The 72,089-nt window shown below is 31.8% G+C and overlaps 3 protein-coding genes and 1 long non-coding RNA gene across 14 annotated transcripts; 1 reads left to right on the top strand and 3 right to left on the bottom strand.

The window, feature by feature from the left end:
• Positions 1-394: 394 nt before the first annotated feature.
• On the bottom strand, positions 395-5,149 carry LOC123198872 (calmodulin-binding transcription activator 3-like). 2 transcript variants are annotated; one of them, XM_044613671.1, is made up of 15 exons: positions 4,809-5,149; positions 4,604-4,726; positions 4,409-4,524; positions 4,238-4,326; positions 3,711-3,750; positions 3,434-3,632; positions 3,271-3,348; positions 2,984-3,097; positions 2,771-2,916; positions 2,349-2,459; positions 1,905-2,064; positions 1,606-1,736; positions 1,284-1,415; positions 936-1,132; positions 395-854 (listed from the first exon to the last, which is right to left on the bottom strand). In XM_044613671.1, exons 1-15 carry the CDS (start codon positions 4,843-4,845, stop codon positions 599-601), a joined length of 1,929 nt encoding a protein of 642 aa, XP_044469606.1. In that variant the 5' UTR covers positions 4,846-5,149; the 3' UTR covers positions 395-598. The 2 variants fall into 2 exon arrangements, with proteins under 2 accessions (XP_044469606.1, XP_044469605.1); XM_044613670.1 differs by having other exon boundaries at positions 3,241-3,348; positions 4,809-5,146.
• Positions 5,150-45,075: 39,926 nt separating this feature from the next.
• On the top strand, positions 45,076-47,649 carry LOC123198633 (calmodulin-binding transcription activator 2-like). Of its 2 annotated transcripts, none has more exons than XM_044613361.1 (7): positions 45,076-45,314; positions 45,405-45,520; positions 45,606-45,694; positions 45,799-45,841; positions 46,376-46,486; positions 46,779-47,211; positions 47,293-47,649. In XM_044613361.1, the coding sequence occupies exons 1-7, from the start codon at positions 45,128-45,130 to the stop codon at positions 47,316-47,318; spliced, it is 1,005 nt and encodes a 334-aa protein (XP_044469296.1). In that variant the 5' UTR covers positions 45,076-45,127; the 3' UTR covers positions 47,319-47,649. The 2 variants fall into 2 exon arrangements, with proteins under 2 accessions (XP_044469296.1, XP_044469295.1); XM_044613360.1 differs by having other exon boundaries at positions 45,078-45,314; positions 46,779-47,215.
• Positions 47,650-55,053: 7,404 nt separating this feature from the next.
• LOC123198477 lies at positions 55,054-56,456 on the bottom strand. The gene is made up of 3 exons (XR_006498036.1): positions 56,010-56,456; positions 55,809-55,932; positions 55,054-55,478 (listed from the first exon to the last, which is right to left on the bottom strand). It is a non-coding gene; the product is annotated as an uncharacterized LOC123198477 (long non-coding RNA).
• Positions 56,457-61,374: 4,918 nt separating this feature from the next.
• LOC123198798 (geranylgeranyl transferase type-2 subunit beta 1-like) lies at positions 61,375-71,743 on the bottom strand. 9 transcript variants are annotated; one of them, XM_044613577.1, is made up of 13 exons: positions 71,285-71,445; positions 71,098-71,173; positions 70,591-70,628; positions 68,953-68,995; positions 65,238-65,291; positions 64,973-65,123; positions 64,613-64,729; positions 64,219-64,285; positions 63,992-64,140; positions 62,792-62,925; positions 62,616-62,714; positions 62,402-62,477; positions 61,375-61,695 (listed from the first exon to the last, which is right to left on the bottom strand). In XM_044613577.1, exons 4-13 carry the CDS (start codon positions 68,965-68,967, stop codon positions 61,601-61,603), a joined length of 957 nt encoding a protein of 318 aa, XP_044469512.1. In that variant the 5' UTR covers positions 68,968-68,995; positions 70,591-70,628; positions 71,098-71,173; positions 71,285-71,445; the 3' UTR covers positions 61,375-61,600. The 9 variants fall into 9 exon arrangements, with proteins under 9 accessions (XP_044469512.1, XP_044469508.1, XP_044469511.1 ...); XM_044613573.1 differs by lacking the exons at positions 71,098-71,173; positions 71,285-71,445 and adding an exon at positions 71,487-71,734 and having other exon boundaries at positions 70,591-70,675; XM_044613576.1 differs by lacking the exons at positions 71,098-71,173; positions 71,285-71,445 and adding an exon at positions 71,487-71,727.
• Positions 71,744-72,089: the final 346 nt, after the last annotated feature.

Here is a 72,089-nt window from a genome sequence, read left to right as displayed (position 1 = left end):
AACACAAAATTCATCACAAGTTTAACAACCCAAAATACAAATTTAACCAATATTTTCTTATTATCCCTAAGCAATATAAGATATTTATACCTAATATCTCTATGTGCTTGGTCATAGCAAGATTTAAGTAATATACAGGTATTAGGAGGTGTTATTATTTAATTTTACTTCATAAGTTGATTTTAACTCAAAAATGTATCCTCTTTCTCAACAAAATTTCCCTTTTAAATATCAAAATATTTTTGGGAAGATTTTAATCCAATGATTTCCAAATGTGTTTACTAACTGTTTAATTATTTCATAATATAGAAATGAATTTGAATGTGTATTGTAAATTAAAGATCAAGTGAGTTTAAAACTTTGAGTCTTATGGTCAATCCAACTGTAGAAAAAAAAAAAAAAAAGCAAGAAATTCTACTGATATTCTTTGATGGTAATGTTCAGAATTGTTTTTGTGCTGAATTCAACTTGTCAATAATTATTATTTTGCAACCGCCTTAAATAAATAACACTCTCAATAAAACCCTTAAAATTTTAGTTGACCCCTTAAATTTTATTAGTTATTCATTAACCTTACATAAGCCAAACCTTGACTTCATTACAGGAACTCATCATCATCATCATCATCATCATCAAATGTCAGGGCGGCCTGCACGGCCTTTGCTTTTTTTTCAAGATACCTGCCAACTGCGTCGTGTCCAGCGTTATAAGCCAAGCTAGCTGGCGTGTCAATGCCAAAATCCAAGTCAACTAGTGTGCCAGTGACAGAATCCAATCCAGGTGTGCTGCCTTTGGGAAAAGATGGTAATACGGGATTTGCACCTTGACAGATGAGAAACTCAACTGTACGCATCCTGTAATAAAAACAAATTCACATTACATGCACCTTAATAAGTAGTAAATGGAAAGCCTACCACTAATTTTAAAAACTTTACCTCCCATATTTTGCTGCCCAATGAAGAGCTGTATATCCATCTTTATCACTTAAATTTATATCAATTTTTATTGCACCAAATATTTGTTGTAAGGTTAGAGTATAACCAAGTGCAGCTATAAGATGTATTACTTTTACATCTAACACTGTTAACTCACTTCCACCTTCACCAAGTTTCTTGAGCCATAAATGAAACTTCTACAAAATTATGAAATAAAATTTCGAATAAGAAATTTTACAGTAACAGTGAATTGTTTGAATCCATAAAAAAAAACAAACAAAAAAAACTCTGGAATCAATACAAGAACTTATGTGAGAAAACCTTATGTAAAAACAACTTTTATATTACCTTTTCCAATGAAATTTCGATTATATTACTATTATGACAATTCAATGATAACAGGTCTTCAAATCTTTTATGAAGACTTTTAGTTGTAATATCACCGAAATTATCAATAGAATCCACAATAAGGTTGGAACCCTGCAAAATTAAATAGATATAAATATACTCATTACAAATTATGCACAGGATGAAGATGTTTAAAAATATTAATTCTACAATCTTAAACTTGGAGTTAATAATCAAATACATTTTTAGAAAGTGTCCTCTTTGTAACTTAATCACTTAGGATTTCTACACAAGTACAACTAAAATATTTATCATGCCTCACCTCTGGAAATTGTTCCAGAGACTCCAACTCCAGCAGTTCACAAGGGGTACCAGTTATGCCGGGGTTTGGGGGGAAATCACTCTCAATTACTCGGTGAAAAATCAGATTTTCATACTCTGGCATGCCATCTCCTTAAACAAAAAGTAAGCAACAGATGTTTTAACAAGCACATAATTTAATCAATCAAAGCAAACTAATCAACTTATTACTTTTTAAATAATATAAATTAAGTTACAAGACCAGAGAACATAATTAAAAACTAAAACCTGTGAGAAGATAAAGGAGATACAAGAATGCACCTGACCCAGAATATCCTTGAATGTTGCTCAGGTTGCTTGTATATATAGTTTGTGAAGACAAAGCCAATTGGTAACTCTCATGATGGACAATGCCTGACAGAGAACCTGTTATGTCCAAAATGTTCAGGTTCTTGCTGCGTTTGCAATTTTTCCTGCTTTCCTGATGGTTTCAGTAACAAAAGATTAAAATAGTGAGACCCAAAACATGGGCAGTGTGCAAGAATCATGAAGCATGAACTTCAGATATAGCCCAGAAAGAAAAGAGTCGCAACATCCCCATTAACATTAATATCAATGGTATAATGCTCTGCATAGAGGCAGAGGGTTCCTGCATCTCATTACTGAAACTGTTAATAGCTAATGTTTCTTTGTCACATTCTTTCATTTCTGCAAGGAGACCAATGCGATGACAATGATATAGTAGCTTTATCATCAACTCTTTACCTGCCAATTTGGATTCTCCTGGAAAATCATGCAATCTTGATATCCAGTAGAGGTTTTGGCAAGAAGCTCTGCCGGAATGTCACTTACTAGCTTGAGATTGTCCTTGTTTTTCTAATAATTTCAAGAAAAAATGTTAACATCCAAAATTTGACCATACGGGGCAAAATGAAAACCAAAGTCAGCAAACAAACAAAGCTACTTCTTATAAATTTCAGAAAGTATAATCTTTTGGTTTAAACACTCAGAAATTCTACAGAAATTACAATTACTTTATGTTCTTAAACTTGTTAAAATAAAGACGTGAGAATGAGATTGATTGAAAGGGCAGTTTTCATTGGAATAGGAGGAGAAGTTTTATGTCAACAGGCTCCATTTCATCCGATGGTAAACCTTTGGAGCCAAAATTACTTATCATGCCTCACCTCTGAAACCTGATCCGCAGACTTCTCCGACTCTGGCAGTTCACAGGGGCTACTAATTGTACCAGGGTTTGGGGGAAAATCATTCTCAGTCTCTTGAGAAGAAGGCAGATTCTGACACTCACAAACATAATGTGGCGCACCATCTCCTGGAACAAAAAGCAAGAATTTTGGCAAGCAAATATTTTAATAAATTAAAGCAAACTGACCGATTACCTGTAAATGATACTAAGTTATGAGAGCCAGAAAATTCTGCATCTGTTATCTGCGTCAAATTCCGCTGTAAATCAGGGATAGAATGGAATCCAGAACTTGGTTGGTTGCTAAAATCTGCACAAAAAAATCATCATTTATCTGAAGCAATTATCAATGCAGTGTTGAATTGTATCTTCCAAATCACAGAACACTAGTGTTTCATAATTATAAACTTAAAAGTACTAAGAACATAGAAGAAGCTACAGCAATTATTGCACCGGAAAATTCAGCGTTTGCTTGAATGTTACTCTGGTTAATTGAATCTGTAGTTTTTGGAGCCAAAGGCAATTGGTAGTTGCCATGATTGACAATGCCAGAGGAACCACCTGCTATCACCAAAATTACAAAACACTAGTGATTCATGTTTACTAAAATAAAAGCTGAGAATATAAAGAAGCTACAACAATGCACCTGCAGACTCAACATTTCCCTGAATGTTTTCCAGGTTGCTTGTATCGGTAGTTTGTAGAGGTAGAGGCAATTGGTTACTGCCATTATCAACAGTGCCAGAAGAAGAACCCTGAGAACCTGTTACCACCAACGTGGGTATAGCTTTTCTAGCTTCAAGGGAAGATTGATGGGATACTTTGGTTGTCTTTTTCCTGTTTTCCTGGTTGTTTCAGAAAAAAGGTAATTAAGACTTAAAATATGGCTATGTACACAACTGAAAGATACCATATGATCTGACCTTGTCTTCTCTGTAATGAAAAATTGCTACGTCATGTTCCCTGCATCAACAGTATTCAATTAACTAGGTAAAAAATCAAAAACAGAAATCAACACAACAAAAATTTGTACTTTCCTTCAAATTGAAAGGGAAAAAGGAAATCATATTAACCTTAAGCATGTACTTCAAATCAACCAAACAAAGCTGAGAAGCCATGAACAGATCAGATTACCGCAACAGTGAGCATACATATTTTCATGAATTTTTCAGAGGATACATACACATTCACACAAACCAGAGATCTAGATAGGCAGACTCTAATGCCGGTCAACGCCTGCAAACCACATTTTAAAGGACCCACTTTCCTTTTTTTAAATTTTTTATTTTGAACACGATAGTTCCCATAGTGGGACCTAACATCTAAGCAAATTTATTGAGAGAAAGAATTAAAAAATAAATTAAAATAAAAAACATATTCCGAAAAAGCTTGCCATGACAAAATCTGGATAAGCCCCATGAATCTATGAGGAGAGACTATAGTTTCTTACTTTTCAATCAACCGATAAATACGCCTTTGAAAATTTGTATTTGTTTCCAAATAAGCATACAAGCAATTCAACTTCGCAACTCCATTCACCTGTAAGATTTCCACTCTTGTTAATCTTCGAAACTGACAGACAGCATAGGACATAAATTCTGCATCAAATTATTGCACGAACCTTGAGGTTTTCATGAGATTCCTGGATGGTCTTTCCATCTTTCTTTTTACTCCACACGTGGCCATCGTTTCTAAACTTTCTGAGCCCTCGCAGCTTAATGACAAAAAATGAACCACCTGAAATTAATGTAAATCAAGCCAGAGCAAATTGGACCTTAGAAATTTACAAAAAACAAAATCCCGAATGAAATAATACTCGTAGGCCTTTGTTGTGGTTGGAAGGCAAGTATTTGAAGCTTTTCATGGTTTTCAATTATTTTACATATTTCAGCTGCATTCAGCCACCTGTGTTGCGCCTCTTTCACTATTTGTTCAACATCTGCGTAATTTCAATCAACCGGCGTCATTCATATCAGTAATACAATTCAAATCTAATCTGGAACTCATTCATAAGCACTTACTCTGTTCAACAGGCAAGCGTCTAGCTGAAAGTTCCATAGTAAGAAAAGTGTTAAAGATGAAACGAATGGTTGCAAAAACAGAGTAGTCTGTTTATAATGAGTGGGTTTATGCGATTATGCGAGGAGAATGTGAAGATGACAAGAAATGAGGCAGTTGTTACATAAACAGAGCACTCCAAACACTTTTCATAAAAGGGAAGAAGAAAGGCGAAAAGTTTCATAAAAGAGAAGAGATAAGAGAAGTTTATATTGAGGTGGTGGAAGAGCAAATCCAAGTTGGCGGAAGGAAAAAATGTTGTGTGAAAGAAACTAAGAGAGAGAGAGAGAGAAAAAAACACCCAAACAACCGAAATTTTAGTGGGCTTTTTTGGATGCAGAAAAGACAGAGGTCGGGGGTTGCTGACTGTGGTGGAAGCTGAAGCCAATGAGAAGAAATTTACGCGTGCGGTGTTTGAACGTAAATGCCAAGCGTGTAACTATAACAATTTTCATATTTAAATATTAATAATATGTTTTAGAAATTTTAGAGAAGATTTGGGTTACGGTAGTGAGAGTTTGCAATATGGGACACGTGTACGTAAAAAAGGTCGGTCTGGATGGGTAAGTTCTATGCGAATGAAAATGAGTAAAATATATTAATTCACGTATGACAGACATAATAAGATTTGATCTGAACCTAAGAAGAGTTAAACAAATCATGCAATCACCTGGTTTAATAGCGAGAGAGATATTATCAGTATCTTAATAATACCTTAGAAATTTATATATTATTTAATTAATTTTCTATTATATTATTTCCAACTAATACAAGATTGGCTTAATTAATGATCATCTCTTGCTAACCAATTCAAAAAATAGTTCATGATTGGATTGAGTATCTTTCTATCGGTATGATAAATAGATACTGTATGAAGACGACTCAGTATTACGAATTGCCGACTCTAGCTCTAGCTTACTTTTGGGTGTTTGAAGGTTGATATAACTATAACAAATTATCATATATATATATATATTAATGTTTTGATTTGATTTTTGATTTTTCTTTTATATATACTTATATATTATTGACATTTATTTAATTTACTTTTAATATATAGCTTTTCAGTAACAAGTTGGTGATTTTGAGCAAAGGAAAGGGTGACACATATTCAGATGGTGGGTCCATACAGCAGAGCATCGTGACGAAGCGAGGAGAAATGAGAGAAGTCTATTATTGAGGTGGTCGACGACTGGACGAACAACTTCAAGTTGGTGGAAGGAAGAAAATGGTTGGTGAAAGAGACTGAGAGAGAGAGAGAGAGAAAAAAAAAAAAAAAAAAGAAACACCCAAACAACCGAAATTTAGTGAAGAGAGGTGGGTGGGTGGTTTGGGCGTAGAAAAGACTGAGCTCATGGCTTGCACGGCTACTGAGTGTAGAGGAAGCTAAAGCCAATGACTAGGAATTTACGCGTGTGGTGTTTTAACATACATGCCACATCTCTAACTATGACAATCTTCATATTTAAATATTAGTATGTTATCCAAATTTCATAGGGAGAGCAGGTAATTTGTAATAAGATTATGACTCATTAATTTGAAATAATTCCATATTAAAAAATAAAGGGTTCAGGTTGAATATTTTTTATACTAATGGCAAATAAATCAGATTTGTGTTAATCCCTTTGCAAAATAAGTTGTGTTTGGATATAAGAGTTGTGTTGTTTTGTATTAAAATAGGTTGACTAGGTAAAGATGGGTTGTGTCACACAATTCAGTCCTCCCGTCAATTTGTTCATAAAATGAGTTGTGTTTGTATTAAGCATTGTTTGAATTATAAAAATAAGAGACATGACACAATCATAAAATAGACCACTGGCTCTAAACTTTTGGTGTAGAAAAAAAATAAGCTCATGGCTTTCTCGGGTAAGGAAGCTATGGCTCGATTCAAACCAAACTATGTTTGAACATAAATTGTTTTGAGCTTCTTTTAAATCAATAATAATTAGTTTGAACTCATTTGAATTGATTAAAAATATCATCAAAATATCTTCGACAATACAAAACACAGATGAAATAAATAATATCATTAATGAAATAAATAGTATTATCATAAAAGAATTTGAGTCAAACAATCAAGTTAAAGTTTTGATTTGAATTAAACTAAATACGAAAATGAGGTGACTTAGTTCAGATTGAAGCCTAGGAAGCTAATTGAGAAGGAATTTACACATGTGGTGCTTGGAGTAGATGTAACTATAACAAATTATCATATTTAAAATTTTAATATGTTAATGTTTTGATTTAAAATTTGATTTTTCTTTTAAATATATGGATATATTATTGACATGTATCTTGTTTTTAATATATATATTTTTATAATAAGTTGGTATTTTTGAGCAAAGGAGAGGGTAATATATATTAAGATGGTCGGTCTATAGAGTTGAATTGTGAGGGGATGAATAATTTGTGACATAGTAATCCTGATTTAATTAGTTATAATTCTTAAAAGTTAAATTAATTTGAGCAACGTTATATATACTATATTTTGAGTATTTAATTAAATATTAAAATAATATATTATCATGTGATTAATTGTTATTTTATTTTTAATTTAAAATTATCAAAACATGTTATAATGTATTTTATAAATACTTAATTAAATATTTATAATTAGATTTATCTAATTTTATTATTTTTAAAATGATTAGGATTATTCACATATATGGTATATTGTTAAATTCAGCGCTTAAATATGAATTAAGACTCCATTTGTCATTGAGTTAAAAGAATGTTCTAATTTTTATAATTTCTTTACAGATAGAGTCATATCAAATTTAATTAAATTATTTTAAATAAAGATTTATTTAAATTTAATTAAAAAATAATTAGAAAAAAAATTTGGTTTGACAATTCTTCAAACTCGAATTAAATTATTAAATTTATGTTTTAATTTGTTTTCAAATCAATTATAAATTTAAACTCAAATTAATTTTATTCCTATCCAACTATACATTGCAAACTTCGCGTCGGCTAACTTATAGAGTTTGAGGTGGTTCGTGACCAAGCCGAGCCAGCTGAGTACGAGAAGTGAGCTGGGCCACGAGCCATGACACAAAATAATCAACGTGCTTTTGCCGAATTGCCTCTCACGTGACCCGCCAAAAAAAAAAAATTGCCACTCACGTGGACCGCTGTCTCGATCATTTCCTAAATTTTTGTGAAATTCAAAGTCAGTAAGTGGTGGATACGGTAAAAATGCTCATCATCTTAAATTCTGAATAACTAAATCTATATATATATATATAATATTTTCACAGTTTTTAGTGAGACAATATTTGCCATAAATTAACCACAATTGATCTTACTTCTTTTTCAAATTTGGATTGAAGCACGTATTTGCATTAATATAGAAGATGGGATTCATATCTTTAATGCTCTCCTTCCAACAATATGTATTCCACTCAAATTAATCTACTATTGTTAGTATGCTTTTCACAATGGAGCTTACAAAGCATTCGAAAAAGATGAGACGTTTTTAGTGCTTAAGTTTTCAGTTTATAATTGTTTGGAAATGATTGAGTGTGAAAATATTGATGAAACATTATGGTGAATAAGTTGTTCCCAAAAAAAGATGAAGAAAACCTTGTCTTCTTATAAGAAAACGAGAGAGATGCTCATCTTTTTAAATAAAGAGTTTTTTGTTAATAAAATTTTAAAATTAATATATTTGATTATTTATAGGTGATTAAAAAAATTTTAAAATTAAAAAATAAAAACTGAGATAACAACCATCTCTAGATGTGGATAACCATTGGATGAATGGGTTAAAAGTCAAAAAACAAAAAAAGCATATATTTTAATAATGAAAAGTCTTGTGTTTATTATCAGACAAAAACGTCTTCTTCTGTTAAGTCACATCGAACAAGAAAACAATTCTGGAAGGTCATAAGAAGCTCAAGGTTAATTCAATATGCATGAGAAAGCATTTTCGCGTAATTTACTCATATTCAATTCAAGGCTATCAATTAATCAAGTATATTAAGAAAAATAAATTGACGACTCTATTAATGTTGTTTTAAATTATTGAGATAATAAATAAATAAATAAATATATATATATATATATATATATTTTTTTTTTTAACGAAAAACCTCACCATTGCTCTACTTTTTTAACCTATCACCTTTGCTATTGAATTCTTCATTCTATTTATTTAGATCGAACACAGAAGATACAAAGGCAGCAATATTTACCACTTACAAAATGTAGGACTTGTTGTAATATGTGCATGTTTTCCAGTTTTTCTATCTCAGATATACAAAAAGGTTTTCTGACCCCATTTTCTCTAACAATTACTTGAAGAAAACAACCAAATAAACCTATCACTTCAATTAAAATCAACATAAATGTCATATTTTTTTCTCTATATATGAATCAAGATCAAAACCTCAATTCGCCTTTATAGGGCGGTCAAAGTTAGTTGGCTGGCCTAGTCGCTCAATTCATCTCGCCTTTCAGCCCATACCTTTCATCACCAGTACAAATAATCTAAACAATAATACGAAATAAATATTGAATTTATAAAAATTTGTTTGGTAAAATTACAATATAATATTCTAATTTCCACATTCTGGTGGGTAATGTTCATAATCTTAATAACTTATTCTATAAATATATATTTTTCACAAATTTTAGTGAGACAATATATATATTGCCGTAACTTAACCACAATTATCATCTTACTTGTGTTTTAAGTTGGATTTAAGCACATATTTGCATTAATATATATAGGAGTTGGGGTTCATAAGCCAGTCTAATTAATCTACTCTTGAAAGTATATGCATTTGACAATGAAGGAGTTTGCAAGACATTTGAAAAAAGATCAGACGTTTGAGAAAAGCTTAATTATAATACTTTACATATGTTTTCAATATGTAATTGTTTGGCATGAACGAGTGTGAGGATCCTAATTGAGCATTATGCTTAATAAGCTCTTCATTAATATAAATTTATAGAAGCAGAGGGATTGAGCTGAACCCTTTTTGGCTTAATCTCATAATTTTCTTTATTTATAATGAAAATTTCTCCATCATTCACCCATGATTTTCCCATATTGAGTTTTCTTGAAAACACTTGTGTTCTCATGCTAAGTTTGCTGTTGTTTTTTATTGGGTTTCGCAACAGTGTGATGAGCATTATGGTCAATAATTAAGCTGCTCATTAATATAAATTTGCATTGTAGATGCTTAATTATTATTTAACAATAAAATTATTTACACAATTTTGTGTATAAATAATAATATATTATCATATAATTGAATAGTTAAAAATTAAAAATAAATCAATACTCAATTATAAAGAGACATATCATAATTTATACACAAAATTGTATACATGATGTTATTGTTAAATAATAATTAAAACGTGATTCAAGAAGACCAATAGCGTTTAGGATTTGGATTATGTTTTATATTTATTAAAATATAATTACTTTGATTGCACATAACACGTGCTCACCACATGCAAACCCTAAATATTTCCCAGATGGAGATGCGTATAAAGTCAGCAAATTAGTTAAAGAAAAAAAAGATACCTTATTTTAATTACCAAAAGTCTATATAATTTTTATTTTTATCTTTTGCAAAGTGACCAACACCATTTTCTCTTACATGAAACTACTGTTTCATTGTTCATGTTTTCCTCTGGATGAACTAATTTATTTAAAGTTTTCTGTATATGTCCCAACAGTCTATGTGTTTTCTGTCAACTATAAAAACGGCCAATTGGGTGGTCTCTTATGTGCTTTTCTTTTTCTTCTAACATATATTTTATCTCTCCAACCTTTTAAATTTGGATATGTCTGAATATCTCATATATATGATATAAAAATAATAAAACAAAATTGGTTAAATGACTAATTATTTGTTTTACAAAATTTACAAATAAAATTAATTATATATTTAAAACTGATAATATTTTAACAATAAGTCAAGACATTAGATCGAAATATTACAATCACCACGAAATGAAACAATGAAACATTAAAGGAACATAATATGTTATCTCTTTCTTTACAAATAAGCTTTTTCTTTAGAAAATTTTTATGAAAGTAGATAATGTTGGGTTGCGTACGCTTTGAGAACATTTTTATGAAAGCAAAATTCTATGATCTAAAGGGGATGAAAAATTCCACTCAAATGGGGACCTCTGTATGCCTTAACAACTTTTCCAAATGTGTTCACGAACAGTTTAAATAATGAATTATATTGGAGGAAAAAATAACTTTTTTGAAATTTTACTGCTTTCTATAACATAATAATAATAATACTTTTTTCATCATTTGGCAAGAAGGTCTCCCGGAATTCCACTGCCTCTACTTATTGCAGTATATCGTTTTTCAGGTATGGTTCTATAGACTTCATCAACTCCGGCAATTCACAAGGGCTACCAGGTGTACCCAGGGTTAGGAGGAAATCATCCCCAGTCACGTGGGGAAGAGGCTGATTTTCCAAGTCATTATAATAATCTTGCATGCCATCTCCTGGAACAAAAAGAAGCAGTATTTCTATTAACCACCTCACATCTTAACAAATCTAAGAAAATTATTCAATTGAATACCTGTAAACCATATATTGTAATAAGAATCAAATAATCCTGCATCTTCTGTTTGCATCCCATTCTGCGCTAATTCAAAGAAAATATCCTGAATGTTTTTCTGGTTGCTTGTATCTGTACTTATTGGAGACAAAAACAATTGGTTACTTGAATGCACCCGAGTACTTACTGGAAACAAGAGTGATTCATAGTCATAAACTAAAACCTGAGAACATGAATGCACCTGCAAATTCAACATTCCCTTGAGTGTTGATAAGGTTACTTGCATTTGTAGTTTGTGAAGGTAAACGCAATCGGTTACAGTTGTGACCAGCAACGTCAGAGGAACAACTCTGAGAACCTGTTATCGCAAAAATGGATATAGCTTTTCGAGCTTCTAAGCAGGATTGAATGGTTATTTTGGTGGTATTTTTGCCACATTTACAATTTTTCCCGATTTCCTACGAATTTCAGAAACAAAGATCAAAAAATAAAATTTAAAATATGAAACTCTGGGCAAAACTATTTATGTATGTTTGCAACATAGAAAGATCAAACGAGTAATAAAGAAGTGACAGAGAGGAGCACTAAAGCATTGACGCCAGCAGTTCACAAAGAGGTAACAGTTAAAAGGGGTTTGGGGGGAAATCATTCTCAATCACTCGGGTGAAAAGGCCGATTTTCATAATCTGGGATGCTCTTCTTAATCAAAAAGAAAACAACAGAGTCACGGAGCATGAGCTTCAGCTATAGCCTAAAGACGATAGTCATAACATACCTGTTAACATCGATATCAATAGTCTGATACTCTACCTACAGGCAGAGGGTTTCTGCATCTTATTACTGAAACTGTTATTAGTTGATGTTTCTTTGTCACATTTTTTCACTTCTGAAAGAAGACCAAACTGGTATAACGGAAGAAACTGAAAAATAATGTGAGTGGAGTATATGTTTCCCGAGCATATGGTACAACAAGCAGAGACATATAAGGTTGTTTTAGGCCGTGTGTGATTTCCTAACACAATGGTGCAGCTGGAGAAGGTTATAGAAAATTAATGATGCCAATGATATAGTAGCTTAATTAATTCTTTACCTGCCAATCTGGATTCTCCTGGAAAATCATGCAATCTTGATATCTATTGGAGCTGTTGGCAGGAAGCTCTCCTGGCATGTCACTTACTCGCTTTAGATTATTTTTATTTCTCTAACAATTTCAAGGGAAAATATTAACATCCAAAATTTGACTATATGGGGCAAAATGAAAAATTGAAGTCAGCTAACAAACACATGTACTTTTAAAAACTTTCAGAAAGTGTACTCATTGTGGTTGAAACACTCTGACATTCTACAGAAATTACAATTTCAGAAAGTGATGCCGTGGTGGCTATCAAGTCTAATACAATGTTCATCATCTTAATAACTGATTCTATAAATTTAATATTTTCACAATTTTTAGTGACACAATATTTGCCCTAAATTAACAACAATTTTGATCTTACTTCTCTTTTATATTGGATTGAAGCACATATTTGCATTAATTTAGGAGATAGGGTTCATATCTTTTTATGCTCTTCCTCCAACAATAATTATTCCACACAAATTAATCTACTTTTGTAAGTATGCATCTGACAATGGAGGAGTCTACAAAGCATTTGAAAAAGATCAGACGTTCTTGTCTTCCCTATATTGACAAAAGCTTATAATTCTTCACTAACATTTTCAATTTATAATTGTTTGGTTTGTGTTGCATAATAGTAATATAAATTTTGTAAAGAGATAACTGAATTCAAGAAATCTGGATTTTAAAGGTACCTGTTCATGGAGATCTCTGATAGTAGAGAAAGGATTAAGTTGAAAGGATTATTTGATTTTGTCTTCATTTTGTAATCTTCTTCATTTATAATAAAAATTTATCTGTTATTTATCCATAATTTTCACGTATTTAATTTTTCATGTATATATTTGTATTCCTATATTGAGGGTTTGTATATTTTGTTGTTTGTTTTTCTACGGGTTTCATGACACCATGAATGATCGTGATGGAGCATTATGTTCAATAATTAATAAGCTGTCCATTAATATAGATTTGTGGTGGTTGAGTATTGGCTTGTGGTTGATTTTGGATGTCTAAGTAATAATTATATAATTGTAGATGTTAGTTTATGATGTTTGAAAAGGTGATAAATTGATTTATATACGTATATTCATCATGGGGTTGTAATATTAATTAATTAATGGATCACTTTTCTTCCTAATAATCTTATTAGTATTTAGAGGAATTTATTTATGCATGTCAAATAAGTGAAGTCCTACGTACAAGCTAAAATAAGTAGAAGATATAGTTGAGAGATGTTGTAGTTGAAAACGTACTGTTTTAATTAGGACCAACATGAAAAGTGTTTCTCCATAAAAAGAAAAAGAAAGTAAATCAGAATACTAAATAAGCATGACATGAACTTAATTAGATTGAAGATATATGCAGATCAACCTACTCAAGTTTTATTTTTATTGTTTAAAATTTAAGAGAAAATGGCCGACTTTATTATTATGTTATCTGTATGAACAACGAAGAATTAATTTCCATGCTTCATGTATCTGCGATATGCCCATCAATATGTCCAAGTGAGAATGTGTACTTCAGACTTCAATCAATTATTGCCTTCAATTGGATACATTTTTATAATTGCCACAATATTTTAAATTCAATAAAATTATATGTATTCACTTTCCATTTGATATGCATCGTTATATGATTGAATAATTTTGAATTATGAATAAAGTAATATTCAATTATATAAAAACATATATAAATGTGTATCTATTTGTATACTTAAAATAGATATGTATAATATTACTTTTAATTTATGTAAAAATTTGGGATAAATGAGTTTGAGTATCCTATAAAAATTTGCAGAATTGAAATTAAAACCGATGAATTCTTAAAAATAAAAACTAAAACTTGAAACCTATAAAGTTGGTTTCTATCCAAAATTGACCGTATAGATTTCGGATAGGTTTCAATTTTTATCCAAAACTTGTGTGTATTTCAAATTTTATTATTAAAAATATTAAGAAAATTTTAACCTCTTTTAAACTTAAATAATGTGATAGGGGCAATAAACCTAGAATATTGTTTTCTTCTGCATAAAAATATTGACTGGTGAGGCAACTGCATGACACTGTTTTCTTTTTTAGCACAGAGGAATAAAATAAAATAATAATAATAACAATTGTGGATACAGTATAAATGTGGGAAAAAGTCAGAAAGGATTATGTTTACAGAAGTCAGCAGGACCACGTATATATCGGGCTGGAAGAATTTTAGTAGTTATGGTAGATTCGTCAAATTTTGGCGTAATTGTCACTTTCCTGTGAACAAATGCGGTACCATGCTAGCTCGCATGATATGGCTTCCTCTATCCCACTGCCTCAAGAGTTGGGTGGACATGTAGGAATTAATAGGGAAGTAAGAAACCACGTGGGAGCTCCAGATGATTTTCTTCGGGGCTTGGAAGAAGAATTCTTAGAAGCTTTCACAGCATCGTTATCAGCTATTCGAGATGACGAGGATGGAATGAAACAATTGGAGATAACAGAAAACAAATTACAAAGCCATCATGCTCATCTAACTTGTGGAAAGACACTTCTCCCTTATTTATTGGGTTTCTTATAATTGAAAAGATAGAAAATATAAGATTAGTTGATGAGAGAGTTAAGTTAGGAATGAGATGATAGCTATTTATGGCGTGAAGAAAAATGGAATTGAATGCATGAATTGGCCAAGCCAGCCAAGAATTTTAAGCAGATTGAAAATAAGGGAGAGTAGATACGCTTCTTATATCTCGATTTTCATTACGCTGTGCTTTGGTGTTTGTATTTTTTGAACCATTGTGGTTTCAAATTTTTACAAGATGACAGCGGAATCGAAACTAGAATCTAAAGTGACCAGATCTACAAAATTAAAATCAAAACCTATCTATGGTATGTTGATTTTGAATAAAACGAGAGAAAAGATAATCGACGGTTAGAGAAAATGAATTGACATATAAAAGAAAAAAAACAAACTCTAAAGTGTATTTGTTAATTTTTAAACTTAAGGTTAAAGAGAATTTTAAGATTTCTAAACCTATAAAAAAATATATAATAAAATTTTAATTTAAGAAATTTTTTAGTAAACGACGGTTTTACCTCTAAATCTCGCTAAAATTTTAAATAAAATTTTGTTTATGAACAAGTATTTGAGATTTTAAAAATTGAAAGATAAGAATTTGAGATTTCATTATACCTCCAAATGAAATAAGCATTTTGACCTAAAATATAATTACTTTGATTAGATATAACACGTGGTCACCACATGCAAACTGTAAATATTTCCCAGATGGAGATGGGTTGAGAAAGTCAGCAAAAATCCACAGATTTGGCAAAGAAAAAGGACACTTATTTAATCACCAAAAGTCAAACATTTAATTATTTATCACCGTCATCTTCATTAAAGTACTCATCAACACCATTTTCTCACATGAAGCTCGTGTTTCATTGTTCATGTTTTCCTCTGGACGAGTTAATTTTTTTAAAGTTTTTATAAATATTATTATATCTATTGTTCTTGAAAGAGATGTTAAATATATATGAACATCACATAAATTGTATAGAGATAATAATATAAATTAGTTAAATAATTTGTGAACTCTTAAATTATTATAACGTGTTTTGGGTTACAAAACTGAAAAACAAAATTATAATAAAATATGTATTCAAAACTAACAAGAGCTTGGTAGTGGATTGAAACGTCACCAGAATGTGAAATGTCGTCTCTTTCTTTACAAATAAGAAGCTTTTTCTCCATAAATTTATTATGAATATAGATAATAAGGGATTGCGTATGTTTTGAGAATACTTTAATGAAAACAATATTCTGTGATCTCAAGAGGATGAAAAATTCAACTAAAATGGGGACCTCTGTATGCCTTAATTAGCTTGACTTCTACTATGTTACTATATAATTACAACTAACTTTTTACAGAACACACTGACCTTTACTATTGTACCTAACAATTGAAGAACAATCCAAGTACCTACCTTTTCCTGGGCATCCAATCTATGATCTATTATTACTCAGTGGCAATGGAGACTTAGTTAATTACTGGGAAAAAACAACGGAGGCTTAGTTCATATTTGAGTCCGAATGTGTCACGCCTGCATTAATTTATAAGAAGTTACTTTTCGCTTTTAATTAAGAATAATATAATATATATTAACTTATCTATATATATTTAACTGTATTAATATGATTAAATAATCAAATTATTTATTTTCCGTGATTCAAAATCAGCTGTGTCTCCCATTTAAAATTTGAATAATTTGAATTTTAATTCAAATTTATTTGCGCATGAAGTATTATCCTATGGAATGATATTTTAAAAAACAATCATGTTATTCCACCCAAGTTCAACTTATTATAAGCACTCTGACCACTGTATCATTTCTTCTCTTATTTAACTCTCTTCAGAAACTTTTACCCTCCTTAAGCTTAACCCAGTCAGTGTAAACAGAGTACTCTGTTTCTGTGACTACTGCCTTATTTCTTTTCATCTTCATCACCTTTATCAATATGGCGCTTTTAGGTGCAAGCTTTCTTGCTGATCAAAGTAAGTATGACTGAGTTTCACAGATAAGAAATGTTAATCAATTGCAAATTAAATTGTTTTTTATTGATAAGAATGGCGTTTGATTGATTGATTGGAATCATATAGATGTTGAAGAATTACTGAAACAAGTGCGATATCGATGGCTGAATACAGTTGAAATATGTAAAATATTTCAAAACCATCAAAGGCTTCATATACTTGCCACTCAACGACAAGAAAAGCCTCCAAGTATTGTTTCTTTCTCGATTATTTTTTCAACTTGTTTTCATATGCAATTTATTTTCATATGATCAACGTTCATTTTTTATTGCAGTTGGTTCATTTTTTGCAATTAAGAAGCATAGATTTAGAGAATTTAAAAGGGATGGTCATAATTGGTGCAAAAAGAAGAATGGAAGGACAATTCAGGAATCTCATGAATACCTCAAGGTTCATAAGAATTCATTTTCATAGCATCTGTATTCAATGCCCTCAATCTATTAGATTAACATGTGTGAATTTTCAGGTTGATGGTGTTAAGATGTTGAACTGTTTGTATGCATATGGAGAAAATAATGCAAATTTTCAAAGGCGTATCTATCGAATGATTCAAAAGTAAACATTCATAGTCTCCTCCGCAAAGATTCTCGGGCTTTATACAGATTTTGTTCAGACATGTTTTCCAAAGATATCTTGTTTCTCAATTTTTCATTATTAATTTGGGTTAGATTTCTGTTTTTTTATATCTATGAAGCTAATTGAATACTATTTACTGCAGGGAACTTGTAGACATAGTTCTTTTTCACTACCGAGAAGACAAGGTTAGGCGACATCATATCTTCTATGTTTGTGCTTAGTCACATACAATTTAACCAATATTCTATTATCATTGTGGGATTTGCCCAGAGTTGTTCTGAAGATTCATATTTTGAATCTTAGTTTTTGATCTTTTGTTTCTCATAGGGAATCAGGGAAAATTGTAAACGTAACAAAAATACCAGCAAAGTAACCATTCAATCCTCCCTAAAAGCCAGAAAAGCACCCGTTTTGGCGATAACAGGTTTTCAGGGTTCTTCCTCTAGCATTGCCAGTTACGGCTGTAACCAATTGCTTCTACCTTCACAAACTACAGATACAAGTAACATAAACAACGTTCAAGGAAATGTTGAATCTGCAGGTGCATTTATGTTCTCAGGTACTCAGGTGCATTCAAGTAACCAATTGCTTTTGCCTCTGATAAGTGCAGATACATGCACCCAGAACAACATTCAGGGTATTTTCCCTGAATTACCACAGAGTGGGATGCAAATAACGGATGCAGGATTCTTCGATACGTACTGTAGTATATCGTTTGCAGGTATTCAATTGAATAACTTTCTCTGTTTTGTTAAGAGGTGTGCTCGTTAATACAAAATGTTGCTTCTTTTTGTTCCAGGTGATGACGTGCAAGATTATAATAATGACTTTGAAAATCAGCCTTTTCCCCAGGTAACTGGGAATGATTTGCTCCCAAATCTGGGAACACCTGGTAGCCCTAGTGAATTGCCGCAGTTGGTGAAGTCTATGGAACAGTTTTCAGAGGTGAGGCATGATGAGACTAAATTATAAATGTTGATTTAAAATAGAGCGTACAGGCTCTTAATAGCCACCTTGAGAGATTTATTTAGCGTTGGTTTTCAATAGTGAACTAATATAGGCTATACACTTTTTCTGTATCCTCAGAATTGTTTTGTTACAAGTTTAATTTTATCTCTTATTCATGTATAGTTTCGTTTATGCATTCAAATAGACACTTCAAAAAATAATAATAATAATAATAAAACTAAATTACTGAGCGTGCTAGAGAAATTAATTTTTCCAGTTTGCATCTGAATTTTTGTGGGCGCACTTAAAAAATGACTCCACATTTTATTAATAATATTAAAAAATATAAAATTCATTATGTTTTCCTTTTATGGTTTTAAAAACCAACAATTTCATTCATATTTAAAGTTTTCTAATTTTCAACCCCCCCCCCCCCACCAAAACCTAGGAATTATTTTTCATATGCTCTCCGACTACCATCTCAAGCTATCGACAATAATGCTTCAACCCACCAAATCTTCATTCTCGGCATAAGAATAAGTGACAAAAACACGTTGATTCGTATAAATTGATAGAGTCTATAAAAATGCATCTTCATTGTATCATTTGGAAGCTTTGGAGAGATTAACGGTGGCCGGCGATTTGTGGGTTGCAGAGTTTTCTCTAGTAGTTAGAGAGCCTTTAAAAAATAAATCTTAGGTTTTAAGAGGAAAAATATTACTTTTAAAAGTTTAAAAACTTTAGGTAAATGTATAGCTTTTCGAGCTTCAAAGGAGGATTGAATGATTATTTTGGTGGTCTTTTTGCCACGTTTACAATTTTTCCTGATTTCCTACGAATTTCAGAAACAAAGATCAAAAAATAAAATTTAAAATTTGAAAATAAAATAAAAGTGATGCCGTGGTGGATATCAAGTCTAATATAATGTCCATCATCTTAATAACTGATTCTATAAATTTAATATTTTCACAATTTTTAGTGACACAATATTTGCCCTAAATTAACAACAATTTTGATCTTACTTCTTTTTTATATTGGATTGAAGCACATATTTGCATTAATTTAGGCGACGGGGTTCATGTCTTTTTTTGCTCCTCTTCCAACAATAATTATTCCACTCAAATTAATCTACTTTTGTCAGTATGCATTTGACAGTGGAGGAGTCTACAAAGCATTTGAAAAAGATCAAACGTTCTTGTCTTCCCTATATTGACAAAAGCTTATAATTCTTTACTAGCATTGTCAATTTATAATTGTTTGGTTTGTGTTGCATAATAGTAATCTAAATTTTGTAAAGAGATAACTGAATTCAAGAAATCTGGATTTTAAAGGTACCTGTTCATGGAGATCTGTGATAGTAGAGAAAGGATTAAGTTGAAAGGATTATTTGATTTTGTCTTCATTTTGTAATCTTCTTCATTTATAATAAAAATTTATCTGTTATTTATCCATAATTTTCACGTATTTAATTTTTCATGTATATATTTGTATTCCTATATTGAGGGTTTGTATATTTTGTTGTTTGTTTTTCTACGGGTTTCATGACACCATGAATGATCGTGATGGAGCATTATGTTCAATAATTAATAAGCTGTCCATTAATATAGATTTGTGGTGGTTGAGTATTGGCTTGTGGTTGATTTTGGATGTCTAAGTAATAATTATATAATTGTAGATGTTAGTTTATGATGTTTGAAAAGGTGATAAATTGATTTATATACGTATATTCATCATGGGGTTGTAATATTAATTAATTAATGGATCACTTTTCTTCCTAATAATCTTATTAGTATTTAGAGGAATTTATTTATGCATGTCAAATAAGTGAAGTCCTACGTACAAGTTAAAATAAGTAGAAGATATAGTTAAGAGATGTTGTAGTTGAAAACGTACTGTTTTAATTAGGACCAACATGAAAAGTGTTTCTCTAATAACCATGACATGAACTTAATTAGATTGAAGATATATGCAGATCAACCTACTCAAGTTTTATTTTTATTGTTTAAAATTTAAGAGAAAATGACCGACTTTATTATTATGTTATCTGTATGAACAACGAAGAATTAATTTCCATGCTTCATGTATCTGCGATATGCCTATCAATATGTCCAAGTGAGAATGTGTACTTCAGACTTCAATCAATTATTGCCTTCAATTGGATTACATTTTTATAATTTTTACAATATTCTAAATTCAATAAAATTATATGTATCCACTTTCTATTTGGTATGTGTCATCATGTGATTGAGTGATATTAAATTAAAAATAAAATAATATTTAATTACGTGCAAACGTATGTAAGTGTGTACCTTTTTATATAATCAAAATGGACACGTATAATATTACTTTTAATTTATGTAAAAAATATAGGGTGATCAAGTTTGAGTACCCTATGAAAATTTGTAAAACCAAAATTGGAACTGACCGATTCTTAAAAATAAAAACCAAAACCTAGAACCTATAAGATCTATTCCTACCCGAAACCAACCCTATAGATTTCGAGTAGATTCCAATTTTTACCCGAAACTTGTACTGTATTTCAAATTTTATTATTTAAAATATTAAGAAAATTTTAACCTCTTTTAAATTTAAATAATGTGATAGGGGTAATAAACCTAGAATATTGTTTTCTTCTGCATAAAAATATTGACTGGTGAGGCAACTGCATGACACTGTTTTCCTTTTTAGGGAAATTTTAAAAAATGGCCAAAATGCCCTCCCATTAAGCAAAAATAGCTAAAATCACTATTTTCAAACCAAAATGCCCAAAATCACTGTTTCAAAAAAAACAAATGCCTATGACTTTTTTTAATACCAAAACTACCCTTCCCCTCATATTTATATATCTCTCTCACTTACTATGGGGTTTTAAAGTAATTTTAGATAAATATGAGAGGTTTTTGGATATTTTATATTATAAAGGCATTTTGATATTTATTTATTTATTTCAAACTTTTTCTAAAATGTCAAAATTACCCTTCCCTTCATTTATATAACTCCCCTCACTCATTATGGATAGTTTACATTGTAAAGGCATTTTCATTTTTCAACTTTTAGAATTCGAATTTCAGTTCCGTCTTTTCGAATTTCACCGTTTTACGATATATCGATTCGTATTTTTCAGATTTCTGAAGGATTTTCTGTTTGTTGTCATTATAGGGTTTTTCAACTTTTACAATTCGAATTTCAGTTTCGTTTTTTCGGATTTCATCGTTTTACGAGATATCGACTCGTATTTTTCAGATTTCCGAAAGATTTTTCGTTTGTTGCCATTCTAGGGTTTTTCAACTTTTAGAATTCGAATTTCAGTTTCGTTTTTTCGGATTTCACCGTTTTACGAAATATCGACTCGTATTTTTCAGATTTCTGAAGGATTTTTCGATTGTTGCCATTCTAGGGTTTTTTAACTTCTAGAATTCGAATTTTAGTTCAGTTTTTCCGAATTTCACCGTTTGACGAGATATCGACTCGTATTTTTCAGATTTCCAAAGGATTTTCTGTTTGTTGCCATTATAGGGTTTTTCAACTTTTAGAATTTGAATTTCAGTTCTGTTTTTTCAAATTTCACCGTTTTACGAGATATCGACTCGTATTTTTCAGATTTCTGAAGGATTTTTCGATTGTTGCCATTCTAGGGTTTTTCAACTTTTAGAATTCGAATTTTAATTTAGTTTTTTCGAATTTCACCGTTTGACGAGATCTCAACTCGTATTTTTTGAATTTCACCGTTTGACGAGATCTCGACTCGTATTTTTCAGATTTCTGAAGGATTTTCTGTTTGTTGTCATTCTAGGGTTTTTCAACTTTTAGAATTTGAATTTCAGTTCCGTTTTTTCGGATTTCACCGTTTTACGAGATATCGACCCGTATATTTCAGATTTCTGAAGGATTTTTTGATTGTTGTCATTCTAGGGTTTTTCAACTTTTAGAATTAGAATTTTAATTCAGTTTTTTCGAATTTCACCATTTGACGAGATATCGACTCGTATTTTTCAGATTTCCGAAGGATTTTCCGTTTGTTGCCATTCTAAGGTTTTTCAACTTTTAGAATTTGAATTTTATTTTTGTTTTTTCGAATTTCACCGTTTTACGAGATATCGATCCGTATTTTTCAGATTTCTGAAGGATTTTTTGATTGTTGCCATTCTAGGGTTTTTCAACTTTTATAATTCGAATTTAAGTTCAGTTTTTTTGAATTTCACCGTTTGACGAGATATCGACTCGTATTTTTCAGATTTTCGAAGGATTTTTCGATTGTTGTCATTCTAGGGTTTTTCAACTTTTAGAATTTGAATTTCAGTTCTGTTTTTTCGGATTTCACCGTTTTACGAGATATCGACTCGTATTTTTCAGATTTCTGAAGGATTTTCCGATTGTTTCCGTTCTAGGGTATTTCAACTTTTAGAATTCGAATTTTAACTTTTAGATAAGGATTTTATTGTTTTTTCATGACAAGATTATTTAAAAAATGAACTCAAATACGATACACATTCATATATAACCACAAATAAAGTATATCATATACATATGAAAATACAATAAATATATACATCTAAACATAGAAATAATGATAAATATACATCCGTGAGCTACTCGATACAATGAAAATATAACTGTGTCGCTAATCCTCGACGCATAGAGGTAGACGACTCTCGGGGAAAAACGTAGCTCCGTGCCAACGCCAAACACTCAAAAAATCGCAACATAAAAACGCCACAGTCACCGGAGCCCAACCCCTGCTGAGGGACATCCGACGCTCGATGTAAAGTAAGGGGATCACGTCGTGGAGTCCTCCTAGAAGCTGTCCAAAAAGTCGTCGCCTCTAATAACGCAGGAATAAAGGTCATGTACGATCGCATGCGCTGTTCCAGAGTCCCTATATTCCCCGAATATGAAACATCTAAATCATACACCGTAATCGACCACTCACGGAAATCTATAACTCCGGCGACCCAATATGCGTTCTCGAAGTTTATAGGAATGAAAACCTATAAACAATAAGACATTTTAGTTACAATTCGTTGTCGTTAACCAATTGAATATAATAGAAATATATATAAACTCTACCTGATCGACCATCCCCCATGGTTTGGACAACAATCCCGGGGTGTACGATGCATCAACCATCCTTGTGAAGAGCCCCGAAAACTCAAACTCTCCAATCGGTGTGGTCTGCCAACTCTTCCAGGCCATCTCAATATGACCTCCAAAGAATGTGTGGGCAGTCGTCCAACGCTGTGAGATAGTCAACTGGTGATCGGTCTGCTGCCGACGTAATAAAGCCAAAAAGGAGTCCACATGCTAAAATGGTATAAACAAGTTCACGTGTTAGTTAGTAATAAATATATCTAGTTTTTTATAAAATTATATAATATAGACAACTCACATCGTCAGTCAACCACTCGCGCAACTCTACAACAAGCCTCCAGAAGCTGGCCTTCGACTTTGACCCGATGAAGTAGACATCATGTGAGTCGGAAGCCGCAGCGCTGGTGTACCACGTGAGGAAAGATTCCTCACGCTCAGAGGTAGAGGATGGAATGGTCGTAGGGTGCCGTTTCGCCCTCCCTTTGAGTGGATTCGTATACGGGGTGCGAACCAGCGGACCCTTCCGGACGATCCGGCCACGTGCTGTACGAATCATCTGTATGATCCCAAAAAAAATAATTAAATCCAAAATTCATCCTACGTAACAATTAGCATTAATCGATTTATCTTACCTTCTCCAAGTATGCGGGATGAGGTTTAGCTAGAGAATCTTGAATCACGGTCAAGTCCACCACGCGTGCTCCCTCGACGGACTAGAAAATACAAATTTTGAACATCTCAATGACCAATATATACAACTATTTATATACTAAGTATGATTGATATACCTCAATAGGGATGGGCTCAAAATCGTCCTCCTGGAAGTCCTCTTCCTGTGAACCAATATCCATAATTTTTTTGGTCGAGCTCGGGATATCAGCAAGTAACCATAATCGCTCGTCCTAAAAATCAGTCAAAACATCATTAAATAAATAATATAATTGAAAAGACAGATCAATCAATGACAATTTTAAAATAAAGTTAACCTGAACTTCCGGGGAAGGTGTTCGGGGAGAACCCTCGATCAATGATAATGCGGCATGTTGTGCACGACATATCGCCTCTGCACGGAAGTGTCTGGTCTCGTCGGGGATTCGCAGCTCGCTGTCAATCCGTCTTCTTTTGCGAGAAATATCCTGAGACAATGTAAAAAATTCGTTAGACATGAGTAAAAACAAATATGTAAACAAATGTATACGTGAAAAAAACATAAAAAGATGAAAAATAAGAGTCCATATCTCGTAAAACGGTGAAATCTGAAAAAACAGAATTGAAATTCGAATTCTAAAAGTTGAAAAACCCTAGAATGGGAACAATCAAAAAATCCTTCAGAAATCTGAAAAATACGAGTCCATATCTCGTAAAACGATGAAATTCGAAAAAACGGAATTAAAATTCGAATTCTAAAAGTTGAAAAACCCTAGAATGGAAACAATCGAAAAATCCTTCGGAAATCTGAAAAATACGAGTCCATATCTCGTAAAACAATAAAATCTGAAAAAATGGAATTGAAATTCGAATTCTAAAAGTTGAAAAACCCTAGAATGGGAACAATCGAAAAATCCTTCGAAAATCTGAAAAATACGAGTCAATATCTCGTAAAACGAATTCTAAAAGTTGAAAAACCCTAGAATAGAAACAATCGAAAAATCCTTCGAAAATCTGAAAAATACGAGTCCATATCTCGTAAAACGATGAAATCCAAAAAAACGGAATTGAAATTCGAATTCTAAAAGTTGAAAAACCCTAGAATGGGAACAATCGAAAAATCCTTCGAAAATCTGAAAAATACGAGTCTATATCTCGTAAAACGATAAAATTTGAAAAAACTGAATTGAAATTTGAATTCTAAAAGTTGAAAAACCCTAGAATGGGAACAATCGAAAAATCCTTCAGAAATCTGAAAAATACGAGTCCATATCTCGTAAAACGATGAAATTCAAAAAAACAAAATTGAAATTTGAATTCTAAAAGTTGAAAAACCCTAGAATGGAAACAATCGAAAAATCCTTCGGAAATTTGAAAAATACGAGTCTATATCTCGTAAAACGATAAAATCCGAAAAAACGGAATTGAAATTCGAATTCTAAAAGTTGAAAAACCCTAAAATGGGAACAATCGAAAAATCCTTCGAAAATCTGAAAAATACGAGTCCATATCTCGTAAAACGATGAAATCTGAAAAAATGAAATTGAAATTCGAATTCTAAACGTTGAAAAACCCTAGAATGGGAACAATCAAAAAATCCTTCAGAAATCTGAAAAATACGAGTCCATATCTCGTAAAATGATGAAATTCGAAAAAACGGAATTGAAATTCGAATTCTAAAAGTTGAAAAACCCTATAACAGAAAAAACGGATATAAAATTCGAAAAGTACACAATCAAAAACCCTAGATAAGAAAAATCTCAATTTACCCCCTCATGAAAACTGAAATTCTAAAAGGTCCACTGTGTTCTAAGGAATTTCCCCAGCTTCCCAATATTTTAAAAAAACTGCTCTTCCCCCCCAAAAACAGCCAATCTTGGCTGAACGTGGGATGCACAATTTTGACGTGGGAAACACTGTTCCCACGTCGGACTGCCGATCTCTTCGGCAATCATTTTCGGCCAAATTTTGGTCGTTTCAGCCTCCGATTTTCACATAAATCAAATCTACACGTTGTCTAACACAAAACCCCTCAATCAATTCAATAAAAACAACCAAGAATCAAAACATTTTAAGCATTATTCAAACCGTAAACCCTAAAATTTCAAACCAAAAATTCTCATTCAAATCTCAATAATATGAGCAATAATTTGATCCAAACAAGATTAAGGGAGATATACTAACCTTCTTTGTCATTTGTGGGTGCCGGAAATCAAGAAAATCGACGGAAATCAGATCGCCCGTGGGATGAACGTGGGACGTGAAAATGTTTTGAAATTTTAGAGAAATGCACAGTAAATTCGCTAATATTAACGTGGGAAATAGCAATTTTTTCTTGTGTTATATATATGGACATTTTCGTAATTTCACAAAACTCGTATTGACTTGTTAAATTTCAAAAAAACCCCACGTGGGCTAAGGATTTCCCACGTCACCCCAATTGTTTTAAAAAGCTAAGTTCCCCCCTAAATTAGGCTGAACGTGAGATTATTGATTTTGACGTGGGAGACACTGTTCACAGTCGGACTGCCGATCTCTTCGGCATCATTTCCGGCCAAATTTTGGTTGTTTTAGCCACCGATTTTCACATAAATCGAATCTACACGTTGTATAACACAAAACCCCTCAATTAATTCAACAAAAACAACCAAGAATCAAAACATTTTAAGCATTGTTCAAACCGTAAACCCTAAAATTTTAAACCGAAAATTCTCAATCAAATCTCAACAATACGAGCAATAACTTGATCCAAACAAGATTACGGGAGATGTGATAACATTATTTTCCATTTTCGGTTGCCGGAAAGCAAGCAAATCGGCGAAAATGACGTTCGCCGTGGGATTGCCGTGGGATGCGTTAAAAATTCGAATTTTCTTTGAATTTCACAGTAAAAATTTGCTGTGTTTATATATGGAGGCATTTTCGTCATTTCACAAAACCTGGGCATTTTTGCTTAAACCTGAATTTTTTGGGCAATTTCGCTTAGACCCCTTTAATTTTGCCTAATTTTTAAAATTTCCCTCCTTTTTAGCACAGAGGAATAAAATAAAATAATAATAATAACAATTGTGGATACAGTATAAATGTGGGAAAAAGTCAGAAAGGATTATGTTTACAGAAGTCAGCAGGACCACGTATATATCGGGCTGGAAGAATTTTAGTAGTTATGGTAGATTCGTCAAATTTTGGCGTAATTGTCACTTTCCTGTGAACAAATGCGGTACCATGCTAGCTCGCATGATATGGCTTCCTCTATCCCACTGCCTCAAGAGTTGGGTGGACATGTAGGAATTAATAGGGAAGTAAGAAACCACGTGGGAGCTCCAGATGATTTTCTTCGGGGCTTGGAAGAAGAATTCTTAGAAGCTTTCACAGCATCGTTATCAGCTATTCGAGATGACGAGGATGGAATGAAACAATTGGAGATAACAGAAAACAAATTACAAAGCCATCATGCTCATCTAACTTGTGGAAAGACACTTCTCCCTTATTTATTGGGTTTCTTATAATTGAAAAGATAGAAAATATAAGATTAGTTGATGAGAGAGTTAAGTTAGGAATGAGATGATAGCTATTTATGGCGTGAAGAAAAATGGAATTGAATGCATGAATTGGCCAAGCCAGCCAAGAATTTTAAGCAGATTGAAAATAAGGGAGAGTAGATACGCTTCTTATATCTCCATTTTCATTACGCTGTGCTTTGGTATTTGTATTTTTTGAACCATTGTGGTTTCAAATTTTTACAAGATGACAGCGGAATCGAAACTAGAATCTAAAGTGACCAGATCTACAAAATTAAAATCAAAACCTACCCACGGCATGTTGGTTTTGAATAAGACGGGAGGAAAAATGATCGGCAGTTAGAGAAAACGAATTGACATAAAAGAGAAAAGAAACAAACTCTAAAGAGTATTTGTTAGTTTTTAAACTTAAGGTTAAAGAGAATTATAAGATTTTTATACCTATAAAAAAATATATGATAAAACTTTAATTTAAGAAATTTTTTAATAAACGACGGTTTTACCTCTAAATCTCGTTAAAATTTTTAACAAAAATCTATTTATGAATGAATATTTGAAATTTTAAAAATTGAAAGATAAGAATTTAAGATTTCATTATACCTCCAAATGGAATAAGCATTTTGACCTAAAATATAATCACTTTGATTAGATATAACACGTTGTCACCACATGCAAACTGTAAATATTTCCCAGATGGAGATGGGTTGAGAAAGTCAGCAAAAATCCACAGATTTGGCAAAGAAAAAGGGTACTTATTTAGTCACCAAAAGTCTAACATTTAATTATTTATCATCGTCATCTTCATTAAAGTACTCATCAACACCATTTTCTCACATGAAGCTCGTGTTTCATTGTTCAAGAGGATGAAAAATTCAACTAAAATGGGGACCTCTGTATGCCTTAATTAGCTTGACTTCTACTATGTTACTATATACTTACAACCAACTTTTTACAGAACACACTGACCTTTACTATTGTACCGACCTTTTCCTAGGGATCCAATCTATGATCTATTATTACTCATTGGCAATGGAGACTTAGTTAATTACTGGGAAAAAACGATGGAGACTTAGTTCATATTTGAGTTCGAATGTGGTCACGCCTGCATTAATTTATAAGGAGTTACTTTTCGCGTTTAATTAAGAATAACATAATACATATTAACTTATCTATATATATTTAACTGTTTTAATTCGAATTAAATGATCAAATTATTTATTTTCCGTGATTCAAAATCACCCCTGTCTCCCCTTTAAAATTTGAATAATTTGAATTTTAATTCAAATTTATTTGTGCATGAAGTATTATCCTATTTATTTAACTCTCTTCAGAAACTTTTTCCCTCCTTTAGCTTAACCCAGTCAGTGTAAACAGAGTACTCTGTTTCTGTGATCACTGCCTCATTTCTTTTCATCTTCATCACCTTTATCAATATGGCGCTTTTCGGTGGAAGCTTTCTTGCTGATCAAAGTAAGTATGACTGAGTTACACAGCTAAGAAATGTTAATCAATTGCAAATTAAATTGTTTTTTATTGATAAGAATGGCGTTTGATTGATTGGAATGATATAGATGTTGAAGAATTACTGAAACAAGTGCGATATCGATGGCTGAATACAGTTGAAATATGTAAAATATTTCAAAACCATCAAAGGCTTCATATACTTGCCACTCAACGACAAGAAAAGCCTCCAAGTATTGTTTCTTTCTCGATTATTTTTTCAACTTGTTTTCATATGCAATTTATTTTCGCATGATCAACGTTCATATTTTATTGCAGTTGGTTCATTTTTTGCAGTTAAGAAGCATAGATTTAGAGAATTTAAAAGGGATGGTCATAATTGGTGCAAAAAGAAGAATGGAAGGACAATTCAGGAATCTCATGAGTACCTCAAGGTTCATAAGAATTCATTTTCATAGCATCTGTATTCAATGCTCTCAATCTATTAGAGTAACATGTGTGAACTCTCAGGTTGATGGTGTTAAGACGTTGAACTGTTTGTATGCATATGGAGAGAATAATGCAAATTTTCAAAGGCGTATCTATCGAATGATTCAAAAGTAAACATTCATAGTCTCCTCCTCAAAGATTCTTCGGGTTTATACAGATTTTGTTCAGACATGTTTTCCAAAGATATCTTGTTTCTCAATTTTTCATTATTAATTTGGTTCAGATTTCTGTTTTTTGTATCTATGAAGCTAATTGAATACTATTTACTGCAGGGAACTTGCAGACATAGTTCTTTTTCACTACCGAGAAGAGAAGGTTAGGTGACATCATATCTTCTATATTCGTGCTTAGTCACATGCAATTTAACCAATATTCTATTATCTTTGTGGAATTTGCCCAGAGTTGTTATGAAGATTCATATTTTGAATCTTAGTTTTTGAACTTTTGTTTCTCATAGGAAATCAGGAAAAATTGTAAATGTTACAAAAAGACCAGCAAAGTAACCATTCAATCCTCCCTAAATGCCAGAAAAGCTGTACCCCTTCTGGCGATGACAGGTTCTCATGGTTCTTCCTCTGGCATTGCCAGTCACGGCTGTAACCAATTGCTTCTACCTTCACAAACAACAGATACAAGTAACATAAACAACGTTCAAGGAAATGTTGAATCTGCAGGTGCATTTATGTTCTCAGCTTTTAGTTTATGATTATGAATCACTTTTGTCTCCAACAAGTACTCAGGTGCATTCAATTAACCAATTGCTTTTGCCTCTGATAAGTACAGATACATGCACCCAGAACAACATTCAGGGTAATTTCCCTGAATTACCACAGAGTGGGATGCAAATAACAAATGCAGGATTCTTCGATACTTACTGTAGTGTATCGTTTACAGGTATTCAATTGAATAAGTTTCTCTCTTTTGTTAAGAGGTGTGCTCGTTAATACAAAATGTTGCTTCTTTTTGTTCCAGGTGATGACATGCAAGATTATAATAATGACTTTGAAAATCAGCCTTTTCCCCAGGTAACTGGGAATGATTTGCTCCCAAATCTGGGAACACCTGGTAGCCCTAGTGAATTACCGCAGTTGATGAAGTCTATGGAACAGTTTTCAGAGGTGAGGCATGATAAGACTAAATTATAAATGGTGATTTAAAATAGAGCGTACAGGCTCTTAATAGCCGCCTTCCTGGAGATTTATTCAGCATTGGTTTTCAATACTGAACCAATATAGGCTATATACTTTTTCTGTATCTTCAGAATTGTTTTGTTACAAGCTTAATTTTATCTCTTATTGTCGGAAATATAAATTGGGCTTATAAATATGAAGATTGAAACCCATATTACATAAAACCAATTGGCTTATGTTAAGGTCCAATTTACAACACTTATATACCACTCATTTTAGTTAAGTTTATTAGATGTGAGACTCTTCTTTATTTGAGTCTCCAACACCTCCGCTTAAATGCAAGCATCTAGGCTGTTAAACCTGCCTCTCGGCTCAGCCGATTTTTGGCTGGGTGCGTTGTCACTTGTATCCAGAAACACTTAGGCTGTTAAACTCGCCGTTTGGCTCGTGCTCTGATACCATATCGGAAATATAAATTAGGCTTACAAGTGTGAAGATTGAAACTCATGTTACATAAAACCAATTGGCTTATGTTAAGGTCCAATCCACAACACTTATATACCACTAATTTTAGTTAAGTTTATTAGATGTGAGACTCTTCTTTATTTGAGTTTCCAACACCCCCGCTTAAGTACAAGCACCTAGGCCGTTTAGCTCAGTCGATTTTTGACTTGGTGCATTGTCACTTGTATCCAGGAACACTTAGGCTATTAAACCCGCTGTTTAACTTGTGCTCTGATACCATGTTGGAAATATAAATTGGGCTTACAAGTGTGAAGATTGAAACCCTTGTTACATAAAACCAATTGGCTTATGTTAAGGTCCAATTTACAACACTTATATACCACTCATTTTAGTTAAGTTTATTAGATATATTTTTTAATTATTATTAATGAAATTGCCTATGCCAACTTCCGTGTAAATGTATTTTCTGCTAACTTTCATCGGCAATAGGGCCATAAAATTAAAGGTACAAAACTTTCTACCAAAATCAAACAGACAAAGATTACTTCAAGCGACTTAAAAAGGGCCTTTTAAAAAATCAGTCAATCCAAATATTAGAAATCTATGAACACAAATGTAAAGTCTCAGCAGTTTTTTTTGACCAAATGTGCTTACAAAAGTGTACAGTTGAGTACTCTCCATTCCTTCCCAACTCCGGAATAACCATATTTTAAAGCATCACAATCTTTATACAACACTTTTTCAAGCTGCTCTAACAACACTCTCTCTTACTTTATTTATAAGATTTGATCTATTGTAAAATTCTTAATTGCATATATTTTTCATAACAAAAGATATTCATACCATTAACTGATTAAAACAATATAAATGTCATATATTTTCTGTATATATAAACCAAGATAAACATCTCAATTCTCCTGAACAAAGTAATGCAAAATTCTTTATTTTTAAGGGAGACAAGTGAAGTGCATTGAAAAAGCATCAGTTTTCTTCTTTCACCCATCTAAAGTGTATCTCATCTGTTTGCCTTTTTCTTTGTTTTTGGGCTTCCTTTCTTTTTCTTTCTTTTTTTTTTTTTTTTTCATAGAAGTAAATAAATATCAACCCTCTCTCTCTCCTTTTCAGTATACCCAAGCTATGAAGCTGATGCCTTTCATAATTCTAATAAAAAAATGCATATAAAATTATGGAAATATCTAAGACCCATTAATAAAAATATACAAGTTCTTGTTCACATTAACCCAATTCAGTTTTTAAAATATACAACATGATCTCAATTGTGAAATATGAAGCAACTCGATCCATCTCACCTTTCAGCCTAGAGGTGTTGATGGGTCCGACCAGACTGGGCTCATTGGGCTAATGGGCTGGGCCAGACTCAAAGCCCAAACAATATTAGGCTTTTAGGTTCGGATCGACCCATTAAAATATAAAGACCCAAGGCCCAACCCATATAAAAAATGGGCCTTAAATGGGTCGGGACCCATTTAATCAATATTTAAAAAAAATTATTTAAAATTTTTAAAAACAAATTATTTTTCAATTATTAAAACCTAGGACAGTACTCAGAATATTTTATTTATAATCTTTCACTTATAACGGAGGAATATCGTAGTTACATGATGAAAAATATTATAAATTTTAACATAATATAAATAAATTAGTTTGCATACTGTATAAATTATAAAACATAAATAAATATATACTATAATAATATTTAAATGAATTAAATTCATTTGATACTTACTCTATTTGTAATATTTTGTAATGATAAAATTAAAATAAAAATAAAATTATAAAAACAAAGAATTATTATTTGTGAATTTAGATATTTTCTGAAAGAGAATTGATGAAAGAAAATAAGATTGAAAATATAATGAAATAATTGAGATTGAAAGATTTGTAAATGAAAGTGAAAATAAAAAAAAATTATATGAGTTTATATAAACAAAAAAAATTAATTAATTAAAATTTTTTTAAAAAAAATAAAGGTCAAAGCTTCTGTCACAAGGTAGAGGGAAGCAAGGCTTCTGCCTTGTAACAAAAAGATACACACAATGTAGAAGCTAAAAAAATATATATATATTTTTAAATAGTATTGGGTCGGGCTAGGTCAACCTATGAGCTTAATATTAAAGCCCGAGGTTCGGCCCAATGGGCACATAGGCCTAGCCCAATATGCTATAGTATCGGATCAAGTTTTTCGTGTTGTATTTTTTTTTTTGGTACTTCGTATCGAGCTTCCATTCAATCCGACTTAATTGACGTGTCTATTTCAGCTTGTCCCTTTTATTACCAATTAAAAATATAAGAGAAAAAAAGAAGAATTTACACGAACTTTTATCAGAAAATAAATTACAAGATTATTAATTACAATTAGGAAATATGTTCAATATAATTTAAACAATAAGAATAATATTATGTGTACATATTTTTTATATATAAATATGTATACACATAAGTGTATTATGATACAATTAAGAGATTTTGAATTAATGACAAAATAAAACTCAATCACATAATGATATATTTATGTATATACATATTTGTGTACAAAAAATATGTACATCTAATATTGTTCAAGCAATAATATGCAGTAACTAATGAATTTATATAAATTTTAAAGAATTTCTTTTCTTTTTCTGAAAATGCTAGTCTGAATCAAATAATATTACACCAAAAAAATAAATGAAAATACTTTGTCAAAACTGGTTATTGGAGGGATGTTTTTATAATAATAATAGGCATAGGGGCTATTAGGGCCCTCACAGTAACGCAAAGGTTCTTGGTAATGTCTACATTTCTCTGAAATCCAAAGTTAATATCTTGGTGGTGGTGGATTTGAAATCCAAAGTTAATATTTTTTTCCCTTCAGAATTTAAAATTTAACTTTTACCCTCATCTCTAAACTTTAAAAAGTGACTTTCACCCCCTAAATTCCTAATTTTTTTTTTCACTTTCCCCCGATCACTGGTGATGACATGATTGAAGGGAGAGTGACAAGCATTGTCTAGATCTGGACAACGTTTATTGAGTTTTACTAGATGATAAAACATCATCCAGATCTAGTGAAGCTTCACTAGATTTGGTTGTTAAGTAGTTTAATTATTAACCACAAACCTTGGCGTTAATTGAATGTTTAAATATTAATTAAGCATGACGCAAGAACACACCAGTGGCGTTTAGGATTTGGATTATGTTTTATATTAAAATATAATTACTTTAATTAGGCATAACAACGTGGTCACCACATGCAAACCCTAAATATTTCCCAGATGGAGATGGGTTGAGAAAGTCCACAAAAACCCACAAATTTGTTAAAGCAAAAAATATACCATATTTTAATTACCAAAAGTCTACATATTTATCATCGTTATCTTTTGTAAAGTCATCAACACCGTTTTCTCTTGCATGAAACTACCGTTTCATTGTTCATGTTTTTCTTTGGATGAATTAATTTATTTAAGCCCTAATCTAATGAATTTAAACTTTTGTTATATTTGTAAAACTCTAATTTATCCAATACAATGATTTTGGGTTGATTATTGTGCTTTACAGTTTATCCGTTTAATCAATTCGAATAAGGTTTCTCAACTATAAAAATAAATAATTTATCAAAAGTTTTTATAAATATTGTTATATTATCCTGTATATGTCCCAACAATATTTATGTGTTTTATGTCAACTATAGAGACAACCAATTGGGTGGCATCTTATGTGCTTTTCTTCTTCTAAAATATTTTCATCTCCTCAACCTTATAAAATCTGTTAATTATTATAAAAATAAAAAAAAGGAATAAATTAGCTCCTATCTAACCTAATTAAAATTTCAAATACAAATTAATTTTTGTTGGTTTATACAATGTATTCAGATGATTAATATCAATAATATTTCATGTAATAACAAATAGGTATAAATGTAAGTATATATCATTATATAATTTAATAATTTTAAAATAGTTTAAAATAACATCAAATTATATAATGACACATTAACATTTATATCCATATTTGTATTGGCAATTTAACATTACCTGTAAAAAATAAGAGAAATTTATGGCAACTTTATAAGAAATTAAATTACAATTAATAAAAATCTTTAAAATATTCTAAACAATAATGAATTCATTATATAAATTTCAAAGAATTTCTTTTCTTTTTCTAAAATTTCTCTGATGAAAATACAAAATTTACAAAGATTGTATTAATATGATGCAAAAAATCATAAAAATTATATTTATAAATATGCAATTATAAATTATAAATTAGACTGCTATAAAATTATATATAACATGTTTATATATAAGATTTAATAAAATATATTATTAATTAAAGGATTCTAAAAATATGTTATTATTAATCCTACTTTTAACATGTTTCATAGATCATCTTATTAAAGTTAATATAATATTTTATATACAAAATATTCAACTAATTATTGAATCTAATATAACATAATATAAAAATGAGATTCAAATTATAATCTCACGAGTCCTAAACAAAATGTATAAAAAAAATTTAATTAGAGTCTCTCAAATATATACCATAGTCAAAATTCAAAGTAGAATTTCAAACACATTGCACAATCAAGATTTGAATTTAGTTTATAACACAAAATACGAAAACAAAAAATAACATAAAATTCTTTGGAATTCAGGAAAAAGAATTTTGAAAGTACCAAATGATAAATTACTGTCATTAATTGTTCTATTTTTCATGCATGAAATAATTTAACAATAATTACTTATTTATGTCAAACATTTATCCTATATAACCAAATCAGATTCAATTCCTTTATAAAATATGATAAATATATATAATATAATGCTCGTATAAAATACAAGAATGAATTCTGCTAAATACTATCAAAAGTCCTTAGGGATTCTATATGTAATTATTTGTTACCTATCAAAAGAAAAAAGACTAAAGACTTAAGCCAAACCTTAGGGGTGACAATGTCATTATCCGTGCAAAGTGTTGCATTGCATTCGGAAGCATGGCGGTGGTGGCATCTTCTCTTTTGTCTTACTTTTAATTTTATTTTCTGGTGTCAAAAGTCCGCCTATTTTTTCGTCTTCTCTTTTATTTCAAACAAAGTCACTTTTCTCTGTGTAAAGTTGCAACCTCCATTGATCCTTCAAAACACAGGAAATTCTATATCTGATTTATCAATAAATTAAATCTGTTTCATTTATAATTCTGGTTCTGGTTGTTTCTGGAACCACCATTGTTTTAAGACTTTAGGCATAGTGAAGGGATTAGGCACATTTGACACAGCAGAAGAAGCAGCTATAGCCTATGATGATGCACCCAGGCCATAACAGAGTGTTCTGTTTCTCTTTCTTCCCCTCACATTTGTCTCTGAAACTTTTCGCACCTCTTTCTTCCCTTCCTTAACCTATTCATTATAAGCAAAGGACCCTGGTTTTGTACTCTCGTCCGTTTCATTTCTTTTCAACTTAAAACCTTTGTTATGGAGATTTCAGGTAGACGATTTACTGCTCAACAAAGTAAGTCACACCGTTGAGAAGAAGATCATGTCCAAACCAACATCTTGAATTGTTTTATTGATTTGAATGATACAGATGCTGAAGAAATTCGGCAACAAGCTCAAATCCGGTGGTTTGGTGCAGCTGAAATATGTGAAATGATTGCCAACCACGAAAGCCTCGGTATACTTATCTCTGAACAACCAGAAACGCCTGCAAGTATAGTTTCACTTAGAACTTTGTTTCAACAAACTTTTTGACCCACGCAATTCACTGTTGCATTGATTTTCATTCATTTTTAATTCCAGGTGGTTCATTTTTTATGATACCCCGTCAAAGTCTTAGAAAGTTTCGAAAAGACGGACACCTGTGGAGCAAAAAGAAGGATGGAAAGACAATTCAGGAATCTCATGTCAACCTCAAGGTTACTGCATAATTTGATTGGAAGAGTTTTCAATATGCATAAAAATTCATCTCAGCAAATTTGTAACAATTATGAATTCTTTCAGGTGGGCGGCGTTGAGATGGTGGAGTGCTTGTATGTTCATGGAGAAGAAAATGAAAATTTTCAGAGACGCATCTATCGGATGCTAAAAGGGTGAGAATTTATAGTCTCAGAGATTCTTGGGGTTAATCCAGATTTCGTTAAGCAGTGCTTTGATCTCCTATTACTGATTTTTTTTTTTTATAAATAGAAAAAAAAAATCTTTTCTTTTATAATAAATTTGCTTATGTGCCCACTTGAACTAAAAAAATAACGTAAAAGAGAGTGAGTCTTTTAAAATTCATTTTTCAGGCGTTGACCGGTATTTGCGATCGCCTATCTCAGTTGCCAGTTTCTGAGAATGTTGTTGTATGCTCTGTAAATGCTTACTGCTCAGACAGTTTGATTTGTTTCTTATACCATTACCCTATCCATGGCTTTCCAGCTATATCTGTTGATTTGGAAGTACATGCTTGAGCTTAATATGATATCCATTTCCCCTTGCATTTTCAAGCAGAAACTACATTTTTCTGTTTTTGACTGGTACCTAATTGAATCCTATTGCTGCAGAGGGCCTTTACACATAGCTCTTTTTCACTACCGAGAAGACAAGGTTTGCTCAAAGTTTTCTATTTTTTAGCTTCGTCTGTTGTCATCTAGATCTGCCTCTTTATTTCACGCCCTTCTTCAATTTTCATTGTCACATTGTTTCTGAAAATATCAGGAAGCCAGGAAATATTCCAAACGCAACAAAAAGACCACCAAAATAACAGCTCAATCTTTCCAAGAAACTGGAAAAGCCATTCCCATTTTGGGGATAATAGGTTCTGGTTGTTCCAACTTGATTTTATTTGCAAATAATCAGTTGTTTAGTTTGCTTTGATTTGTTAAAATCTGTGCTTTCTGTTCCAGGAGATGGAATGCCCGTTTACAAATCTGAGTTTCAAAATCAGCCTTTCTCCCAAGAGACTAAGAATAATTTCCTCTCTGATCCTGACACACCTGGTGGCTATTATGAATTGCAGGAGTCGAAGAAGCCTGTGGAACAGTTTTCAGAGGTAAAGCATGATAAGTTTTTAGCTGTTAAATGTTTACTATCACAAGAAACTGTACTTGTTGACATAAAACTTTTCTTTGTATTGCTGTAAAAATCTGTTTTGTAGATCTCTCCCCATGACATTTTTGTCTAATAGCCAAACTATTATGAAAATATTATCTGTTTTAAGTACATAACCAATTATGGTTTTAGTTTTGGTTTTACAACTCAAAATGCTTATTGATAGTTCTCTTATGATTCTCCAATAATGTAAAATGCGTAGACACACTCGACATCTCTTTTGTGTTTTATTGATGTAAAATTTACTAAAGGGTGTTACATTCACTCACTTATGTAACTCAATGTCTTTATTGAAATTTGTCATACGATTGTTCAAGAAAACATAAGGAATGATTATGATTACATTTGTAGCATGTTGGTCCAATTTCCCAGCCCATTGTCAAGATAATGTATATCAGATACTCATATATATTCAATAGTTTTCTCATGTTTTATCAAAGTGAGATTTACCTATGAGTGTTAGGTTCACCTCTTTTTTTGGAACTTAATGTTTTCACTTAGATTTGTCTCACCATCGTTTAAAAGCTCACGCAGAGTAACTCTAATACTATTGGTAATATCTTGGCCTAATAACTTGTCTTACTATTTAAATATTATTTGATTTGGACACTACAATCACAATTTTGTTTTTGAGTATTACAGCTCAAAACTTGCATTAATAATGTACTATTTAATCAATGTTCTCTTATTATTTTCAAGTGATGTGATATGTTCATATATTCTCAACATTTTTTTTTATATTTTATCAATATAAAATTTACTTAAAAGGTTGTTATATCATTCCTTCTATTTTATTTAAAGAACACTATACTTGTTTCATTCACAAAAAGTTTACTTTATCAAAATCATTAAAGTTGATGTGCCTGATTGCTGACTTCAAGTTTAACATTGTATACTTATTATCTTTATTCATCTTCATCCTAGTGTTGCCAATGATTGATGTTGTATTTACTTATAATAAATACTAATTTAAATATCAATAATGATGTATTATTATATAATTGAACATTATTTTATTTTTAATTTAAAAATTATTTAATCATATGTTATTATTTTTATTGGAATTTGTTAAATAATTTGGCTAATATTCAAAGAATCACTTATCATTAAAAGACATGAGAATGAGAATTTTATACATCGGTAGGGTTTGCATACGTTACAGTACTGTGTTATTATTTTTGTAACTTTCATTATGGGATGACAAAATTCTTATATTTTGTGTTACTCAGGTTGCTAGCTATATAATGGAAACCTAATATGTATGATGTGCATATTTTCTTTCATGAGAAAAAAGGTTGTGATTGTTTTCTTGCTTTGGTTTTTTCTTTGCTTATTTCGTAATTTTAATTCAATATCTTGCATTACAACAACAACATCAGATGATAGAGGTAAGTTATAAATAGTTTTAGTAAATAAGATGCATGTGTAGTATTAGAGCATTGATATGTTGGTGTTTTGTTTTCAGTGATTTTGTGAATGTTTTCAGTAGGCTATAACCTCTATATCTTAATGCTCCATGACCCTTGCATATTATCCCACACAAATAAAGAGTCATATTTTGGGTCTGTCTTTATAATCTTCCGTTTCTAAAACCATCAGGAAAACTGGAAAAATTATAAACGCAGCAAGAAGCTCAACATTTTGGAGGTAACAGGTTTTCCATCCATCATTGTGAACCATGAGACTGTTCAATTACCTGTGCCTAGCTCTGTTGATCATGAGAGTTACCAATTGGCTTTGCCTCCACAAACTGCATATACAAGCAGCCTAAATGAAATTCAAGGATATGCTAAATTAGGTGCATTCTTGTAGCTCCTTTAAGTTTTAGGACATCATTATTCTTGTAGCAGCCTGAATGGGTTGATTAGTTTGCTTTAATTATTAAAAAAAGCATGTTAATCCATCTTAAATTTGCTTTCTTTCTGCTGAAGGAGATGGCTTGCTAGATTATGATAACAACTATGAAGATGAGTCTTATTGTAGTACATGGTTTACAGGTATTCCATTGGAATAGCTCTCTCTGATTTGTTAAGATGTGTGCTCGTTAATAAAAATTTTGCTTCTTTTTCCTTTTTTGTTCCAGGAGGTGGGATGCAAGATTATAATAATGACTTTAAAAATCACCCTTTTTCCCACGTATTTGGGAATGATTTCCTCCCAAACCTGAGTACACCTGGTAGCCCTTGTGAATTGTCAGAGTTGATGAAGTCTATGGAACAGTTTTCAGAGGTGAGGCATCATAATAAGTTTCAGAAATTAATTTGAAGTATAAGAATTGATTGTTGGCATAGTGTCTAACTTTGTGATCTGATTTAATAACTGTAAATTTGTAATCATTTTCTTCCTAGATTTGCTGGTAGTTCTCATGTTTTGGATCTTAATATTTCTACTTGAAATTACTAGAGAAAGAAGGAAGATCTAAAATGAGGGAATGAAATTCCGGGAGACATTGCTAAATGAAGAAAAAGTAGAGGTCGCGGTGGTGGCCCTGAAACTTCTTCATGCTGAGTACTTTGAATCCTAAGTTTTATTATGTAATACTAATTATTACGCCATATTTAAAAAAAAAGAAAACCATCATATTAAAATTTGGAAATAACTGCTGTTTGCGTGTAAAGACTAAAATATAAATGGTGTTGTAGAAGAGGGTACAGGCTTTTAATTATCTCCTTCCTACATATGAATATTTCAATGGTGAACATATATATATCTTGAGAACTGTTTAGTTAACAAGTTTATTCCTATCTCTTAATATGAATAATTTCCTTTATGCATTCAAATGGAGAGAAATTAATTTTTCAAGTTTACAAATGAATTTTTCAGGGCTCACTTGATTCCACTCTGTGAAGGCATTTTTCAAAGGTCATTCATTAATAACATAACCGAAGATGTAAGTTTTCAAACAGTAAATATTTCGACATTAAAAACTCTGTGCACAATCTTCATTTTTTATTTTACCTATCTAATAGTAGAGAACAACAAAGTCACATAGTTATTTCTAGGAAAGTTTGGTGTTTCTTACGCATGGTTTGAAGTAAAGTAGAATCACATGTTGGCATTGAGGCCGAGCTTACGGTGCTTGTCGTGTCACAGCCACATGCAATTGTTCGTCTTTTTACTAGTGTTTATTGCTGAAAGATACTTACATGTGCATATATAAGTATCTCGCTAGAAATGGCTGTGCCCATCCATAATCCTCCCTGACATTTAGAAAAACCCTCAACCTCAACCACCTCCCATCAATCAAGTATTAAGGTTTCTTCTACTTTCATTTTCTGAAAATATAAAAAGGATTAAAAATGAAAACGTATTGACATGTTTTCATGAAAATCAGTTGCAGAGGTAGAAATTAGACGCATTTTATACAGCAGAAGAAGAGGCAGCTACAGCCATTGTCACTACGAACAGAATGTAGAGTTTCTTATTCTTCCCCTCACATTTGTCTCTGAAGCCTCCCACATCTCTTTCTTCCCTCTCTTGACCTATTTATCAGAAACACAGAACCACCCGATTCAATTGCCCAACCCGAAACCCAGCCCACTAAACTACTCATATTCAAAACCAAACATAATGTACCCAAGCCCAAGGCTAGACCCAAAACCCAATTCGCTTACACCAAGCCTAATACTAATTACATCCAAACCCAAACTCTCTCTTTCAACCCATATAACCTAACCACCTATTCCATCCAACCCAACAACATACCAAACAACCCAAACTCACACTATATTATCAGGCCAAGCCCAATTACACAAACATCCCCAACCCAAACTGAGTTGATCAAACCCAGCCCAATAACCTGCAAAATGTCACCCATATATTGATCAAACACATACCAATTATACAAACACCCAAAGCCACACTCATTTAACCAAACCCAATCTAACAACATAAATAATGCCAACCCAAACTAACTTGATAAAACCTAATCCAAGTGAAACCTTCAAAACCCGAACCACCATAATTAGTATAACCACTACAACCTAGTTCTACTCCTCAAAACAATTACAAAAATTTGTGAAGATAGCATTATTCATCTATGTTGCCACAATTTTCTCAAACATCACCAGGCCATATGACGAGAAGAATAAGTGGATACTGCAATTATTGTGGCAATAGTGAACATGCGAGGGTGGGCAAGGTAGGTCAGGCTTACCATTAAAATCCAAAGAAATTTTGAAAATGATATGTCATACCCACCCTTATTCCAGCCCATATACTTTCAGCCCACTTTCACTAGCTCGATTCATTTAGTATGTAGATGATGGCGAGCACTTTAATGGAATCTCTTGCTCTAAAATTTTATTATTATTTCAGTCATTTAGCTTGTATTTATAGATTTATGAATTTTATTGTGAATCTCATCTTCTTAATATAGGTTATTTTGTGAGTTGTATGATCAAAATGTCTTCTACATTATTAAATGGTTATTTTTAATCTCTCATCACTTTTATTTAGATGGTCTCATTTCATTAATTGAGATTCTATGGAATTCTAAGTAATTATTGAAACTTTCTTACTAATATAATAAGAGCTGATAGTATGTTGCTATCATTATTTTATTAATAATTTGTATATAATTGACTTCTAGTTTGACCATTTCTTGTACATATTTTAATAGTAAATGATGCAATATTTGTATTTGTTAATCATCTGTATAACAATTTTTTTTTTTTTATATAGAATTTTAAGTTTCCTTTTAGCAAAAGTATGCTGCATTTGAAAGATTACAATCATGACAATTTTAAGTAATATAAGGTGGAAAAGAACATAAAAAAAATAAGAATATTATGCGTTCTTATTTTTTAATAGATACATAATATGATATTATATGATTGAATATTATTTTATTTTTAATTTAAAATCATTTCATTAATTGATGATAAATCAAATATATATCTATTTATGTACTTAAAATAAATATATATAATTTTATTAAAAATATATATATAAAGTTATAAATATAAGTCATTGAAATGTTACTTATATTTCATTTGAGAGCCATTTTACTGAGACTTAAATCATTTTTATATTGCATATTCAAAACTAAAAAAAGTTTCTGAAAAAAAGTGAGATTTGTATCCACTATTAGTAAACTTCATAAAATTACGAGTTAAATGTTAATTAATAAACAACCTTAACATAAATTTTGATTCTGCCATTCGGGTCGGTGGACAGATGAATTCGGGTGCCACAAGTTGAGAAGGCTAACATTTTATCGACCCGTTTGTTAACGCGAATTTTTTGGTGTAATTACCCTTCTGCCCATGGATTTGCTGTACATACACATCTCCCGTCTCTATAATTGTCCCGACCCGAGGCTGAAGTTCTATCTAGTTTCCGTAAAAAGATGGTTTCTGTTTTAAATTTTCATTTTATTCCAGCACCATCCTTAAAATGGCTATTCGATTTCCTTCCGAACAAAGTAAAAAATCAATGAAAAGAGTAGATGACATGTTAAATTGATAGAAGTTATGTTGGAAGAGAGTTTGGATTAATTTCCCTGAATAATAAGACTGTAATGTAAAAATATCGATTGGACCCTACCTATTATTTCCGTCTTCCTTTCTACTTGTCTATCCCCTGTTATTTTCTTTCTCAGATCTGGAGCCAAGTCGCCACAACTTGCTAGGACGGCGTCATCTGCTACTAACTTAGTTGGCAAAGTTTGTTTGTGGGTTTACTGTTTTTGTGTAATGGTGGATTTGATGATCGATTTTGGTATGTATGACGGTGAGTTTTTTCCTGTTTGTTCGAAGTTGGGGTGGTTTACGGTGGTCTTTTCGATGGTTGATGGAGGATTTTGTGCCGATCAGATGGCTTTTGAAGATGGGTTTTGATTTTATTTATAAGAAAAAAAATCACATCCTCAATTGTGGACAAAGAAATAATATTTAAAAAGGTCAGAAATTTTGTAATTTTTCCTGATGTTAGTATGGCGGGAGTAGCAGGGTCAAATTTAGTTTTTTTAATTGTTGAGTGCTTTTATATGAATAATTTTTTGTATGAATTATTTAAAAATTAAAAATAAAATAATATTTAATTATATAATTATATATTATTATTATATAAAAAATTATATACTAAAATTATGTATATAATATTATTATTCATTTCGATACTATATTTTTAAACCAATTTTTAACAAACCGATTTTGTTTTTCTAGCAAATGAACACCGGTCCGATCGGACAGGTTTTCAAAAGCAGGGTCCCCACCCTTTAACGCGAATTTGAGAAAATAGTTTTTAATTGTCTTTTTGGCCACGACTTCTAAGTACAGTTGCCTAGAATATATCATTTTCTTTTTTTTATACATAAAAATAACAATTACATCTCTATCTGTGTGACATAAATTATATTTTTCTATTAAAAAATTATAAACAGAAATAAAATAATATTTTAATACCTAAATCTTAAAAAAAATAATATTCCTGAAATCTGACAAGAAAAGTGTGATTTCAGAAACCCCACAGAGCTTTAATTCTACCTACTCATTATTCAACTCAATGGACCCCACTTTGCTAACGCGAAGTTTTTGCTGCAATTACCCTTCTGCCCCAGGTAGATCTATCTATATATACATATACAAGTGATTGATTTTATATACAAGTGATTCCGATCTCTTCATCGTGCCTGGCCAAATGGCTGCCCATTTTCCTTCCGGTCTTGTCAAGGACTCCATGTTGAAGGATGGCTTTGTACCAGATGTTGCAGAACTAAGGAAACGAGCGCAACACCGATGGCTTAGTGCAGCTGAAATATTAGAAATAATGAAGAACCATGAAAGGCTTTATATATTCAACGCTCAAAGACTAAAAAAGCCTACAAGTAAGTTGAATTGAACGTTTTAGTTTATGTTTTTGTATTCTGTTTTATCATCTTATAGCTGTATGAACATTTTTATTTTTCTGATTTCAGGTGGTTCATTCTTTGTAATTAAGCGTCACATGGTGAGAGAGTTCAAAAAAGATGACCATAATTGGACTAAGAAGAAGGATGGAAAGACTATTCAGGAAGCCCATGAGAAACTCAAGGTCAATACATACAATAATTGAGTGAAAAAAAGGGATTTTAATGTGCACCGGAATAGAAGTTTAATATGTGAATTCTTTCATTCAGGTCGATAATATTGAGATGTTACAGTGCTTGTATGCCCATGGACAAGAAAATGAAAATTTTCAAAGACGAATTTATTGGATGATTCAAGGGTAAGTCTTTCAAATTTAGTAGTCTAGTGTTCATTGACATTAGCAGTTGGCCCTGTTGGTTGTATTGATTTCTATGTATGTTTGCTTTCTGATTTCTTTTGCAGGGAACCTTCAGACATAGCACTTTTTCACTATCTAGAAATCAAGGTTAATTTTTCCAACTCTTCTGCAAATCACACGTAGTAAGCTAACTAGAGTTGAATTCTGAGTTAAGCCTAGTTTAAACTTAAGTTCAACTTAGACTACGGTAAACCCAAACTGAAGTTTGTCAAACTCATCTTAAAGATGTTCGAGTTCAAATTGAGATTTGAGTTTAATACTGTAGTTAAGCAAAATATAACTAAAATGACATTTTTTTTATATGTGTTGGTTAAAATGATATCGTTTTAGTTAATTTGTATCAAAATTTTTTAGACGCGTAAGTTGAACATCTTCAAAGCTCAAGTTCGAAAATGTTTAACCCTCATACTCGAATTTAAGTTCAAATTCATTTAAGCTAAGCTTGATTCAAATCTAATTGTAAAGTTGACATATAATGTGTATCTAAAATATATAATATATTGATAATCGACTAGGTTATTGATGTTGTTGATTATACGTGATGTTGTCTATGTTCCTAGCAAATCTCCCATACAGAGCGATATTTTTGGATCTAATTATTTTATTTCCGAAAATTATCAGAGAACTAGGAAAAGATGTGAACCAGAAAATGACATATCGGAAGAGCGTCCTGCACCTGCTCGTAGCTTTGGTGAATGTCATAATATTTGCCTACAGAATATCGTCTGGCAGGTAAAAAAATAATGATTGAGCTTGTACTGTCCAATGTTATTTGCATCAGACAGATTATTAATAGATGTAATTGTAACTTTTTCAAATGAAGTTCCAAATATTGGTTGAAGAAGATTTTTGGGATTATCTTTCTGGAATTATATCCTGGACTTCCCAGTGCTGGTGACAGGATATACACTTTTTAACGAAATTTACAAGATACAACATATTAACTATACTTCCTTGATAAAGTAATGTTCAGTAAATTCTAGTTTCTACTCACCTTTTTTCGCACATTGATCTTCAAATGCAGGATCGTGCATCTAATATTTGTGAAAGTCTGCATAGAAGATTTGAAAATCTGTTGTCTCTGAGTTTTACATGTACAAATTATTCTGACAACAATATAAGAAAAGTACCAGCATTGTACCATAAAATAAAAGAGTCACTAAACGAGGAAGACAATGACTGGGGAAAGATGTCAATACCAAATTTAGAGAAGAAAATTTCATCAGAAATGATAAAGGAGAAGATTTTGAAGGAGAAGTTACATTTGTGGCTCTTACAGAAGGTAGTTGAAGGTGGAAGTGGACTTACTATGTTAGATAAAGGTGGTCAAGGTGTAATACATTTTGCTGCTGCTCTTGGTTATGATTGGGCCTTAAAAGCCATAGTTGCGGCAGGAGTAGACATCAATTTCCCTGATGTGAATCGATGGACTGCACTTCATTGGGCAGCATCTTGTTGTAGGTAATCCTCTTAAAAATGAAATCATCTTGCTTAATTTTTTTCATGGCACTAATTTCTTGTATTTGTTTTGTCATTAGACCGCATACGGTTTGGTACCTCATAACTCTCGGTGCGCTATCTTATCCAAATCCAGAAGCCCTTTTGGCAAAACCATTGTAGATTTGGCTTCTGAGAAGGAACACCAAGGAGCTAATGCTCATTTGTGATTTGAACTCTAAAATGTTCCAATAATGCTATGTATATGTATGTATGCATATAGCACTACTGCTCAAGTTTGGTTTGGACTGGGAAGGATCTTGATTTGTCCGGAACTTATCAGAGAAAAAGCAATCCAGACAGTATTTCACTATAATATGTTTTCAAACTGAGTCTGTTTTTATAAGTTCTTATTTTGGTCTAATGTGAAAAAGTTTTTAATCTTGAATTTCTCTAAAGAGTCGTTCTCTAAAACAAATTATTCTTGCAAGCCGTTTACTCTAAAAGAATCTGTTGTGATTTTTATGAAATTGATTACATAGCTCCACCTTCAAATCATATATGCAGATTTTCCATTTTCTGGGAGAGAGCTTTCCTCAATCTTTTACCGAGAATAAAGATATGCATCTTCTCTAACTTTCAGATGTGATTATTGCCTCGGTGCAGTGGTGAAATCAAATTAACTTTAAAATTTTTATGTTCCAGTATATATTACCATTCGAGTGACTGCTATCCTTCACTTCTTGTTAGTGAAATGTGTGGTTCTTTTGAGTCGTGCCGTTTGGTTTACAAAACACAAAACAAATTTATGTTCAAGATGACCAATGTTTTGACAATGTGTTAGACTATTGGATCAAAATATTACAAATGAACAATACCACATTTACCAACTTCTCATCCGATCACATTAAAATATAAAACATTATAATATAAATTTGCACAAATAAATTGGTAAAAAAAATTAATAAATTTCATATTTAGTAGCTCACAACGAAACCATTTCAACATTTGGAGTCTTACACAACCCATGGATATTGAACATAATCTATAACCAAACCATTTATAATGATTTTACAACTACATTTTCTAGCAGAGGAAAAGTTTTTTTTTTTTTAATAATATAATTATTATTATTATGAGAAAATGTGTATATATTTATGTACCTAAAATAAATATACATAATATTACTCTATATCATAATATAATTAAATATTACTTTATTCTTCAATCATATAATAACATATAATTTAAATATCCAATTAAATATCAAAACTAAATACACAGATTTATTGTATCATAATTACATATAAACAAGTTCCAGTCTTCGCATTTTTTATTCACAATTTCTCAAGGAGCTCCACCATTTGAGATGAGACACTCTACAGTATGCATTCTGGTTTAAGAATCAAATACAGCAACAAGAATTTACCTATTTTAGCATATCCATGAATTTTGTTCAGTTTGCTTTGTATACAGAGTCTCTGGAGGCAAAGTCAATTGGTACCTCATGATAAACAGAGCTAGAAAGGTGTAATTGGTCAAGTCTTATGGTTAACAATACTAGATGTAAACCTGTTGCCTCCAAAATGTAAAGCTTCTTCAAATAATGTTTCAAGTTTTTCATAAACAAAAGATTATGATGACCTAAAATACGATTCTGTATCCATGTGGGACAATGTGCAAGGATCATGGAGGTTGAACTTAAGATATAGAGTCTATAGCCCACTGTCAACATTCACAAAATCCTTGAAAACACCAACATACAAATTTAGGTCCACGAAGCAGCAGTAAAATCTATTACATTATAGATTGTTTTTGGTCAAATGACTAAACCAGAATACAATAATGCCTACAAAACTGTATATTATAGTATACACACCCTTCGAATATATGCCACATCATTTATCAGATACCAATAAGAACTGCTGTCGGACAAACCTCAATTAATAATTCTTTGCCTGCCAATCTGGCTGTTGCTGGGAAATTATACTTGACATTTATCGAGGTAATTGGCAAGAAACTCCCTCAAAATTTCACTACCCCCTTAAGATTTTTCTTATTTCTCTAACAATTAAAAAAAAAAAATTTAAGATCCACATTGTATTAGTATATGTTGCAAAGTGCAAAAACTAGGAAGATGTAAACAATCTTATACTAGCACTCAGCGATCAAACACATCTACTTCTATGATTTTCAGAAAGTATACTTTTTTTGTGGTTGAACAAGAAACATATGTTCTTTAAAAAAATTGAAGAGAATGAGATTGATATAAAGGGCAGTTTTCTTTAGTAATACAGAGAAAAGTTTTACAGCAATAGGTACAGTTTTTTCTGAAAACATTTAATATCTAAGAACTTACCAAGTTTTACCTCTGGAAACCGTTCCACAGACTTTTTTGACTCCTGCAAATCATAATGGCGACCAGGTGTACCAGGATTAGGGAGGAACTCATTCTTAGTCTCTTAGGGGAAAGGCTTATTTTCAAACTCAGAATTGAAATTTACTCCTGGCACAAGAAGCACAGATTTTAACAAATCAGGGCAAGCTAATCAACTTATTACTTGTAAATAAATTAAAATTATAAGAACAATAACCTGTAGTGGGTATAGTTTTTCCAGTTTCTTGGAAGATTGAGTTGTTACTGTAGTGGTCTTCTGCGCTTGCACTATTTCCTGGCTTCCTGTTATTTCCAGAACCAATGTGACAATGAGAATTGAAGAAGGGCATGAAATAAAGAAGCAGATTTAGATAACAACGGAGGAATAGAAAGATATGAGCTAACCTTGTCTTCTCGGTAGTGAAAAAGGGCTATGTCTAAAGGCCCTCTGCAGCAATAGCATTCCATTAGATTGTAGTAAAAACAGAAAAAAAAAATGCAGTTTCCTTCAAAATGAAAGAGGAAATGGATATCATATTAAGCTCAAACATTTACTTCCAAATCAACAAAAATAGCTGAAAAGCCATGGATAGGATAATGGCATAAGGAACAAATCAGACTATCAGAGCAATCAGTATTTACAGAGCATACAACCACATTCTCAGAAACTGCTGACTGAGAAGGGCAATCTCTAATGCCAGTCAAACACCTGAAAAATGAATTTTAAAAGACTCGCTTTCTTTTTTTTAATTCCAGTGGGCACCTAAGGAAATCTATTATCAGAGAAAAGATTTAAAAAATCAAAAAAAAATTCAATATATGAAATTCAAAGCATCTCTGAGCGAAATCTGGATAAATCCATCAAATCTGTGAGACTATATATTCTCACCTGTTAACCATCCAATAGAAGCATCTCTGAAAAATTTCATTTCTTGTCCATGGATATACAAACACTCCATCTCATTGCTACACACCCGAAAGAATAAAAAATTGTTAATCTGCAAAACTGAATCTAATGAATACAAATTTACAAAGACAAACTTCTATGCATATTTGAAATCTCTTTCAACCAAATTACACAATAACCTTGAGGTTGACATGAGATTCCTAAATAGTCTTTCCATCCTTTTTGCTCCACACATGTCCATCCTTCTTAAACTTTCAAAGAGTTTGACAAGCTATCACAAAAAAAATGAACCCCCTAGAATTAGAACTGAATGAAAATCAATGCAACAACAAATAGCATGGGTCAAAAAGTTGGAAGAAACAAAGTTATAAATGAAACTATACTTGTAGGCATTTATGGTTGTCGAGAGATAAGTACATCGAGGCATCTATAGTTGGCAAATATTTCAGCTGCACTAAACCATCAAATTTGTACAAGTTAGCACATATGCATTTTATATGTGCACAATACGTGTTTGTTGTATGTTACCATTTTAAACATGTTTGGACATATCTTTGGACTAAAACTTTTTAAATGTGTATTTTAGATCACATCGTATCTTTCAATTGTTAGAAAGCCATATTTTGAGTCATACCCTTTTATACAATTTTTTTTAACAATTAGGAACAAGATAAATCATAAATGCGGTAAGAAGACTACCAAAGTAACCTCTCAATCTTCTCAAGAAGCTAAAAAAGTTATACCCCTCAATCATAAACACGACATAATTTAAACAAGCAAATTAACATATATTTAATTTTGCATTGTTTGATCCCTGTTGTGAATTCTGCTAATAATTCTAGTGACACTCTAGACTCTGTAAAAGATATGAAAACCTATTATCTCAAAGTTGTCTTAACGGCGATATAACTAAAATTTTATTGCAAGAGAAAATAGAAAAGTTGCTTTAACATATGTTTCTCTTCAACATGAGTTCTTGTATTGATTAAAAGTTCCTTTTTAATTATTATTAAAACAATCCATTACTACCCTAAAAGTGTCATGCAGAAGTTTTATTTATGGCTCAAAAAACTTGGTAAAGGTGGAGGTGGACTTACCATATTAGATGTAAAAGTGAAAAATGTTACAAGACATAACTGATGCCACAAAAATATATATAAATTGAAATGATGAGAATGACTTTACAACTACTCATTGAGCAACAAAAGATGCAAGGTAAAACTCCAACCACATATTTGGTGCCCCCCATAAAGATAAAGTAACTTGAAGAGTTTTACCTTTTATCGTTGTTGCCCAATAAAAAATTATAAATTTATTCTCGTCACTTAAATTTATCTAAGACCGGAGTATAACCAAATGCAACTACAAAATGTATCATTTTTATATGTAACACCATAAACCCACCTCTACTTTCACCAAGTTTCTTAAGCCATAATTGAAACTTCTGCAATATTATGTCATATAATTTTAAATAAACACCTTTAGAATAGCAATAAATTATTTCAATTTAAAAAAAAAAAAAAAACCCTTTGAAATCAATACAAGAACTTTTTATGGAAAGAAACCTATGCAAAGACAAATTTCTTGCTACCTCTTCTAATAAAATTTAAGATATATTGCCGTTAAGACAACTCTAGGGCAATACATTTTTATATCTTTTACGGAGACTTTCAATTGAAATATTACCAAAATTATTAACAAGATCCATAACAAGGATGAAACACCAGAAAATTAAATAGATATTAGTACACTTGTTCGATTATATCACGCTCACAATTGAGAAATACAATTTTTCTAACTTTTTAAAAAAATTGAGACATTACTTTGGTTATCTTCGTGCCGCATTTATGATTTTTCATGTTTTCCCGTTTGTATTAGAATATATATATATATATATATATATATATATATTCTAACACATATACACACACAAAAGAGTAAGACTCAAAATATGACCATACACAATAATTAAAAGATACGATGTGATCTAACCTTCTCTTCTCTGTAGTGATAAAGTACTATATCTACAAGTTCCCTGCATCAATAGCATTCAATTAACTTGATAAGAAATCAATAACATAAATCAACCCTTCAAAATAAAAGTAAATAAACGAAATTATATCAACATTAAGCATGCACTTCCAAATCAACCAAAAAAGAGTCAAAAAGCCATGGACAGATCAAACTACGACAACAATAAGCATACATATTTCTATGAATTTTTTATTTGAAGAGATTAGTTACCAACGTCGGCACGGGCAACAATAAGCATACAAATTTATTTAAGAAAAGATTAAAAAATTAAAAATTAAAAAAAAAAAGTTCTCAGAAGTTGTCATAACACTTGTAACATCTGCATAAACCCCAAGGAGACAATGGTTTCTTACTTTTCAATCATACGATAAATAGGCCTTTGCAAATTTTCATTTGTTTCTAAATAAACATACAAGCAATTCAACTTCTCCACTTCGTTAACCTGTAAGATTTCACCCTTGTTAATTTACAAAACTGCATCGTTTTTGCATCTTTCTTTTTATTTTTACTCCACACGTGCTCATCCTTCCTAAACTCTCTAAGCCTTTGCAACTTAATGACAAAAAAAAAAAAAAAAACCCTTAGCCAAAGCATATTCCATCCGTAAAAGGTTAGAAAAATAAAATCCCAGATGGAATAAAAGAAGGCCTTGGTTGTGTTTCACAGACAAGTATTTAAAGTTTTTCATGGTTTTCAAATATTTTACCTATTTCAGCAGCATTCAACCACTTATGTTGCGCTTCTTTCACGATTTATTCAACATCCTCGTCATTTAAACAATCAGCAACGTCATTCATATCAATAAAACAATTCAAATTGTGAACTCATTTATAAGTACTAACTCTGTTCAAACAGAAAGGGTTTAGCTGAAGGTGCCATAAGAAAGGTGTTAAAAATGGAACGAATGGTTGCAAAAACAGAGTACTCTATTTATTAGAAAGAGTGACACTAAAATTTGGTGAAGAAAATGAAAACAGTGTAGATCGATTGAAGAAAAATGAAGAGCAGAAAAGGAGCCTAAGCTTCTAGAGAGAAAAGGCAAGAATTTATTGAAAGGAAGGCAAAAAGTTACATTGCCTGCTTTGTGTCTGATGTGGCAATCCTGGTGAAATGCAATAAGCACCATTGATCTTCAATAGAGAAACACACTAACATTGATTCTAAGCCGTTGGATTTTACTAACGGAGTCGTTAACCAACCGTTAGTTTGTTGCTGAAAGGCTTGATTCCATGCTCCTTCAAATCATATATGGAGATCTCCACTGTAATATCAACAGAATCCTGTATTTGAAGATCATTATTGGAAAATTAGCTTCACATTCGATCCTGTATTTCAGAGTCATTTTGGAATATAAGCTGCCATATTGAACAACAGGAAGGCAGTTTCTATATCTTCTGCAAATTGTAGATATCTTCGTTGGCACTTCAGTGGTAAAACCAAATTAACTTAAAATTTTTATGTACCAGTGTAAGTGATTGCTGAGCTTTACTTTCTAGCAGTGAAATAGAGTTTTGCCTTAACTTTTCCGCAAAATAGTATGTATAGAAATCAACACAACAACGCAATAAGATGAATGATACTCCACCTCAGGTAAATCTCATATTGACAAAGCAAAATAGAAATATTGATTATCTTACATCGCTTGTGGATCAATAGGACCTAAGGTGCATAAGAGCAAACATAAGTGTTCATACAGAAGAATTTTAACACAAATGAAGTGGCAAAATCAGGTTATTCAGCTAATAGAAGCCATACATTTGGAGCATGAAATGGAAACTGCTGGCAGACTGCCCAACTATAAAATGAGGAAAAAAAAAAAAAAAACGAAACAAAGCAGAGAGATTTTTCTAGTAAAATTTGGGGCAGCTCTGGCTGAACTGGGAGAGTCCCTAGCCTCTCGAAAGCTAGGCCCTTCCGGAGAGATTTTTGACCTCTCAAATGCCTGGAGAATTAACTTGAGTTTCTGTACTTTGCACTGATGGATTTTATGCTGCTGTTGCTTTGTGAATTTGGTACTGTAATGAACTAATACTTTGGATTAGTTTTATTGTTTATGTAATGAAATATTTCAGTTGAATCACTTCTTTTATGTTCTTTGTTCTTTTGCTGAATACTGTCATTTAAGTGTTTGTATACTGAAAATTGTTGGAACTGTGATATCATAACAAAGAGCAGATTGGTGGAAGTTGGTTTCTATTGCTTGAATATCTATTATAGAAATGTCGTAGTACAGATTGTAACTCTGCTGGAAATTAGAAAAAGAGGGGAGGTGCTGCTGTAATCTTCCCATGTTCCTAACATGGATGTTAAGACAAGGGTGATCAAATAGTCTATGAATTCCAAAGGAAATATACAAAATCATGATATTCTGTGGGCGTTACTTTTAGATGTGCAATTAAATAGGTGAGAACGAGAAGCAAAAAAGCAGATTAAATAATAATAGTAAAGGAACACAAACAAAATTCTATATCATTAAGGATGTAAAGGAAAGAAAAAACTATTAAGTTAGAAAATAATAGTAACAAATTATGCTCAAGTCCGAAAAAAACTATGTATTTATCATGCCTCACCTCTAAAAACTGTTCTGCATACTTTATCAACTCAATATCTCAAGGAGGGCCGGCGGATTTTCAGAGTCATTTTCTTAATCTGGCCTGCCACCTCTTTCAACAGAAATAAGCAACAGATGAAGTAACAAGTTCATATTTAATTAAACGTAGGCAAACTAATCAACTGATTGCTTGCAATTGTAAATGATATAAAGTTACAATAATCATAGAATTCTGATCAAATCATGATGAAAATCAGGGAAAGAACTGAACCCAGAACTTGATTTGTCGTTACAAACTGCACCAAGTATCATCATAACCAAAAGCAGCTGCTTTTGAAAGTCACATGGATTCAGTTGGGTTCTTGTAGCTGCTTTTTAAAGATGGCACTAAGGAAACTCAACATAGAAGAACCACCACCTGCTAAGAGATTGAGCACATTGGTGAAGGAACTCTGGTAAATTTCTCATTCAATTCAACCTTTTTTAATCTCTTGCTCGTGTTTTGCCTATTGCCCTTTCATATAGTTATAAGATGCCCTTTTGGACGAATTCATGGACCATGGTTGGTGGTGGAATTGTATGCAACATGTGGTTTGCCATTTGTGTTCATGGATTTCTACTATTTGGATTGCTTCATATTTGGGGAAGAATATGATTACAATTATTAAATCATATCACCAAGTTGGACTTGAAGCCAACAATCAAATTCTTTAACTTTTAATAATTTCAGAAACTTATCATGCCTCACCTCTGAAAACTGTTCCATAGACTTCATCAACTCCGGCAATTCACAAGGGCTACCAGGTGTACCCAGGTTTGGCAGGAAAGAAGCTGATTTTATAAATAATTATAATAATCTTACATGCCATTTCCTGGAACAAAAAGAAGCAATATTTCCATTAACCATCTCACATATTAACAAATCAGTTAAAGTTATTCAATTGAATACCTGTATACGATATACTGTAATAAGTATCCAAGAATCCTATATCTGTCATTTGCATCCCACTTCAAAGAAAATATCCTAAATGTTGCTGTGGTTGCTTGTATCTGTACTTATTAAAGGCAAAAACAATTGGTTACTTGAATGCACCTGAGTAGTTAATGGAGACAAAAGTGATTCATAATTATAATCTAAAAGTTGAGAACATAAAAGAAGCTGCAACAATGCACTTGCAGATTCAACATTTCCCTAAATGTTGTTTAGGTTTTGAAGGTAGGGGCAATTGGCTACACTTGTGATAGGCAATGCCAGACGAAGAGCCCTGAGAACTTATCATCACCAAAATGGGTATAGCTTTTCCGACTTCTAGGGAGGATTGAATGGTTCACGTTTACAATTTTTCCTGATTTCCTATGAGTTTCAGAAACAAAAGATCAAAAAATAAGATTTAAAATATGGATCTTTATAACTACTCTAGCAAATCCCAAGTTACAAGCATGAGATGATAGTAAAAGATTGGTTGAATAACATGTAAACTAATAAATAGCAAATTAGGCACAAAAATAGGGAGATTTTATGTCACGTATCCTTGTCTTCTCAATAGGGAAAAAGAACTATCCTGCATGTTACCTGCAGTAAATAGTAATAAAAAACAGAAATCAACCCAAAATAATTATGAAAAATTGAGAAACGATATATCTTGGAAAAACATGTCAGAGCAAAATCTGTACAAACCTCAAGAATCTTCGAGGATGAGACTATGAATTTTTACTTTTGAATCATTTGATAGATACGCCTTTGAAAATTTACATTATTTTCTCCATATGCATGCAAGCACTTCAACGTCTTAACACCATCGACCTGAAAATTCTCACTTTTTAATCTACTAGATTGAGAGCATTGAATATAGATGGCATGCAAATGAATTCTTATGACATATTAAAGGTAAGAAACTTGAGGTTTTCATGGGACTCCTCAATTGTCTTTCCATTCTTCTTTTTGCGCCAATTGCGACCATTCCTTTTAAATTCTCTAAATCTGTGCATCACAATTACGAAAAATGAACCAACCGCAAGAAGAAATGAACGTTATTCATGCGAAAACAAATTGGATGTAAAAAAGTGATAAAAAATCTAGAAAGAAATAAAATTTGGAGGCTTATCTTGTCGTTGAAGGGCAAGTATATGAAGCCTTTAATGGTTCTGAAATATTTTACATATTTCAACTGGATTCAGCCATCGATCCTGCACTTCTTTCAGTAATTCTAGAGCATTTAATCATTCCAATCAATCAAGCACCATTCTTATCAGTAAAAACAATTCAAGTTGCAACTGATTAATATTTCTTAGCTATGTAACTCAGTCATACTTGCTTTGATCAGCAAGAAAGCGTCCACCTGAAAGCGCCATAATAAAGGTGCTAAAGATGAAAAGAAATGAGGCAGTAGCCACAGAAACAGAGTGCCCTGTTTGCATTGAGTAGCTTAAGGAGGGAAAAAATGATTGAAAAGGTTCTGAAACGGATGAGATAATGCGAGGAGAGAGTTAAAGATGAGAAGAAACAATACAGTGTTCAGACTGTTCATAATAAGTTGAAGGTTGATGGAATAACATGATTAATTTTTTAATGTACATATCATAATACTTCATGCACAAATAATGTATAACACTAGCATCTTGAAATGTGATTAGATTAGGTAATTTTAAATTATAGTTAAAATAATACTTAATCGCATAATAACAAATCAATGTTTGTAGATGTGTTTATACCCATTATCAGTGCATACATATAACATTACTTTATTATCATAAAGTACTTTGTGGCGAGGAAAATGGGTGATTATTTATTAAACAAGTTCTTCAAGTAAATGGTAAGTTCAAGTTAGTTGTGAGTTCAACCAAGATCAAATCTAACTGTCAAATTGATGTGTCATCATATTATTAAGTGATTTAGAATGATACGTCATTTTGTTTGTTCCCATTAGAATATTCACTCATTTGTACATAATAGTATTACTTATTTTTTTCAAGTAACAATCTATACATACAAATAATATAAATTGAACATTGATTTGTGCAATCAATTTTGAGTACTCAATTGAGTTATCAGATAATATGTCATTATCTAGTTATATGTTACTTTATTTTTAATTCAAATTAACTTAATTGCATGATAATATATCATCTAGATAGTTAATTAGATACTCAAAATTAGATATACATTTTGTTACTATATAAAATTTGGATGAAAAAGAGAGAGAATTAATTACAAATAATTTTGTACATGGAAAATTTTAAAAAACAATAAACTATACACCACTGTTCTTACATTTGTTCAATTAAGGTTGGATGCGAGTTGCACTAAGTTCGAGTTCAAGCTTACTTTAGTAGAGTCAAGCTTGAACTCACTTTAAAGGTGTTCGAGCTTGACTCTAAGCTTATTTGATCAGAGTCAATGTCGAATCAAGTTTTAAACTCAGTTCGATACTAAAATGACGTCATTTTAAATGCATATTAATCAAAATAATGTGGGTTTAATTGATTGGTATCAAATTTTTCAAGCTCACGACCTTTACAAGCGAACACCCATAAAACTTGAACTCCAAAATATTAAACTCTTAAACTCGCTTAAGTCAAGTTCATGTCAGGCTCACCACTAAGCTGCCACTTTCATTACCTTGGCAAGTCACCATATACTTCTAACCACACAAGTCATCCTTTTATTTTCTCTTTTTGGCTATTATCTCATCATTGACATTAGCTTATGGGCATAGTCATGACCTCTTATCTTTTTTCCAATGGTTACTCTTTTATCATCTACACTCAAAACCCGTTAAATGCACTCCAATCCAAATGTGTCATATTCACGAACTCCCTTAACGTTGTGGTTTGATCAAGCCCTTATCATCTCCAACTTCATTTGGTCCTGTCATTCTTGATAACCTTTGGCATCACTCTCATCATCATCTTCATCATTTGATCAATGGTAATGGTTAGATTTAATCAAAGTGTTAAAGGTGTTTTTGCTTTAGTGGAGTCAAGTTTGAGCTCACTTTAAAGGTATTTAAACTTGACTCTCAACTTGTTTAAGAAGAGTCAAGCTTGAATCAAACTTTGAGCTCGATTTGATACTAAAATGACGTCATTTTACGTACATATTAGTCAAAGCAATGTTGTTTTAGTTTATTCGTATCAGAATTTTCAAGCTTGCAACCTTTACAAGCCAAACACCCTTAAAACTCAAATCCAAAAATATTAAACTCTTCAACTCAAGCTTGAGCTCGCTTAAGTCGAGCTCATTTCAGACTCACCACTAAGTTGCCACTTTCATTACCTTGGCAAGTCACCTATATACTTCTAACCTCACAAGTCATCCTCTTGTTTTCTCTTTGTTGGCTATTATCTCATCATTGACCTTAGCATACAAGCATAGCTATAACCTCTTATTTTTTTTCCTTTAGTACTCTTTTGTCATCTACACTCAAAACCCATTAAATGCACTTCAATCCAAATGTGCCATTTTCACGAACTCACTCGATGTCGTGGTTTGATTAAGCCCTTATCACCTTCAACTTACTCTTGGTCTTGTCATTCTCAATAGCCTCTAGCATCACTCTCATCATCGTCCTCATCATTAGATCAATGGTAATGGTTAGACTTCAATCAAAATGGCAAGGTGTTCTTGCTTCAATGGAGTCGAGTTTGAGCTTATTTCAAAAGTGTTTGAGTTTGACTCTTGGTTTGTTTCAGAAAAGTTAAGCTCAAATCAAGTTTTGAGTTCGATTCAATACTAAAATAATATCATTTTAAATATGCATTAGTCAAAACAACGTGATTTTAATTGATTCATATCAAAATTTTCAAGCTTGCAATCTTCACAAGTTGAACTCTCTTAAAACTCGAACCTGAAAATATTAATTTTCCAAGCTCGAGCTAATCAAGCTCATTTTAGGCTAACCACTAAACTACCACTTTCATTATCTAGGCAAGTCACCTTATACTTTTAATCTCACAAGTCAACCTCGTGTTTTCTCTTTGTTGGCTATTATCGCATTATTAACATTAGCGCATGGGCATAGTCATGACCTCTTATCTTTTTTCCACTAGTTACTCTCTTGTCATCTACACTCAAAACCCACTAAATGCACTCCAATCCGAATGTGCCATTTTTATGAACTCCCTCAACATCATGGTTTGATCAAGCCTTCTTCATCTTTAACTTCTCTTGGTCTTGTCATTCTCAATAGTCTTTGGCATCACTCTCATCATTAGATTGATGTTAATGATTAGACTTCAATCAAAGTGATGAGGTGTTTTTACTTCAGTAAAGTCAAGCTTGAACTCACTTTAAAGGTGTACGAGCTTGACTCTCAATTTATTTGAGAAGAGTTAAGCTCAAATCAAGTTTTGAGTTTGGTTTAATACTGAAACGACTTCATTTTCAATACATATTAGTCAAAACAATATGGTTTTAATTGAATCATATCAAAATCTTCAAGCTCACAACTTTTATGAGTTAAACACCCTTAAAACTCACACTTAAAATTATTGAACTTTCAAACTCAAACTCGTTTAAATTAAGCTTATTTCATGCTCAGTTTGAACTCAAAGAAACTTAATTCAAATGTAACCCTATGTTCAATAAAATCAATCTTATTACAATCATTCAACAAAACCTTGTTATTCCATTAGTCCAACAAAATCTTGCGATATTTATAGGAAAGGTTGACAACCTGTTTTTTTATCTTACAAAAAAACACATTTTTAAATTATTGGTTGAAATTTGTACAATAAACTTAACATACTTAAAAGATTGTATTTGATTTAAAATAAATTCGAACAAATCTTTAATTTAAACTCAACTCATTTAATTTAAACTACAATTCAAAGGTGAACAAATTAAATCAAATCCAATCCTAAAGGCACTTTGGAAACACCATATTTAAAAGCAATCTCAACCATTAAGATACATTAATCTAAACTGAATCAAAATGATGGGGCTCTAACAAAATTCATACATAATGAGAGCAAAGAACTTTTGTAGCTTCCACGATTTCGTATATCCGTTTTGATTAAGCTTTTGTTTATATTAATATTCATATATTTGTTTGAAGAAGAGCATTTTAAGTTAGGATGAAGGCCGAAGATGAAGGTCAACTTTCATACAAAATTGTGTTCACAATTTTTTTAATATTAATAAATTAGCTTTATATTTTATATAAACCAATGCAAACTCAAATATTCAAATTAGTTTAAACTTGACTTACAAACGAAAATGACTCTAATTCTTGATTTAAACTTGATTCATTCGTTTTGAATTCAAATTTGAACTCCGGCAACTTAGATTGAGTACATCCCTAAGGAGCACAATGTAACAATCTATATATATAGGTATGGCTTTTGATTACTGCTTTTCTTTCTCACAATAGTCCAATCTTTCATATGGTGACAGTCTAACTATACTTTTTAAAACTTCCAATAATTAAGTACTGAATTGTTAGTAGCCAAAAACATCGGATAACACTACCGTCAAGGGGATAAAATTGCCCCGATCTCAACCCCCAGCAACATTGCATTTCCTAAAACCAAACAAACCTGTTAATTCGCTAAGAAAATCCTATTTACAACATCAACAGGCAAAGCATAAGCCGGATCAATTGCTTTTACTCCAGGATATTCAAGAAGTGAAAGTCCTGCATCCACGGTAAAGAACAAAAAGCTTAGAACTGGTAAATGACATTTATGAAAGGTAAATAATCATACTGAAAACTCATGCCGGGAAAATCTGATATACAATCGTTGAAACAGTATATTCTGATTATGTGGAATGTTTCAAATCCAGACATTACAACTGTACCCACCCAGTTACCCTCCTAGGTCCTTTCCATCCTTCTGGATCATGGTCGAGATGGAGATGCTCAAGAAGGTTGCCGGGCGGGTAAGTGTAACTCCCCTTGAAACTAACAATAATTTAAAGCTTAATGGGTAGAACAGGAACAGAGAATATCCAATCCATCTCAGAAAATAAATAAATAAATAAAACAAGCAAATAGTTAAAAATCAGACGTTAAGTGACAGTAGTACAAAATAAAAATTACGGAAGAATCCTGTTAGATTTATAAGATGTATTTTTGAAAGAATCTTGTTAGAAGTGCTGAAGAGGCAATTGCTGGCAATAGCTGGAGAGAAGATTCAACAAATGAAAGAAGTTGGACGCAGTAAAAGGTAAGATGCAATGGACGGACAACAAAATTCAGAAACTAGTTAAGGAATCAGAAAGAGTTTTACCAAATTAAAAAAAAAAAAGCTAAAAGAGGATTTGACTGAACATGATGCCAGTTGAAAAATAACAAGGTCATATGCTTTAGTCAAATAAACAGAATCAAAGCCATTAGATACCTGCCACTCCAAAATACGTGTGGAAGACATCAACGGCATCATCAGGTCTATCAGAAATACCTCCATTTTCGGTGTCCTGCAAATTTAAAAATTTCACAGTACATCAGAGAAAGTCTCGAAATTTTGGACACAATTTTGGGAATTGAAGTCCAGGCAGAATGCCCTGGAGATTATTTTGAAGAATAACACAGCAAACAATTAAGCTAAAACTAACCTGACAATCTAAGATGTACTTAACAAGCTTCTCCTTGTTGATCCAATGGGCTCTGTTGATCATGATTGAGCTAGAAAGTACCCACCATGAGTAGCAAACCTAACCAATTCAATAAGATGATAGTAAGCATATTCCCGCATGAAGGTTAGTTTGGGAGTTTGGGAGAAGATACCCACATCTGGAAGTTTCTCAGGGCGCCCATTTAGACCACCAGATTTGAATTGTCGTTCACATAACCACCACCCAAGAAGGTCCTTGTCCACATGATGCAGAGCCCCAACAAGAGCAAGAGCACCCACGCAACAAAAGACTGCAGCCACATCAGCAAATAAACATTGTACCATATTTGAGTCTAATTTAATGTAGAGCCAATGATTAATCCACCCATTCACTGGCTTGATAAAATATGAGCAAACAAGAACCATGTTCATGTTTTAGACAATATTGACCACACAGTTATGATAACATAAAATCTACAAAATTATACTTGGATGTTCCGTTTGAAGTAGCCTTTGGTTAGGAGTTAATGAGCGCACATATTTCTATCAAATTCATCTTGGATGAAGGCAAAAATAAAAAGTAGCAGGGATGATTTTGATGGTATCTTATAACTACGACACGTGAAATTTAGGTATAAGAGAAGCTAGTGAAGACATTAAAAGCAGGGATGGATGCTAAATCTGAATTTTATTTCACCAAAATATGCTGTTAACTTTCCCTAGGCAATTATATTTCCTGCTTCAAGCCATTTAAAGTAACCAATAGAATTACGACAAGTAGTCAAAATAGGGGCCTTGCTTTGCAACCTACAAGGGTAAAAAGTTTGACAAGAAACATTGGGGTACTCATGACATAAATTTTGGTTAGTGGCCCATGTCAATTGACTGATTTATGCCACCGTACAAGGAGAAATATTTAGCAACTAAACTACAACTTAGATTTTCTTGTCCCAGACAGAAGTTACACCATCACATTCATATTGTAATCGCAGTGTCCTTTTTTGTGTCATTTTCAGTTTCTCCCCAGTAATTATAGCAGTAAAAACTCAACAACAGAAATTCACAAAGTATGCAAACTTCCCAAAAAAACCCCAGAATCAAGCAATTTTCAAAAATGGACACTGAGCAATACATCTATGTGAAAATGACAGTTCCTTTAACTTCAAACATAAGTAGGAGGCAGAGAGTACACAAATTTAAAGTAATTAAGAGAAATTCAACAAATCATCATTGTTAGAATCAACATGTTAATATTATGGAATTCCATCCTATACAGAATATCAAAAAGCACAGCGGGTCAACATAGAATTTACACTCGTGAAGAGCAAATAAGATATAAAATTTGTACAATAATGCAACGGTATATACACAACATACTTTGCCCAGTATGAGATTCCCCACCGGGAGTGCATCCAAATCCACCATCTGGATTTTTGCAACTCACTATGTAGTTCACAGCCTTATCCACATTGATTTTATCCAACCGCTTTAGTATTGAGAGACAGCAAATGGCAATATAAGAGAACCTAAAAAGGAATTTGGTAGAAGAGATCACATCAGAAAAGCACCAATGCGGATTTAACAAAGAATCTGGCAAAATATACCGTGTATCCACTTCACCCCACATGTCCCCTGAAAAGGATCCATCTTCGTTTTGCAGCCCAGCAACATCTGACTTGAAGATTAAGTGAACACTATATTCCTAAAGTTACAATGTTCCATAACTTCTTTCCATTGAGAAATTTGTTTTTCCTTTTTCTAAAATGAGTTTTCTTTAGGACCTAAGACAGCCAATTGTTGACCTGTTTACTTCTCTGTATTTGAGTAAACAAAAACATAACAATAATGATAATTATAACAATCAAAACTCACAAATATTTATGTTAGTCAAATGATCCACTGCATATCTTGAAAAAAGAGTTGTAGATTGCATGATTAAATAACTTGGTAATTAAGAGTGGTAATCCTATGAACAAATTGCCATATGAATGAGCATACAATTTGACACCTTATCAACATCAAGAACATCTAGCTTATCAAAGAGAGCCAAAACTTGCACAGCACTGAGGGTATAAAGTATATGTGGATCATGTCCAATATTACCAGCAAAGCCACCTGCATAGCAAAAGATCTTTCATCCATTCAACACTACTATTATTATCACCTGGCGTTGCATGGAATGGATTCACAACTCTTAAACTATCAAATGATGAGCATCAATTATTTTATATGGATACCTGCTATTTCTATGTTAAAAGTTCAACCTAATAACAAGAGCATTTATGCAGAAATTTACAGAGTCCTCATGATTGCATAAAAGAAATAACAGAATAGCTAAACATAAGCTTCTCTAACAACCAGACTCATGTTGACACTTCATCATCCATGAAATAACTTCTTCTTTATCTACAGCGTCAAGCTTTCCTAAAAGATCCAGAGTTGTCAATCCCCAATATGCTCCATTCAATCTCAGATGCTCCATCACCACGGATTCAAAACTATCCTTTTTCTGAGCAAACAATATAAACATAACCAGAAGACTCTAGTAAACAACCTGAAATGCATATCTTATAATGACATAAAAATGTGTATATTTATGAGAGGAGCAAAAGAAAAAAGACACCTTTTCAACTGATATAATGTATTTTACATGTTTATCAATGGCCAGCTCCCCCATCTGTGATTCAGCAAAACGAAGTGACAAAGTTAGCTAAACATATTAACAATTACAGAAGAAAACAAACTTCAGAATCATCCATATTTGAACTGTAGCAAGGAAGTTCTATATGCTTGTTACTCCAATTTGAGAACTCTAAAACAGTCCATTCTAACAAACAAAGTCTACCACGAATTTTATTTCTTCCTTAGTTCAGCTGCTTTGCATAAATTGAGCAAAATTAAATGTCAAAATGAAAAATGGTAAGATCCTAGCGGATCCCAAAAAAATTTACGACTGATGGAGACTTGGAATTGACATTGAACAAATTTCAATGGATACCATTGAGGAATTCGACAGCAGGGCATTGGGAAAGAATGGATTCTGGTGGATGTGGAGTCGACACCAACAATGGAGATTCATTGTTCGTGGATCTGGATTTAAAAATCGTCTATTACAAATTATGTGTTTGTACTTTTAAAACAGTATACCACCTCTAAAGTTTCAGAAACCGTAGCTTAAACATTAAGTTTAAATTACCCACAATATTTTGAAATTTGATAAAATACCCCACTTCCGTCAAATTTCCAGTACAAACTTTGTTGTAAGACTCATCACATTGGATTTCAATATTTGGTCTTATAACTCTTTTACTGAATTAAGAATATTACAATACTTTTCATTTTTTTTTCAATTTATTTCCAATCTCATAGTTTTGTACACCTACCCCTCAGCCTCTAGCCACCAATTTGGACACGTGTATTTAGGGATACAAGGATAGTATGGTCTTTTATCATGCTTAACATGTAAAGTAGCCCTATTTGCCACTCCAACCCTTTAGGCTTCCAACTAGTAAAAACTAATTGGGCAACACATGCTCGTTTGCAAAAAGGCCTACAAAGGCACAACCCAAAGGCTAAGACCATAGGTCATGCTACCAGTCATGGTTTTAGGGTGGACCACACTAAATTAGACACAGGTCAGCCTACTCCTACTTGACTCGTGGATAGGTCTAGGAGAGAGTGACTTCAAAATATGTTTATATATAAAAATGTAATGATATTTATTCTTATAACAACTTTAATAAAAAACATTCTTTTACCATTAAGGGATAAGAACAACTGTTACATGCCTTTGTCTGTTTCCACTGATATAAGACGAGACTCGTATAAATATTTGCAAACAATAACTCCACCCATGCATACTCATCTAATTCATGGAGGTTTGTCAATAACGACACATAACAACTATTTACATAACAATAAGTATGATTGAATGTTATTGTATTTTTTAATATGTACATAATAACCGCTCTTATTCTATACAACAATTCACACCCACCAATTGCTATATCTCTCAACATCTGTAACCTGAAACCCTTTAACCTAATATATAAATTTTCAAAAGCTTCAAAGAATGGTGTCCTAGCCAAAATTCTACCATCAAGATTCATTTAATTAATTTTTTTCATTTAATTCTTGTATATGTTTGGTACTTGAATTTTCCACTAAAATCTGTAGGGGTAATAACCTATCTTAAATTTTGAATTATCTTTTAGTAGCTACGACCTTTGTTGAAAACCAGCAATAGCTGGTTAGGGAAAATAATTTTGACAAGGAACCAAATGTTAATGTTGTTGTACGAGTTGTATACAAGTTGGTTGAGGAGACTGTGGATAAGGAAACTGAGATTGAAAGAGACTTAATTGCTTATAGGTATGAGAGTGTCAAGAGGGCTATAGATATGAAAACAACTTGGATAGAAAATGCAACTGAGGATGAGAAAACTACTTAGATGAAAAATATCGCAGAGGATGAGGATGAGGCACCTGTTTGGATTGAAGATGATGAAACTATGACAATTGAAAATCTCAAAACTGTTGTAGATACAGAAAATTCTACTGAATATTATATAGAGAAAGTTGTAGATACAACAAATGTTAATACAGTTGATACACCAACATTCCCAAGAAGAAAAAGAACTCGATTGACAGGAATTCAAATTTCTCCCCCCACAATAACAAAGAGGAGAATAAAACTTGTTACTAGATTATTACATTATGAAGTCTCTAATTTAATAACAAATATCCAATATCGACAAAGACAAAATTAGTGAGATAATTATGTTTGTTTTTGTATTTTGTTATATAAAGATAATAAAAATAATGGCAAATGAATCTGCTTTTATTTATAAAAATAATAAACAATTTAATTTATATAATCTGCTGTAGATTGTTCCTGCTTCGGCTGTTATACTTGTTTCTGTTCTATTAAGCTTGTTACAGATTTCATAATTTGATTCTACTATGATTATTTCATGACAAGTTGATGCCAAGTGTTTTGAGGAATTCAAAGTGCTAGGGACAAATAATAATATGCTAAATTTTGGTTGTTCATTGATTTTGTACAGCGTTTGTGTAATGTTTCTATTGAACACTATCCCTGTTATTTATATTTTTAGAATATTCAAGCTATATTCAACTTTAAGTTAAATTTCTCATGATGTTCAATGCATTATTTTATAGTTCATTAGTTATAAAGAATAAACAACATCAGTCATCCCTTCACATAATATATATGCATAGTCACAAATTGAATTTTTCCAACTTGCCTATGCAATATTCCCGATGTATTGTTTTGAGGATCAGCCCTACATACACCCAAATTTTGGCTTAAAGTCATTAGTTTTATCCTATCTTAAACTTATCAGGAGAGCGACTCTAACTCCCAACTAGTTTATGTAGGGTTGATCTAGTACTCTTTAATGCCCCACCATAGCAACATTATAAACGCATTGTGACTTAAGCACCCCCAACTACAAATATTTTAACCACGAACCCAATGATCAACACACTCTTAAACGCCCCATGACTCATAACAACCTAAAGCTTTGTCCCGACTCCAAACACAAGCCCATAACAATATTTCTACACTAGGTTTACCTCAACATTTCAAACCTGAGTATAAGGTTCAAATAAGATAATGGATCAATGGATTCAAATCTCATTAGCTTTCAAAAGATATACTCTTTTACAGTTTTTAAAAGGATGAGCGTCATTAGTCATCTTGTCACACGGATAAGCATCGCTAGTCATCTATCACATGAAATATTTGTAAAATTCATATAATAAACATGTATATTGTCACAAACTGAATTTTCTAACCCACTTGTGCGACATCCCCAATGCATCATCTCAAGGATCAACCCTACATATTGGGTTAGGTCACTAATTTCTTCTTGCCTTGGACTTATCAGTGGAATGACTCTAGCTCCTAACTAGTTTATATACAAGGTTGCTTTAGTCTCCTCTTTAATGTACTACCATAGCAACATTATGCACACCCCACAGCTAGAACACCTCTAACTACAAATGTTACATTCATGAACCTAATGACCACACACACTTACTCTTAAACACCCCATTACCCATAACTGATCAAAGCCCTATCACGACTCCAAACCCAAGCCCATGACAATATTCTTACACTAGTCTCGCTTAAAATTTCAAACCTTAATACAGGATTCTCCTATTAAGATAATTAATTAATGGATTCAAATCTTATTAGCTTTGTCTTTTACAGTTTTTAAAAGGATGAGCATCACTGGTCATTTGACACATAAAATATTAATAAAATTCACATATAATAAACATGTATATTGTCACAGGCTAAATTTTTCTAACCTGCTTGTGCAACATCCCCAATAAGTCGTCTTGAGAATCAACCCTACATGAACCCACATTTTAACTTAAAATCACTGATTTCATCTTGGATTTGTCAGGAAAACAACTCTAACACACAACTAGTTTATACAAGGTTGAACTAGTCCCCACTTTAATACCCCATATCCTTGGATTGAAACTTTTTAAACGTGTTTTTTAGATCACATCATACCTATCAATTGTTATAGAGCCATATGTTGAGTCTTACTCTTCTACATAATGTTTTTTTTTTAAACAACTAGGAACTTAATCAATCATAAACATCACAAAAAGACCACCAAAGTAATCCCTCAATCTTCCCGAAAAATTAGAAAAGTTATACCCCTCAATCGTATACACACGTCATAATTTTAATGAGTATATTAATATCTATTTAATTTTGCAATGTTTCACCCTTATTGTGGATTCTACTGATAATTCTAGTGACACTCTAATTGAAAGTCTCTATAAAAGAGATGAAGACTTATTACCTTAAAGTTGTTTTAACAGCAATATAACTAAAATTTCATTAGAAGAGATAACAAAAAAGTTGTTTTGCATATGTTTCTCTTTGATATAAGTTTTTTTATTGATTAAATTTTTTTTTTAATTTTTTGGATTAAAACAATTCACTACTACACAAAATGTGTATTACAAAAGTTTCATTTACGACTCAAAAAACTTGGTAAAAGTGAAAATAGACATACTGTGATAGATGTAGAAGTTATACATATTACACCGACACTTAGTTAACTCTAGTACAACAAAAAATAACTGGTGCAACAAAAATATATATAAATTCAAATGACAAACTCTTCATTACGCAACAAAATATCAAATGTAAATCTCCAACCACATATTTGGTGCCACCCATGAAGGTAAAGTAATTTGAAGAGTTTTACTTTTCATCTTTGTTGCCTACTAAAAAATTATAAATTTATTCTTATCACTTAAATTTATCTAATGCCAAAGTATAACCAAATGCAACTATATGATGTATTATTTCTACATCTAACAAAATAAGTCCACCTCCATTTTCACCAAGTTTTTTGATCCATAATTGAAACTCCTACAATATTATGCAATAGAATTTCAAATAAACACCTTTAGAGTACCAATAGATTGTTTCAATTCAAAATTAAAAAAAAAAAAAACTCTGGAATCAATTCAAGAACCTTTTATAGAGAGAAAACTATGTAAAGGCAGAATTTTTTATTACATCTTCTAATGAAATTTCAGATATATTATTGTTACAACAACTTTAAGTTAACAGATTTTCGTATCTTATATGAAGACTTTCAATTGAAATGTTAACAAATTTATTAGCAAGATCCAGAATAAGAATGAAACACCGCAACATTAAATAGATGTTAACTTACTTCTTAAAATTATATCGCGTTTACAATTGAAAAATACATCTTTTTAACTTTTTAAAAAAATTAAAAGGTTCTTTGATTCTCTTTATTTCGTGTTTACAATATTTCATGTTTTCTTGTTTGTATTATATATATATATATATATATATATATATATATATATATATATATATATATATATGTAAAAGTAATACTCAAATGATGATTCTATACACAATAATTATAAAATACAAAATGATCTAACCTTCTCTTCTCAGTAGTGGCAAAGCGTCTACATGTTCCCTGCATCAACGACATTCAATTAACTTGGTAGGAAACAATAATCAACCCTTCAAAATAAAAGTGAAAAAATGAAACCATATTAACATTAAACATGCACTTCCAAATCTACCAAGAAACAGTCAAAAAGCGATGAACAGATCACACTAAGACAACAATAAGCATACATATTTCTATGAATTTTTCATTTGAAGATATTAGTTACCAAAGTGGGCAACGGCAACAATTAGTATACAAATTTTTTTAAGAAAAGATACAGAAAATAAAAATTAAAAAACAATATCTTCTGAGAAGTTGTCACAAGACAAATAACATATGGAAAAACCGCAAGAACCTTTGTGGATACAATGGTTTCTTACTTTTCAATCATACCATAAATAGGCCTTTGCAAATTTTCATTTGTTACATACAAGCAATTCAACTTCTCAACTTTGTTAACTTGAAAGATTTCACTCTTGCTAATTTACGTAACTGGATCATCTTTTCATTTGTTGCATCTTTTTACTCCACACGTGGTCATCCTTCCTAAACTCTCTAAGCCTTTGCAACTTAATGACAAAAAAAAAAAAAAAAAGAACCACCCATAATTAATGCAACTTAGCCGAAGCAAATTCCATCCGTAAAAGGTTAGAAAAATAAAATCCCAGATGAAACAATACTTGGAGGCCTTGGTCGTGTTTGAGAGGCAAGTATTTAAAGCTTTTCATGGTTTTCAAATATTTTACATATTTCAACTGCAGTCAACCACTTGTGTTGCGCTTCTTTCACGATTTATTCAACATCCTCGTCATTTAAACAATCTGCAACGTCATTCATATCAATAAAACAATTCAAATAGTGAAATCATTCATAAGCACTTACTCTGTTCAACCAAAAAGCGTCTAACTGAAAGTGCTATAAGAAAGGCGTTATAGATGAAACGAATGATTGCAAAAACAGAGTACTCTGTTTATTAGAAAGAGTGACACTAATATTTGGTGAAAGAAAATGAAAACAGCGTAGATCGATTGAAGAAAATTGAAGTGCAGAAAAGCAACCCTAAGTTTACAGAGAGAAAAGGCACCGACTGAAATGCAGGAGAAACTCTTATTGTATTAAATTTAATTCATATTCCCTTGTGGCTGATGTGACAATCCCGCTGAAATGCGATAACACCATTGATCTTTCATAGAGAAAGCACACTAAGATTGATTCTTAGCCGTTGGATTTTACCAAATGAGCCGTTAAGTAACCGTTAGTTTGATGTGCCTCCTCTAACACCGTTAGGCCGAAGCACCGACCTCCTTCCTTGTCTTCCTTCATCCTCAACCAAAAACAACAAAGAAAAGAAAGAAAAGAGGCAAAAAGTGTCATAAATAAAAAGAGAATTGTGATGAAACGAAATGAAATGAGAGAAGTTTATATTGAGATGGTCGAAGTGGGTATTGATCACTTCATCAAGAGACTTCTGAAAGAAAGATATGA

The sequence above is a fragment of the Mangifera indica genome, chromosome 16 (genome assembly GCF_011075055.1).
Source record: "Mangifera indica cultivar Alphonso chromosome 16, CATAS_Mindica_2.1, whole genome shotgun sequence".
Lineage (NCBI taxonomy): Eukaryota > Viridiplantae > Streptophyta > Magnoliopsida > Sapindales > Anacardiaceae > Mangifera > Mangifera indica.
Note: the sequence above shows the minus strand (reverse complement) of the source record. Positions and strands in the feature narration are given on the sequence as shown.

Excerpts from the sequence above, each read along its gene's own strand:
- LOC123198798 (XM_044613574.1), bottom strand. The coding sequence starts at position 70,643 with ATGTCGTTGATGCAGGGAACATGTAGACGCTTTGCCACTACTGAGAAG. Across the intron at positions 68,996-70,590 it reads GCCACTACTGAGAAGAGAAG|GGTTGATTCTCAAGACGACT; the intron begins GTTAGATCATTT and ends GGGTTCATGTAG. Across the intron at positions 62,926-63,991 it reads GGAATCTCATACTGGGCAAA|TCTTTTGTTGCGTGGGTGCT; the intron begins GTATGTTGTGTA and ends ATGTGGCTGCAG.
- LOC123198633 (XM_044613360.1), top strand. The coding sequence starts at position 45,128 with ATGGCTGCCCATTTTCCTTCCGGTCTTGTCAAGGACTCCATGTTGAAG. Across the intron at positions 45,695-45,798 it reads ATTTATTGGATGATTCAAGG|GGAACCTTCAGACATAGCAC; the intron begins GTAAGTCTTTCA and ends TTTCTTTTGCAG. Across the intron at positions 46,487-46,778 it reads TACAGAATATCGTCTGGCAG|GATCGTGCATCTAATATTTG; the intron begins GTAAAAAAATAA and ends CTTCAAATGCAG.
- LOC123198872 (XM_044613670.1), bottom strand. The coding sequence starts at position 4,845 with ATGGAACTTTCAGCTAGACGCTTGCCTGTTGAACAGA. Across the intron at positions 3,633-3,710 it reads TTCATTACAGAGAAGACAAG|GAAAACAGGAAAAAGACAAC; the intron begins GTCAGATCATAT and ends TGAAACAACCAG. Across the intron at positions 855-935 it reads TGGGCAGCAAAATATGGGAG|GATGCGTACAGTTGAGTTTC; the intron begins GTAAAGTTTTTA and ends TTTTTATTACAG.